We start from the raw sequence: 72,089 nt of genomic DNA on the forward strand, positions 1-72,089 counted from the left end.
TCGCAGGCACAGTTGGACTAAATTGACACCTCAGACATATCAAGGGTGCAGAAACTTGGTTCCAACATCCCCTCATACTGCTTCGGGTGAGACTTCAGTTCACGCTCCGCAAGCTGATGCCGAAAGGGCTAGTAGTGTAGGGATTTGTTTGGCTAATTAACTCCGAACCTGGGTCAGGCCCCATCAAGACAACATACATATTTTCTTTTAAATGACCAAGACAAGGCACACTTCTACCATTCAACCGTTTGAATTCTTTCCTATCACTATCTCATTTCCTCCTCTTCACTTCGTATAATGTGACCCATGATTGTGTTGCTTCCATATTGTAAAGAATTAATTTGTTGATGTCTTCAACTTATGAATTCGCTAATGAAATCAAACCAACACACACGCACACACACACACACACATATTACATATGAGATCAAAATATGCATTAATATGAAGTTAAGTGTGAATAGTTACTGTGTATTAATTGTAAAAATGATAAGCCCACACTTACTTTTTATCATGCAACTCTTTCCATTCGTTTCAAAAATCTCCCCTTCTCTTTTGTATTCATCCCTTTCATCATCCCAAATCACCACACCTGGCGTGTTGTTGATCTTCTTGATGTATTCACTGGCATAATAGAAATACTCATACAATATATACCCCCTTTCCATAGACCCCTCGGGTTTTTCCCTTTGTTGAACAAAATCTTTCAATATCTTCATGTACCTCTGTAAGAAGAACATCCAACGACAAGAAATGACCCCAACTAATTCAACCTCATCTACTGGGTGAATTAGAAGATGAACCTACAAGTCCATGAGGCTCGTCAATAATTCCTTCTCAAACATACAAACAATATGAGTTATCTCTTGATGCCACCGTGGAATGCTAGCCATATGAATCTCATTTGATATGATCCAACATACAAATGTAGATAATTTAGATATGTCATGTCATAGGACTTGGGGGAAGGCATAGTTCACACACCCACACACGAGTAGAGGATAATAACACTGCATAGTAAATAGTACATTATACAAAAATTAATTATAAAATATCCCATTACATAATAATAATAAAAATAACAATATCATGTCTTTGACATACGTACTCTTAGAAGGTTCAAATGGTCATGCAATTTCAACCTCAACAAATGGTCTTTCACATTGAAGAAACGTCATAGTGAAGACCCATATAAAGAAGGCACTCTCACACTCATTACTACTTCCTTTTCCAAAGAAATATCATATTTCTTTAAAATCCATAGGACTTCACCTTATTTTAAAGACCAAGAGGGACCATCTTCTCCTCTAGTTCTTGGCCAATGTTTCATTTTAGTTTTTGAAGAGATATGATCTCTCCTAATAGCCAATGTGTCACTTTATTTCGATGATATGTTCCTCCATAAAGAAGATGAACCTTTTTAAATATATGCATGGGATCTAGAAAGTGGAAAATCTTAAGATGCTCCCAATATGGGAGCTCATAAATGGTAAATTTCCTTTTCATCCTGATGGGAAATTTCTCAACATAAGTGTTGAAGAATTATACATCATTAAACATAGGCTCCCCATTTAAATCTAAAATTTAGGCAAACTCCTTATCATTCTCTCTCTCATATGCTCTAAGCCATTCAACTGGTGTCATTATTGTAGACCTTTGGGTTTTCTCTGGTTTACCATTGAAAGAGGATGTTGCTCTTTTGTAAGGGTGTTCTTCTTGGAGGAATACCTTGGAGGAGTCATACAATGGATTTCATAGGTGGTTGAACCACCTAGGCTTCAGAGAAGGCCCATATCATTTACATCCGTGATACCATTTCATTACAAGACCTAAAAAAATATAGTATACAAGTCAATAAGTTAGTGACCATGAAGATATGAAAAATTGTAGAGAATTAAATTAATATGCGAAACAATATTATTACTAAACATATCAATAATAATGTAATTTACCACAACAAACTCCTAAGCCTTAAAAATCATGTATGGTGTAAGCACATATGACATACAACATAAAACTCCTCTCTATTGCGATGGGTCTTGATACATCATACACATGTATCCCTTCCAATACTGTCTTCAATTCATATACCAATGGTTGAAAGTAGACATCAATATTCTTACTTGTCTTCTACTAGGGACTATGAGAGCCAAAATAAGATGTTCATTCTTCACAGACTACCATGGGGGGGTAATCTTATTTATCACTACTATAGGCCAAATAGAATAGTTGTTGTTTTGGAGGGAATATGGGTTGACACCATCCATGGCTATGTTGAGTCGTAGACTTCGTACTTCATCCTTGAATTTTTCAAGCCATGTATCCTCTATATGCTTCATGACTATTGAATCTGTTGGGATTCACATAATTCTCGACTCGCTTCTATTTGAGGCATGCCATCATTGCAACATAGCTAATTATTTGCCATGAAAGAGTCTTTGAATCCTTTGGATTATAGACATGTGACTCAATATCTTATGAGGAGGACCACGTAATTTATGTATTTTTTGAATTACGGTACTTGTTATGGCCACATATAAGACATATCTCTTTTTATGCATATTCTCCTCTATATATAATGCAATCATTCAGATATGCATGATATGATATGTACTCAACACCCAACATTTGCAACAACTTCTTTGCCTCTTCGCAGCTGCCTAACAAGACATTATCACTTGAAAGAACCTTACCTTTGAATATCCTGTAGTTGTTGGGGAATATAATTGTACAATGTCAATATTTAACATTCATAAAGTCAACCATTTTTAATTTTTATTTTGTGACAAAATATAAGGAACTTGATTGATCATGTAGGTCAATTACCTCAATATTTATGAGACCTACCTACCTACCTTCTTGCAAAATTCCTTTCTCAAAAGCTTAAACCTCTTGTTGGTCACATTGATTCTTTTGTTAAAGGTTCTGCCTCCTTTGTTCAAGAGTGGAGAGATGTCAGATTGGAACCTGGAGATTTGCTGGTTAGTTTTGATGTCGTATCCTTATTCACCAAAATTCCCATCCAAGAAGCCATTGACATCATAAATCGCATCTCCGACAAAGACACTGCCAAGTTAGTTGGTATTTGCCTCACTTTGACTTTCTTCAGTTTCCAAGGAGAATTTTATGAGAAAACTTGCGGTGTTGCCATGGGATCCCCTCTTTCTCCCATCGTCGCTAACTTGTTTATGGAAGATTTTGAGACCAAGGCCTTAGCCACTACTCGATTTTTCCCTAAAAAGTGGAAAAAGTTCGTTGATGATACTTGTGTCATTTGGTATCATGGCCGTGTGAAACTGGATCTATTTCTTAACCACCTTAATTCTTAGTCAAACTCCATCACGTTCACGATGGAAGTTGAGGAAAATGGCTGCCTTCCCTTTCTTGACATTCTCCTTTCTAGGACGGAAGATGGTTTGTGTTATCACCTAGATTGACCTTACGCTAAAGGGAGGCAATTCCAGGGTAATCACAAACCAAGCTTAGCCTGGTAGCTAGCCCTACCAGGCTAGGAGAGGGCTCTCTCCGTAAGGATCTTGTTAAACACACACATGGCACCAACATAATCTGAAATATAAAACATGAGAATACAATTTTATTAACAAATGATATACATTTATAGTACATTTTATGACTGTTGGGTTCCACATCCCAAGTTCTCTTGGACTCCTTTTGTCTATTCGGCTTCCACACTAACCCATTGAGGATTAGGTGTCCAACATTCCCTCCCTTAATTCGAAGGGTTATTTATGAGTCCAAGAAGAGAGCTGTAATACAAAATGTGCAAAAATGCATGGCATCACTAGGCTGAATGTGCTCTTTGAAATGTTGGTATAACGGGTGGTGGTTTAAGGATGACCACCAACACTAGAATGCTTAGTGTAGTTCCCAGAACTCTTCCAAAACTGGCAAGAAGCTGAAGTCTTTTGCTAGAGGAAGTGCTCCTATTGTTTTGAAGAGGGAAACCTTCAACCATGAAAGGGAGGTATCACCCCACATAAAAGGGAGAACTTCAACCTGAAAATGGAAGTCTCAACCTCTGATTGTTTAAGGATGACCAACAACTCTGGAATGCTTAATGAAATTCCTGGAACTCTTCCGAAACTGGCAAGAAGCTGAAGTCTTCTGTTAGAGGAAGTGTCCCCAATTTTGTTCCTGGAATTCTTCCGAAACTGGCAAGAAGCTGAAGTCTTCTGCTAGAGGAAGTGTCCCAAATTCTTTGAAGAGGCATTACCAAATGAAGGCATGTTCAGGGGCATCTTTGTCTCCAGCTACAACTCTGAAACTAGTGTGACAGGTTTTGGCTCACGCTCCCTTGATGTGGCTTTGAAGCTTGTAGATGACCATCATTTCCCCCCTTGTCAGATATAAGGTGAGATGATGGAAAAAACTCAACTGCAAGACTGTTCAATATTCTGGAACAAGTTCTGACATGTGATTGGAATATCTTCTTGGCTGTTGATGGCCATTTCCAAAAAGTGATCCATCCAAGATGAATCTTTGTTCTTGCAGGACATTTGTTTCTGAAGCATCTGTCTGAAGAATGGGTGGTTTTATGACAATGCTTACATGGATGAAGATCAAAACAATGATCTTTTAAATGGCCAACTCGGTCACTGTGTTGGCATTTCATAATCTGTTGTTGTTTCTATTGCTATGGAAGAGGGGAAAAATATGAAACAACTGGAGATGAACTGTCATGAAGGAATCCAACACTCTGAAACTGAATGGGCTTTGAGTAGTCTGGAATATGAAAGTACACATCCTTGTCATATCCAAGACCAGTTCTATGCTTGTTGTGGACAAGTTGTTCCCAAGGTCCGATGATGGGCTTGGGAAGTGCAAACTGAACTTCTGCATCTACATGTAACCTTGATTCTTTATGGGATTCTATTTCAATCTTCTCAATAGAGACAGGTTCAGAATGACTTCTCTGTTTTAATTCTTCTTGCTGTAGTTGAGATTCAAGCTACAAAAAATCAATCTCTTGTGCATTTTGTAGACAGACTTGAATTTCGGTGAGAGAAGCTTTGCTGATTTTTAATGTATCACGAGTAGTAAACAATATCAGAGCTTTGAGGAACTCTAATACTTCACTGATTCTGGCCATTTTTTTTTTAATTTCAGAATTACACCTTAAAAACTGATGACAACTGCTACTCAATGTAGAAAAGTAATACCCACTAGCAATATCCTTTATAAATGTGCAACATATGATCAGTGTGCAACCAGCAAGCACCAATTACAATCCATTACATAAAATTAAGAGTTTACTCATGACCAGCACTATGTTCTGACCAGGGAAAATTTTAAGAACCCCCCCTAAATTTATAAATATAATAAATGGGCGAATCTCCATGGTATATAGGAAAAATGGAAGGTGATTTTATCAATAATATAATATGTATATATAATTTTTTGGCGAATCTCTCACCAGGCATGGCGAATATTTTACTCAATTATAAAATCTTGTAAGATCTTGGAAAGTCTTTCACTAAATAATAAAACTTTGTAATGTCCTAGTGAATCTTAGAATAGGCTACATGCTGGTTTAATTCCCCCATTTAAATAGGCTACATTCCAGGTGAATACTATGGGTCAATACCATGTGCCATTTTGGTGAATACCATGGGTCAATACCATGTGCCATTTTTATTTTTATTAGAATATTTTACTCAATTATAAAATATTGTAAGATCTTGGCGAGTCTTTCACTAAATAATAAAACTTTGTAAAGTCCTAGTGAATCTTAGCATAGGCTACATGCTGGTTTAATTCCCCCATTTAAATAGGCTACATTCCAGGTGAATACCATGGGTCAATACCATGTGCCATTTTGGTGAATACCATGGGTCAATACCATGTGCCATTTTTAATTTTATTAATTCTAATATTAGGGTTAATAATGGTTTTTTACATGGTATTAATAACAATCTACTCCATGGTATTTGTCCCATAGTATTTTGGCCATAGGTTTCACCTAAATATAACCCATTTTTTGAGTGTTCGTAAATATAAAGTGACTTATGGAGTAAATATAAAAAAAATGTTTTATTTGTTTACCATACCTCTCGTTTATTTATATTTTTATTAATTTACCATACCTCTTTTACAAATATGGTATTTGGCCCATAGGATTCACTTAAATAAAAGCTCTTTCTTGAGCCTTCATAAATAGAACGAGGGTTATGGACTAAATATAAAAAGAGGTTTTACTTATTTACGATACGTCTAGTTTATTTATATTTTTATTTATTTACCATACCTTTTGAGTAAGTATAAAAAGACGTTTTATTTATTTATCATACCTCCACTTTACTTGTATTTTTATTTGTTTGCACCCTTACATGTATATAAGGTGACTTATGAAGTAAATATAAAAAATGTTTTATTTATTTACCATACCTCTCATTTATTTATATTTTTATTAATTTACCATACCTCTTTCATAAATATGGTATTTGGCCCATAGGATTCACTTAAATAAAACCTATTCTTGAAAATGGGCGAATGAATTCACTTAAATAAAACCTATTCTTGAAAATGGGTGAATGGAAGGTTGTAAGTCCTAATTTGAAGGGCTAAATTTACCTTTTTTACCATCTCCCTTAAAATAAGGTGGGCTATTTGAGGTGATTTGTAAAAATGTACTATGATACAAAATATTCGCCCACTAAAAATTTAAAACCCCTTAATTTCGCCAAAGGGCGAACATTCGCCCCTAAAATTATCCTTGGTTCTGACAATACAACCAACTAAACTTTTCTCCACAAAAGATTACTTTTATTTGTCAAAACAATCATTGCCTTTATACAACCCACCAAACTCTTATGCAGCAGTCGAATCAAAGAATCAATGCATATATATGTAGAAAAAAACTATAATGAGTTTTAAATACAATGCCACATTGGGGCAGCAATAACTGCAAACTTTCTTGGATCCTTCAAATACTCCACTTTCAAAGAAAAAATGATGGCTATCAAAACTTCAACAACTATAGCACCATGTCATGGACATGACTTGAATGCTCATATATAAATGCTTTGACTAGGGTACGAACAAATATTCTTTGATCTTGCCACTTCTTCAAAGAAAACAATCTGCCCTCATATATCACACAGAATTTATGGAGAGCTAACAACACATATGCCAGAATGCAATATATAGAGAGTCAACGATACCTCCAGTATTCCAATAAGAATGATGAACACAACAGTGACCCACTTGTAGGAGCTACACACCAATGAAAGGATTATTCCACATGTTCATGCATGTATGAACGCACAGAGATGAACTGACCAGCTCGTTGCTTTAACACACAACTTCTCTTGTGCGAGTCTCTCTGCTCTCCACGCCACTGTGAAGCTGTTCTGCGGTGCTTCTGATTCTCCAGACTTTCACATCTATAGCTATTTGATCATATCGATCATGTTGAGGTGTTTGCAAGATAAGACAAAAAATATATTCAATTTTTTAAACACAAATATTTCACACACAACCTCTATCATATGGTTGATCTTCAAAATATATATCGACCAGAATATAACTCCAATTCCTAGTCAACACATGTTCTTAATAAAAATGATTTAATGTAGGGTCGTTCAGTATTCCACCAGTGATCAAAGCTCCAACATCATCCATGGTCTTCCACCAAAAGCATAGCAACATTTATGGGAACATAAATATCAGATGTTTCCTGGCTAATGGTATTTTACCACCGCCCAGCAAATGATGGAAATGATTTACACATTCAGAACAAGAGATCGATGTGATGGCAAAATAGTAGATCAATGAAAGATAAAAATGAGACATCAATTGGAAAACAACTTTGCACAATTAGCTAGGCCTTTTCAGTCAAGCTTCAGGTCTCAACCATGGGCTCAGTTCCTGATCTCTTGCCAAAAGAAATTTCAGTTTTTTTGTTGATTGGTGAATTGAATTAAACAAGATGTCCTTGATAACTTGTGACATTAGTCCATGCACTTGCTCAACAGTAATTTTTGAGCTGTCCTTCGTAATCTTTTCAAGTTGTGATTCCTCCTCCTTCATTTATGGAGGCACCAGAAATGAGCTTACACGTGAATGCACCAATTGACTTTCTGCTTGCTCTAGCTTCTCCGCAAGATCTGAAATTTGACCTGCAACATAATCTCGGTTCCCTAAGAGTGGTGAAGATGAAAGAGTATTCACCCAATATTTATTCCATAAGAGGTCCAAGAGGTGAGAATCAAGGGATGACTTGAAGTATGTAATATCCAGAGCATAATACCGCTTGCAGTGAACACCAAAATCCTCAATTTTATTCAGAGGGATTGTTTGATACTCAGAGGCAGGCTCATCAGGAGGTTTGTATCCATCAGGGTATGTTCGAAAAGCACCAATCTCAACTTTTCCAGCAGATACAGTTCTTGTGGGGTCTATGACTACTGCTAAGAAAGGTTCCTGAAACTGTTGATTAGAAACCTGTGTATGCACATCAATACCAGAAAGCCAGCAACCAAATTGAGGCTCAACTCAGCCACTCCTGTGGTAGATGCTCGGAGCATTGTTGCAAAATCAATCTTGATGCTTTCTCCTGGAATCAAATATAAACTAAAATCAAAATGAAAATCATAGAGATCAAGGAACACATCCATTCTTCTTGGTAGAAGCTTGTTTCTTCTTCGCGGCTTCGAGTTTCATTAGGGTAAGAGATCGATTAACCATCGGGTAGTGGTAGAGAGGAAGGACGAGTCTGAAACAAAATGGCAGACAAAGAATCAAGACAGATTTTCTATCAAGGGAAAGAGGTAGAGGACATAGAATAATGGCAGTGGAGCTATGATGCAGAAACCTAAATTTGAAACCTGCGCTCTAGTTGTCAGTGATGTCAGTTTCTGCAATATGGGCAGAATAGGCAAACCGTGTTAGGGCAGTGTATTATATGAAATAGCAGATTATATCATGTTAGGGAAATGCATTATATATGCATCAGGATTATATGTCAGGGTAGTGCAACATTATATGTAGGTAATTATAAAAAACTGGTCAGAGAAGAGCAGAGGGGCAGCGCTCTGTATGCAAGGCAGAAAATAGCCAGAATAGGGAGTTACAAAGCAAAGGGAAGCCAAAAATGGCGCTGGAGAAATGACAGATGCGGCAGCTAGAATTTAGCTGAGAAAATATTCTTAAGTGATGGAAGAAATGACCTTCACATACAGACCATAAAACAAATGGCTCAAAGTAATTATGAAGGAAAGGAATACACTTGCTTTGATACCATGTTAAACACACACATGGAAACAACATAATCTAAAAGATAAAACATGAGAATACAATTTTATTAACAAATGATATACATTTATAGTACATGTTGTGATCGTTGGGTTCCACATCCCAAGGTCTATTAGACTCCTTTTGTCTATTCGGCTTCTGCACTAACCCATTGAAGATTAGGTGTCCAACAGATCTCAATCAAGATGACTGGATTAGGTAAATGATTTTAGGCTAGGTATATTAGTTCAAAAGGTTTTTATTGAATTTTTTGGTGTTTTGCTAGATCAGATGGAGCTGGGCAGTTTAGGTCTGGGAAATTAGGTCAGAAATGTAGGGTGTTCTATGGGGCAAGGTAGGAATAGGCTTTAGCACTTTAGGCTTAATGGTGTGAGGTGTTTAATACTGATGAGGAGCTGAGGAGGGCATGTGACAATCATGGATCCTTCTCAAACAATAGAAAACATGAAATATTGAATGATTTCCCAAGGCAGAGCACTGTTACAATGGATTCTACCTATCAAACTTGATAACATTCAATAAGAAGTAATGAAATGGATGATGGAATACATAAAACATGTAATGAAATGATTACAAAAGAAGAAACTGTGATAAGACTCCATACCACACGGATCCCATAAAAATAGCTACAAATCCTATTAATCTCCTTGCCAAACTGCTTACAATGATTTACAATCAAGCTCTGAGCATCCAAGTGAGTCCAGCCTCTACAAATGACTCAGAAAACACATGATATAGGCATAAAAACAACCCACTCTAGCCTCAGGGGTTGAATCCATGAGAAGAGGAGCTGATCTAACTGATACTAAACAAGGAACAGGAATATAGGCATTATCAACAACTTTCCTCCAAAAGTGAAAAAATGATTCATTTGACTTCAAACTAACTCCTAAAGCAATGAATATACCCTCTACAGCTTTCTAAAAATCATATTTACAAGCCATGACATCATTTACAATAGTGAATCATCCACCATGAGAGAGGATCCATGATCATAGTAAAAAACTGGAAAAACAGGCATCCTGAGCAAAATTTTCTCTACACGTAGCGCCACTGGCTCAACGCATAGTGCCACTTTCAGGTCCCTTTTGAATGCCTTATCGGCATCCAAATTGAGCCCATGATAGCTCATTGGAAAGGTGTTCAAGTATAGTTTCTAGAACACCTAGAAGTTATGCATTTAGAGCTCATTTGACCCCTCAAAAATCGATTTTCCCAAGCCTACTTCTGTGTGTCCAAAAAGTGGTAGAGAGATCATTTTTAGGGTGTTTTTTGACCTTTTGGTGGACTAATTTTGCTCCAAGAATTCTGAAAGTTTCTAGGGTGCATGTACTTACTACCCTGAATCTAAAAATGTAAGCCATTCTCCAATTGGATTCCCCTAGGAAAAGCGCAGTGCTGGTGGCGCTGTGCTTCTGTGCAGTTTTCCTGTGTATTAAAATTCAAAATTTACAAATGACAAAATTTGCCCAAAACTTGCCCAAAATTTGTGTGAAGCACCACCATCATGTGCTTTGATGAGCCAAGGAAGCCTCAGCCAACATTCTAAGTCTATCTTCCTCTTTCTTTCCATTCAAGGCCCACCTTAACCTAGCTTTCAGCTTCTTGATTTCTTATGTTGCAAATCCTATTGCGAGTCCTCTAATGATAGGCCATGTGCCTTATCATCTGATTGTCTCTGTTGGCCTTCTGTATCAGCTTCTCAAGGTGTGGATTGAATCTCTCAAGCCAAATCTCCTTATCATTTTAAATCTCCTGCTCAATAGGGGTCAAAGTAACTTGTGCCTCTTTGCCACTTTGTCGTTTCATCTTGAGCATTTCTAACTCCATGAGAACTTGTTTGTCACTCAACTATTTGTTTTCTTGCTCTAAGTATGTAATGACATACTTGGCCCTCTCCAAATTATCCACCAAATCTTGTATTTGAGCTTCCTTTTCCTGTATGATGATGTCCTTTATTGTTTCCCTCTCCTGAGCCTCTAAGTCAATGGTCTCAATGTCATGTTGCTCAAGTTCATCATGTTTTGCCAACTCAAAGTCCCTTTCCTCCTCATCATCATCTGGCATATTTTCCTTTCCCTTGTGCAACTGTTGTACCTATACCTGCTATGTCGATGAAGAAGGAAAGGTCCCTTCCACATTCCATGGAGCAAACACTTGCCTAGTAGTTGCAAACAATCTCCTTGTGCCTCTTTGATATGTCAAGTAGACTGGCACCTCAACAGTTCTTGTCTCATTGATCTCTTTCCTCGTTTCCACATGACTAGAAGGCCCACCTATTTCTTGAAACCTTGATGGAGGAATTTGAGGACCCTTAAACATGTCATGAGCAATAAATTTCTCCCAAGGGATGTTGAGGAGACTGAGATGATGAAGAACAATAATTTTGATCAAGGAGTAGTGTTAGATGCTGCTCATCTGCTGAGGGTATGGCTTCTTCTACACAAGGTAAGCCATTTTCTCAATGTTTCTGAACAAAAAGTATGGGAGATTTAACATCTTCACCCTTGTAAAATGCATGAGGATCCTGATGTGGTAAGTGTACAACCTGGAAAATCTGCCCTCACAAGTGAAGTATTTGATGATGATTCTCATCAAGGGGACATACTTGTTCTCAAGAAATTTGAAAGGAAAAAGCCTCTTCACCTAATTTCTGTATTGAGGTTTAATGTAAGGCTCATAATAATGTTCATCAAGATCTTGGGCCTTATACCACTTTTCACCAACAATTGGAATCCCGGTGGAATTTGAAATGATGGATGGTGACAATGTGAAAGTTTCCCCAGCAAGAGTCACTTTATTGTTTTGAATATGAGCTACAAAGAGTCTAGTAAGATCTGGGTGAAATTGTACTCACTCTACTTGTTCAAAAAACTCATAGCATCCCTGATATCTAAAACATGAAACAACCAACTGAGAAGCCTACAATTCCCTTAGGTTTGTTGGCTCTTCTCTTGTGATCTTGCCTCCCTTATGAGGTTTTTTGTGCTGCCTGGCTCTATCTGCTGAACTGTCACTAGCTGTGTTTTCCTCTTCATATTCATGATATTCTCTATCCATGTTTACAATATTTTTAGTTGCACACCTTTAGAAAGGGTTGAAGGGAATGAGTGGGAGTCTTTAGGATTGTAGGGATGTGTTTAGGGTAGATTTAGACAAAATATGAATTATGAGAGTGAGGGAAAGGGTTTTTAGGATGAGGGATATAATGAGGGGATATGGATGAGGGGATGGGTAATGATGTAAAGAGGGTTTTAGATCTAGTGATGGGTGATGGGAAACAAAGCAGTTAGGTTTTTCTAGAAGAAACTAGGGTTTGATTTTAAGTGTGAAGAAAATGTCTATAACGTTCATTGTGCAAGCTAAAAATAAAGTGGAGAAGGGAAACTTACTTGTAAAAGAGGAAATAACAGAGAATTTGGTGAATTTTTTGGTGTTATGGATGATTTGGTGGCTTACTGCCCAATGCACAGCGCCTTCGCCCAGACGCACAACATCTAGTCCTACGCGTAGTGCCTTTGTAAATTTGAACTGCTAAAAATTGCCAGGAGTACAGTGCCCTACTCTACGCGCAGCGCCTCGTCCCCTACACGCAACGCCTTCCTATTTTCTCCAGAAGCACAACGCCTTACTCCCTATGTGCAACACCTTCCTATTTTCTCCAGAAGCACAATGCCTTACTCCCTACGCACAATGCCTATTTTCTTCTACCCAAACTCACTTGAATTTTACCTTTTGCTCTTACCTTTGGACTTATTTGCTTGCAAGATGAGAAAAATGACTTAGAAAATGGAAGGTGAGGGTTCATATATGAGTACAAATTTTATTTTTCACTTTAGAAAAACCCATTTTCCAATGTTCCTTGTCTTTTTCAAAACTCTTTTTTTTAATGCCTTTTCTCATTGTGTCTTTGCAGGTGGATAATGCTCAAACTGACTTGATTTTTGTAGTGCTTCTTTGTCATGCAGTGAGGAGAGGTGCTTAGATGCAGCTGGGATTCATTATTACATATAAAAACTTAAAATTACATAGGAAATATAAGAAAATTCAAAATACTCTATTTTCACCTCAAAAACATGTTTTTCAGGTGAAAATTACATTAGGTTACAAAAATAATATTTTCAGTAGGTTATGACTTCCAAGCCATCATGCTTGATTTATTGATCATCCTCATACCCTTGCTGACCTTTATTCACATTTGAAAATCAGTTTCTTGACCTTGGTAATGAAACCCTAGACCTAATGAAATCAAACCCTAGAACCTAATGAAATGGACTGTATATTTTTTATGAACCATGACTGAACCATGACTGAAGACAATTATTGAGGAAGATCAACAAGTATAGTCAATGAGGGAAAAACTAAAGAGAACACAACCATAATTGGATCCATGACCTAATGGAATGATGCAAACTTGTCAGTATGGGACTCCTACTATGAAAATGCAAAAGAGAAAATTTTGATGCCTGATGGAAGTATGAAAAGACTAACACTAACATTGGCTCCAATGGGGATGGTAGCTCCTTGGAGGTGCCAAGAACATGGTAGACCTAGTAACCTTATCCATTGGGCATGGAGTAAGAAAAACTCAATCTGAAATACATGACTGAATACGGATGGCTCAAAAACACAAACTGACTTTTACTCAACTAAAAACTGTCTCGATACTAAAACACAATTGACAAACTGGAAAATATGCTCAAAATAGAGCTTATTCAATAAAACCTACTCTAACCGTTCCATTCATCACCTGATCAAGTGAAATGGGACAACCAATGCAACCAAGTAAGAATTCTGGCTATTGTTTGAATTCTTTGCAAGTGCTTGTTTATGAGCAAGAAGAGAGAACTACTGAAATGCAACTCCCATGAAAACTTGTAAACAAATCCAAATTTTACTAAATTGAATAATATGGATTCTCTATCTGACTTCAAAAATATTGCATAAGGATCTTGAAATTCATGTGCACTAGCACTTAGCTCATTCAATGGATTACCTTGCTTCTCCTCATAGCATGAATGCAAACTTTCATCTGAGATTTGTGACGAGACTCCTGAAAATGACAAAGAAACCGGCTGCCGGATCGAGTTTGTATCAATACTTTTTTCAAGCTCATAGTTAGCTAATGGAGAAGGACTTTGACTGCAGATATCATCCAACACATCAACTATTGGATTGTGAAAAACTTGAAAAGACTGTTGCAACCCATTTTCTATTGGTTCCAAGGAGATTGCATGATTTTCTACAGGCTGCTCATTTGAATATATACTATGAAAAATTCCCTTCAAAAACTGAAATGATTCAAAGCATAATGGTACGAAATCATCTTGCATCATTTGATCGTATGTTCCAGCTTCCAGGTCTTCATATGCAACCTGACATTCAACGACATTCAGGGGCTGCAAATCTAGATATGAGAAGTCTTGAACAAAGATTTCATTGCCCTCTAGATGGTCTAGATCAAAACTCATCGACGGTTGATTTCTGATTGCATAAAAGTTGTCTCTGATGAACTGAAATGAAGTAAAACAACAAGGCAAAGATCCTTCACCTACTTCAGAATTTTCTGCACTGTCCTCCTCACTTCCATAGCTGATATGCAATGGCTGATCACCAAGCTGCTGAAAGTGAACTTCCTCCTTCCATAAACCAACTGCTTATTTGTCTACAAGACTTGCTTTTGTTTGGAGAAAATAATCATCATCATACTAATCAAAGTTAGGCAAATCATTAGTATAAAACACATCATCAAGCATACATGTCAGATCAACAGATCTCTCTTCTCCAAGATGATCTATAAAACAATCATTTTCAGATCTATGACAACTAGGATAAGAAATAAAATGTTTTGGATCAGCCACTTGTTCTTCTTCAATTAGTGAGCCATGGTCTCGAACATTATACTCATTCCTTGTGGTGATATTTTGCATCATCTCTTCCACTGCACTTACCAAAATGTCAAGCTTTACCTCTAAATACATCGACTCCTCTAGATCTATGTTCTTCCTCTCTTCTCCCTTCAACTTTGCCCTTCTTATCAGCAAATTATCCTGTACATCTACAGCACTGTTCTACATCTCTTCAAGTGTTACAAGGTTCCTTTCCCTCAGCTAAAACTCCATATCCAAATCAAAGGCTTCCGGGTAGTGTAAGAGAGCATATCTAGGAGGAGGTCTTATATTAACAGGGATCAAACAATAAACTTGTTTAAATCTGGTAGAAAATTGTTGTACTATCTCCCCTGGAAGTCTTTTCAGCTGGTTATATTCTTCTAGAATAAAGAAAGGGTTTTTTCTGACCACCTAATTTTCGAGGAAAACTTTGATGAACTACTGGAAATCTGAGATTCTCCCATCAGGCATGGTTTTGAGCTAACTCTTGACTTTGCCTCACAAAGAAAGAACAAAAAGCCTAATACTGAAATCCTCTTCATCAACTTCAAAAAGGTCAAGAAAAGACTCAAAATTCAGTACATGTCTCTCAATAGTGATTGTCACATTCACCATCAAATCTTGGTAGATATAGGTAATGATTTTTAGGGAAAGCATGGGATATAGGAGGTAAAATCAGAGGCTTGTATCTATCTGGAATTTTACAAGGTATAGGAATATGTATAGAAGGTGTAGAATCAGTCTTGGTCTCTTGAGGCTCATCAGTTTGAAGGCGGTCATCATAAGATTCGAAAGAAGGGTCTTGATCAAGATCAAAGGCATGCGAATATTTTGTATTCGTAATCCCCAAAGGGAAAGAATCATATGTAGGTCTAGGATCTTTTCTCGAATACAGTATACTTTGTAAAACCTTCTTGACATTCTCGGGAAAAGAGAAGAAATAATTTATAACAAAGAACATAATGTCTTGGATGAAATTCCAACTTGAATACTTGATATTTCCATATTGTCCTTTCACGTTTATTTTGGTCAGGTTCATCCTCCAATGGAGTCCTTGGATCTGATCTCGAAACTGATTTAGAGTTGTCAGGTGAATGATTTTAGCCTTCCGGTGTCTGATCATTTTCCACCATCAACAATCAGATCTAGATATGAACTTGATACATTTTGTTGAGGAACATAAAACTACGTTCCCCAGTATGGTCACCACTATGTTATCACCTAGATTGACCTCAGGCTGAAGGGAGGCAATTCTAGGATAACCACAAACCAAGCTTAGCTTGGTAGCTAGCCCTACCAGGTCGGGAGAGGGCTCTCTCCATAAGGATCTCAGTCAAGATGACTGGATCAGGTAAAGGATTTTAGGCTAGGTATAGTAGCTCGAAAGGTTTTAATTGAATTTGTTGGTGTTTTGCTGGATTAGATGGAGCTAGGTAGTTTAGGTTTGGGAAATTAGGTCAGAAATGCAGGGTGTTCTATGGGGCAAGATAGGCATAGGCTTTAGCACTTTAGGCTTAATGGTGTGAGGTGTTTAAGACTGATGAGGAGCTGAGGAGGGCATGTGACAATCATGGATCCTTTTCAAACAGTAGAAAACATGAAATATTGAATGATTTCCCAAGGCAAAGCACTGTTACTGTTATCACTAAAAAATAAGAAAAAAAACTCTAAAATTTTGGACAACTGGTATGGTTCCAAAGTTTTATGTTAGTCTTGGTCAAGTTTTTTTTTTTTTTAGAGTCTAAGTCAAAGAGTGGAGTCTTGTTCACATTATGAAATAAGGTCAACAATCTTGTTTTACTCACCATTGATCCCACATTATTTCAAAAGTGTCTTGTGTTAAGGCTGTTTCAAAATTGACATGTGCTACGAATTTGACTAGGAGTTTTCGTAGCGCAAAACTCAGAAAATACACTATGTGCGCTACGAAATCAGGGATTCGTAGTTAAGAGTTTTTGTAGCACAAAACCCAGAATTTGCACTAGATGCACTATGAAATTGGGGATTCGTGTTGATTCATGCAAAATCTTGTCTAGCTGTCAAATGCATCAAAATCCGTTAATGTTTCATCATCAAGTGTCAGTCCATGAACCTTGCTTATCACATGCAGCTATCCACCCTCATCATTATATTCGTTAGGGGGTTTTGTACACACTCTTTTCAAATTTCGAAAAGGGTAAGGTAAGGTGAATTGGTCTTGGTTTTTTTCGTGTTCCTTTCATGCATAAGAGACAATTGGAAAGCTCAAGGATGACATTCACCAGAGTTCTTTGAAAGCTCAAGCGAGGTAGTCCTCCGTTTCAACTCAAGCGAGGCAGTGTTCAAACTAACTTAGTGCAAGTTTTTTCAAGTCTCCTTGGAGGGGTCTCGCAGAAATGTCTGAAGAAAAGAAAAATCATAGATCAGGCTGGTGTCTTAGAGCTGAGCTTGAAGGTTTAGATGTTCTCACGAGGAACAGAGAGGTTGAAGATGCATTCAAATAGGTGGGCTGCTGGAGGTTCTTTGAATAAATTTAGGGAGGTCACATTCAAGTAACCAAGGATTTTGCTTTCAATTTCATTGGTTTGAATTCAAAGGTTGGAGTGCTGGAAATACCAGTTCCTCCTGAGGTTATATCTATAGTCACAGAGATTCCTAGAGGCCAGGAGAGATGGTTTAAGAACTTCAAATTTGACATGGCACCTTGCAAGGAATTTCTGAAGTCAGAATACATAGACTCAGACATAACCAAATTAGTGCCCAGAAGCTATGTAAAAGATTCATATGTCAGCTTACGTTCATGCATCTAAAGATATTTTACATGTGAAGGGAGATACCATAAGGTATACTCTTACAATTTTAAGCTTCTATTACATTTCATTGGAAAAATATCTCTAGATCTTCATTTTTATCTGTTTCGTAGCTTAGGCAAGATGTCTGATAAGGTTCAATTGAAGAAAGAAGCTTGTGAAACCTCGTTGTTCCATCATGGTTTGATAAAATTAATTGTCTTACATGAGATTCAGAAGATAGGCAGAGAATGGTCTGCTTTCTTGTTTATGACAGGCTTTAGAACTGAAACAGGCCTTAGCCCCAAGGCTAAGGAAATATCTTCACCAACAGTGAGTCATTAAAAGGAAGCAAGATCAAGCAGGTTTGTGAAATTGAAAGCCAAAAAGCAGGTGAAGGAGCCTATGACACCACTAGTGGTTCAAGATATCCCTCAAGAGTAACCAGAAGTCAGTTAGCCAAGGAGAAGGGGAAAACAGGGATTAATAATGAAAGACCAGCTTCAAAGGGAAGTTTGAATGATCTCCTCCAGGTTATCGACATAGAAGAGTCACCTCTGATCGAAGCAGATCTACTTGAACCCAGCAAGAACAAAACCAAAAAGGTTAAATCTTCCAAAAAGCTTCAATTTGATGACCAGGTCTTAGAGTTTGTGTTCGAACCAAGAAGACCTGTGACAAGGCATTCAAGAAGAGTACAAGAGGCACAACCTGAAGTAAGTGAGATAGGGGAGGTAGCATAATTACATGAAGAACTTGTGGCTCCATCAAAAACATCATTACAATTGCACAAAGATGACAGAGGTAAAGCAATTATTACTTAGTAAGAGGAATATAGCTTTGAGGAGGTTAAAAAGAAGTTGGTGTCTGCAAATCTTGAGACTGCCCAACTCAAGGAAAGAGCAAGAAAACATGCTATTGAAAAGGCAAATTTCAAAAGAGCAAAGGCTAGTTGGGAAGATGGGAAAGTTCCAAGGTATGAAATAGTGAGCAGTCATAATCAATACTTCACTTGGACCTTTCCTGCAATAAAAGAGGCAAGATATGTCAGAAGGGTAAATGGAAAATTGAGAACTAAAATCCGAATGCTGAAAAGACAGGTTGAAGACTTAAAGGTTCAGCTGAATGAAACAGAGGAACAACCTCAACATAAATGAACCTAATAGTAAGTGAAGCAATTTTGACTCAATTTTGATGTGAAAATTTACTTTTTGAAGATCGAAGGTTTTTGTTTGGATGGATAATATCAGTTTTGTTCAGTCCCTTAGCATGTATAGAATTTATTAAGAAAAAAGAAATCACAAGAAACGACAAAAATTGTGCTCTTGAAACTGCTAAAAATGACATATAATGCACCGTAGTTTCGTAGCGCGCTATGAAACTGCTGAAGATTCCAGTTTTGCTTTTGAATCAATTTTGAAATGAAAAGGGGGAACTATTATGAAAAATGCTGCTGTAGAAGGCACAAAAGGGCCACCTCAGAAGTTTTGAATACAAAGCAAAGGAAAATTCAAAGAATAAGAAGCATTTAATATCTCCAAACTCTACACTACGAAAACAACAGTTATTTCGTAGCTCGGCCTGCTTTCATGCTTCAACCAACACCTAAGGGGTTTTGTCTTAGACGAGTATTTGAGCAAGATCTTGGGACTAATTCAAGGCATCACGTACTAGTAAAAGGGATAAGATGGTTAGCAGTATTCGAGGAACCACTTTGGAGACTAAAGCAGAAAAAATAAGGGCAGTTTTCCTAATATCCAGAGACAGTTGAAGACAAGTAATCAAAGGACAATACGAAGTTTAAAGTCAGCACTCAATCCAAAGATGAAGAGGGACAGATGTCAAGGAATGAGTTAGTTTAAGTTGTTTCCAGCATAGATAAGGAGTTACACTCCTAGTCAAATTAGGTCTCTAATACTGTTAGTTTGCTGTCAGTTGTAATTAATAGTTTGTTTAAAGTTCAATAGGTGTCAGGTCTAGAGAAATTCGAATTCCCCTCTTGCTGGAGCAAGGAATTCAAGCTTGTAAGGAAACTCTATATATGACATGGGTTGTAATGCACCAGTGGTTGGAAATTTTCAGAAAAAATACTCATATTGTGTTACTATACCTGATTATGTTTTTATGAATAAAGACTTTGGCTTTACTTCTCAGGATTCAGAAAGAGTTCAATGGTGGCTTGTTTATGTTTGTCTTCATTTCCTTATTTGCAGTAGTACAAATGTATGATACTTAGAACTCATTGGCAATGCTCTAACTTCCTTCATGCATATGTAAACTGTGTTTTCTACATATTCCTATGTGTTAATTGATATATTGAACTTTTATGCCCTGACTTCCATGTTTAGCTAGATTTGTTGTCATACAAAGCATTTTCTAACTCCATAAGCCCAATGGATATTTATTGAATGTGTTTCAACCATTCACACTTCTTCATTTGTTTCATAGAGTTAGCCATATAATCCATTATCAAAATCTTTAATCTATTGAGAGAACCCTCTCAGGTTGAGGAGGCTAAGCCTCAACCAAAAGTTGGTTTGAAACAGTTACCCAAAGTCTTCCTGATCAGCAGCCTATCAGGTTTAGGTTTTGAGATAACAGTTATAATGGATTCTACCTACCAAACTTGATAACATTCAATAAGAAGAAATGAAATGGATGATGGCATCGTAAAACATGTAATCAAATGATTACAAAATAAGAAACTGTGCTAAAACTCCATACCACAGGGATCCCATCAAAATAGCTACAAATCCTATTAATCTCCTTGCCAAACTGCTTACAATGATTTACAATCAAGCTCCGAGCATCCAAGTGAGTCCAACCTCTGCAAATGAATCATAAAACACATGATATAGATATCAAAACAACCCACTCTAGCCTTAGGGGTCGAATCCATGAGAAGAGGAGCTGATCTAACTGATACTAAACAAGGAACAAGAATATAGGCATTATCAACAGCTTGCCTCCAAAAGTGAAAAACTGATTCATTTGACTTCAAACTAACTTGTAAAGCAATGAATCTACCCTCTACAACTTTTTAACCACTATATTTACAAGCCATGACATCATTTACAATAGTAAATCATCCACCATGAGAGAGAATCCATGATCATAGTCAAAAACTGGAAAAATAGGTATCCTGAGCAAAATTTTCTCTACGCACAGCGCCAGTGGCTCAACGCGTACATCCGCCCTTGCCAAACATGAAGAGAAATCAAAACACTATGTCTGCATTGAAGACTCCAAATTCATTGCTAGGGTTGATCATTTCCACCACAAGAAACTTAGGGAAGCAATCAAAATCGAAAGGCATGCCAGTAACCTTAATAGGGATGATGGGTGGAAATTAAGTAAAAGCTGGATTCCAGCCCTCTCATCATGACTCCTCCTCTCCTTTTTTCTCCTTTCTCCCTCCATCTCCTCCTAAGTTTCTTCTTTCCTCTTCTAGTCTTATCCCCTATTTTCCTCTTTAATTATCTTTATCTTCATTCGTCTAATATGATCGACTTATTATATCTTTTTTAACATCCTTTTTTTTAATCTTGATTTCATTTTGCGCTGAATAATATTCTTAGCTATTAATATTGCAGTTAATCTTTAGGGTTATCTTTGCTTTCCTCCTATTTAAGGACAAGTTTTCCTCTAATTAGGAATAATCATATTAAATGGACAACATTAATAAATTATTCTTATTAGTGAAATTGATAATATTAATAATTTTATCACTAAAATATAGTGAAATAATTTTTGTTTTAGTATTTATTTATTTATTTATAATTTTTTTTTTTAATTATTGTTAAAATATATTTTTAATTTTGGATTATTCCCAACAGTTAGTTTTCAACCGAATTTATTTTAAGAAGTCAAATTATATTATATAAATTAACTATTACCATATAGATTGTTATCATTAAATTATTATTTTATAATATTGAAATTAAATAATTAATTATCACATAACAACTAGTTTTTAACTAAAATTTGAATTATTAAACAGATAACCCCTTACCACTTTTCTTAAATAATATTTTATCAACGGCTAGTTTCCAACGGCAAACTCTGGACAATGATGCATCCATGCTATTTATTCCTTTAGACCGATTGATTTCTCACCTTGTCTTGAGGATGAACCGCATTAGTTGGTTCGAAATGTTGACCAAATCCTAACGATGTGATTAATCCAAAAGACTTATATCTAAAACATGCATTTGACATGCCAAACTTTGCTTTCACATACAACATCATTGTCCTCAGCTGACTAGACTTTGATTTGCTGCTAGGTCCAAAGAGAGGGGTGGTGGAAGCAAATTTCAGGATTTTGAATAATGTATTAATGATATGAGCATCATCCCCTAGGTCATCATTCTGGAATGAATCTAACAACATTACCTCCATGGTAGTCATATCCCATAGGTAGTCATCCATACCAACCTCTATTTGATTTCCTCCATTTCCAACTTGTAATGAAGAACTACTATTGTTGTAGTCATTCCTATTTGGTGAATATGGAAGTAGTGGATATTGAATAGGTGGTTGATTCAATCATTATTTGTATGATTCCTCTCCAATTCTTGCTCATAATGCATCCTTTGCTCGATTTAACATTGTAGTGGGGTGCATCAGATGATGGTAGGTGGGTTTTTCATCATCACTAGAATCCTAATTTCAAAGAATATTGAACATCATTAGTATGATATAAATGATATTAGTAACCACATTAATTCAATTGGTTTGTTTAAATTACATTATACTAAACAATTATTACCACCATTGTTACACGTCATTTTGTCGCATTGAGGAAATGACCATCGATTTGAATCTTTCGCTATCCATAAATGTGTCCAAGGTATTCCCCTGAAAAGTTAAAATAAAAAAATATCCCAAAGAAAGTGAAATTACTGGATCCCATGGTTTAGAACCCTGATTTTGGCTTCATATGCAGTTACCTAGTCAATCTTTGTGCATACACAGAGACTTCCATTAGAAAATACATATAAGTGCGCTCTATCTTACACTGTGGCATGTGCACCTAACTTAATGAATGTAAAATAAAAAGTAAATTCTATAAGCATTGTTGGTTGTATCTATCCCAAGCAACAAGCTTCGAATATGTGCCTATTCAGCCCTGATCCCACCTGTCATGGAGAAAATCCCTTTCTTTTTGGAACCCCTATCCCACTATTAGTGCATCTCATCCCTTGGAGAATGGATCCCAAACTTCCCATTCTTGCCCTATAAAGCTACAACATGTCTGAGGATTGGAAGAGGATTGTTGGAAGTAGGTTTATGTTATTCGAATAAGGTTGGAAGGCTATTCATTCAAGGAGAAGGTTGGAGATTATGGGAGGGGACTTGCAACATCAAGGATTCAAGGTTGTAAGTTTATTCTCCATTTTTATTAATATAAAGGCAACTATTCTTTCTTAGTTACCTCTCTATTGTTATAATCTGCAAGATTCCTTGATCACCTACATAGGCTTTGAATGCATATTGATCCATTTTGGTTTATTATTAGGCTCATTAGTCCATTTATCTCTTATGCTATATGTTGGATGCTTTGATCTCGTGTATGTTTCCATATATGCAAATCTCCTTCAAGACATCTCAAAGAAGCTGCAAGAAGTGATGGAAAGATCTCTAAAGCATCGAGGAGAAGTAGATGGTCGAAAGATCTGAAAATGACTTCATCAAGAATTTCGATTTAAATGGTAAGTGGCTTCTATCATACTATTGGTTTCAGTCAATCATAGTCTAGAGAAAGGTAGCATTCTTGGTTATTTGTTACTAGGTTTCTCTGAAGTCTAGGGAGATCACTCTTTTCTGCAAGAGGGATAAGTCCACATAAAAATTTTGTGACTCCGTTGGGGACTCATATCACTCTCCATTATTTTCCTTGTTTGACTTTTTGAACCTTCTGTAGAATCCCTCTCTCAATGTTTGGAAATTTTAAAAATATCGATTTTCGGTTTTATTTGACTTGTTTTTTTTTTCCAAAATTCCCCACTATGAGCACTTTAGCTTTAGGCACAGAGTGCACTTTTGCGCAATTTTCTCTTTGCAAAAATGCGTATGAACATTGTACCATTCTATGACCTACACATATACCTGGAATTTTTGAAAATTTCAGTTTTCTCCTCATCAAGTCCAGGAATTTTAATTTTTCCTGTTTAATTGCACTTGTTTGTACCTTCAATAGGTCTCCATCAACTTGATTTTGTGTTTTGAAATTCATTTTCGAGAAATTTTTAAGTTGATTTCCTTTGGTTATTACTCAGAGGTTTGTCTTAGTTTCTTAACAATTTTTGCATGTTTTTTCTTTTATTTTCCCTCATCATTCAGGGAGGAGGAGGGGGTGGGGGGGGAGGGGGGTGGGTGGGGGGGGGGGGTGGGTGGGGGGGGAGAGGGGGGCGGGTGCTGAATTGTGTCTGAGTGTTAATTTCCATTGAGTGTCTTCAATTTTGATCTTCAAAATTTTTACCAATTTCCTTTTCTTACACTCGGTTTATTCTTTAGTTACATTGGTGAAGGAAAATAGTCTTGTTTTTCTTTCACTGATTTTCAATTGTCTTGTGTTTGTTTTGAAGAATTCTCTTGCATGGTTAGAATTCTCATTTCATCATATGAATGGAAATTGTGCATATATTAAATTTGTATAGTTGTTATGAAACCAACTCAAAAAATAGAAGAAAATATAGAGCAACGACTTCAAAATTAGCCTCTTCGAGGGGAAAACCTCCTTTACATTACATAAATGAATAATTCTTGGATGCTACAAATGACAAGACATCCTTTATATATATAGGAGTCTAAGGGGTCAAAATATAGTCAAAGTCGACATGAAAATAATAATTTAAGAGCACGACAATAACAGTAATGGGCTTCTATGGAGAACAATAATAACAATATGGGGACAATATGGGCACAACAATAACAATAAGGGATACAATGACAATAATAATAAGGGAATACACTAGTATTATAGGGATCTAACATGCCCCTCTTCTTCAGAAAAGTGTTGTCTTCAACGCTTGAGTAGTTCTGGATGCTTATGTATAAAATTCTCATCCTCCCATCTGGAATCTTCAGCGGGTAAGTTCTCCCACTTGATGAGATAATCTGAAATTGATTGATTTCGTAGCTGTCGAGTTCTTGTTTCTATGATTACTTTAGTTTCCAATATGATTTTTCCTTCCTCCTCAAGTTCTAGCAATATTGTTTGAACTCGGAGCTTGTCACCTATAACATTATTTAAGCATTAAACATGGAAAATTGGGTGCACTCGAGAAGATATAGGAAACTCCAATTTGTATGCCATAGTACCAATCTTTTGCAACACCTTGTACCAGCCATAATAATTTGGTGATAATTTATCATCCTTCTTAGCTTGGTTGAGGGACATTTTTTTGTATTGTTGTAGCTGTAGAAATACCTAGTCGACTACATCAAAACTTCTTTCGCTGTGATGTTGATTTGCCTATTGTTTTTCTATTCTGTGCTAATGTGAGGTTATCCTATAAGAGTTGGAGAACTTGTTGTTGACGCTTGATGTGATCTTCCACTGCTTGAACCTTAGAATTTTCTATTAAATATGATGTGATGGACGGTGGATGATATCCATAAAGTGCCATAAATGGGGTAATTTTTGCTACAGTATGGAAGGAAGTGTTATAACACCATTCATCCAGAGGCAACAATTTGATCCATTGTGTATGTTTATCAGATATGAAGCAACAAAGATATCCTTCCAAACATTTGTTCACTATCTCAGTTTTCCCATCAGATTGAGGATGATAAGATGAGCTATGAGTTAACTGAGTACCCAGACAAGAAGATAATTCTGTCCAAAAATTTCCAGTGAAAATGGGATCTCTGTTGCTTACAATAATTTTTGGGTTTCCATGAAGCTTTTGAATTGTTTCCATAAATGCAGTAGAAATTGTACTATATTTAAAGGGATGAGATAATGCACAAAAGTATGCATACTTGGTAAGTATATCAACTACCACCATGATGATACTCTTTCCTTCGGACTTGGGTAAACCTGTGATAAAATCCATTGAAACCTCCTCCCAAAGTTGACTTGGAATGGATAAAGGTTGTAATAAACCCGGGGTCATAATTGTTTCAACTTTATTTTGTTGGCAAACCAAAAATTCTACCACAGGCTTTTGAATATTAGATTTAAGGCCATCCCAAAAAAATTCCTTCTTAACCCTGTGGTAAGTTTTTAAAAATCTTGAGTGGCCTCCTAAGGGATAGGTGTGGAATTCCATGCAAATATTTTGTTTGAGTTGGGAATTCTTACAGAGTTATAAGCGATATTTTTACCATAACGAATCATTTTTCTAGCTAAATGTATCAAATGTAATGGGGTCTTGCTGTAACTTTTGAATGAGTGCCCACACTTATTCTTCATTCTTCCATTCATCCCTTGCTTCATTTATCCAGTCTGGTTGAATAATAGAAATGGCGCAAAGCAATGCTTCCACATCCTCATCCTTTCTTGAGAGTGCATTTGCAACAATGTTTTTCTTCCCTTTTTTTAGATGATTTCAAAGTCATATCCCAAGATATTTGTGACCCATTTTTGATCCTCTTTTGAAGATAAGATTTGTTCTAAAAAGTATTTATGATTATCATGATCCGTTTTTAACTTGAAGTGTATTCCCATTAGGTAAGGTCGCCATTTCTTAAGTGCATCTAGTATTGCCAACATTATCTTCTCATAAATAGCTTTGTTTAAATACTTTCCTTTGATTAGATGACTTTTTAAAGCAATGGGTATTTCTTCTTGCACTAAAACAACCCCAATTCCATTTCCTGAGGCATCACATTCCACAATAAAGGTTTTTGTGAAGTTTGGTGTAGCTAAGATTGGTGCTTGGCACATTGCCTCTTTAAGATGTTCAAAGGATTTCGTTGCTTCTGGAGTCCAAGAAAATGCATCTTTCGTGAGTAATGTTGTTAGAGGTGCTACTATTCTCCCATAATTCTTAACAAACTTGCGATAATACCCTGTCAACCCGAGGAATCTTCGCAGATGCTTTATGGATGTGGGGATATTCCATTCCTTAATGGCATTATTTTTTCTAGCGTCTACCTTAACACCTTCATGAGATACAATATGACTCAAATATTCCACCTCTTGTACTCCAAAGAAACATTTGGAGGTTTTTGCATATAATTATTTCTCCTCCAATAGTTTGAGCACTTTATCAACATGTTGAACATGATCTTTCCAAGACTTGATGTATATTAGTATATCATCAAAAAATACTAACACAAATTTAGAAGGAAGGTTTGAAAATGGAATTCACCAAACCTTGAATGTAGAAGGTGCATTGGTAAGGCAAAAAGGCATGACCAAAAATTCATAATGACCATCATAAGTTCTAAATGCTGTTTTCGAAATGTCTTCAATCTTCATTCTGATTTGATGATATCCTGAAACAAGGTCCAACTTGGTGAAGTAAATTGCTCCATGCAATTCATCCAATAATTAATCAATGACGGGAATGGGAAATTTATCTTTAATAGTGAGCTTGTTGATCTCCCTATAATTCAGACACATGTGCCATGATCCATCCTTCTTGTGCACCAATACTACTAGAGTAGAGAAAGAACTTTAGATAGGTTGAATTATACCAGCCTCTAGCATTTCTCCAACCATACGTTCAATTTCACTCTTATGAGCATAAGGATATATGTAAGGCCTGATCTTTGGAGGAACACTTCCTGGAATCAAATGAATAGCATGGTCATGATCAAAAATAGGTGGGATGCCTTTGGGAGTCTCAAATACCTTGGAATGATTGTCCAATACTTTTGGGAGAACTGGAGAAATACATGATTTCGATGTGGTAAACTCTAGTGAACATAATTGTGCAATTACATCACGTTGTTATTTCTTTAGAAGCTTTGTCATGCCGTTAGAGCTGATTATATTTCTTGGTTTCCCTATGATACCCATTACTTCAACTTCCTTTCGTTTTGAAAAAAATTCAAGAAAATTTCTTGAAAATTAAAAGCTATCGTACCCGAAGATTATATCCATTGGACTCCTAGTACAACATAAGCCTGACCCCTTGCAATGGAAAGCATTGGAATATTCAACACATATTCTCCCATGGATAGCTTGATATTATGGAAATTTGTAGAGAAATTTATGGTTCTTCCATTTTCAACCATCACTTGACACTCCGGTGCTAGATATAGGAAGAAATTAAATTACTTTGTTATCTTACAATGAATAAAATTATGGGTACTTCTCAAATCAATCAACATTATTATCTTTTTCTTCTTGATATGTCCTTATATCTTGATAGTTTGAGGAGTGGTTATTCCAGCCAATGTATTACAAGGTATGATCAGATTCATTTCTTCTTTCTCTAGGATTTTTTCCTCGTGTGTATCCTCTTCTTTTGATGTTTCTTATTCCTTTTCTTCTTCGTCTTCACAATCTATGTAAAATAATTTCTTCTCAGCACACTTATGACCTTTAGTGTATTTTCTATCACAGCTGTAACAAAGCCCTTTTGCTCTTTTTTCTTCCAATTGTTGTGGTGTCAACCTTGTGGGTTGCGGAATGCTATGGGCAACAACACTTCGATATTTATAGTTGTGATTGGTAGGCTTCCTTGTTTCCATAATTTTTTTCAATTTTTCTTGCCAACCTGAATGCTTTCTCCAATGAATAAGGTTCCCAAAGGCGAACCTCATGTTGGACATCATCCTTTAATGTCCCTATGAACACATCAATCCTATGCTCCTCTAGAATATCTTTTATCCTTATATTCAATTTTTCGAAGTCCTTAATGTGCTCCACCATTGAACCTTTTTTTTTTAGATTTATCAATTGGCTAAAAAGGTGTTTCTTTTTGTATCCTCATAATGTTCTATCATTTCTTTCATAAAAAATTCCCAAGCCACAATTTTTTACCGAAGAAAAGCCATTGATACCATACAAACTAATTGGATTCCAAATATAAAGTTGCAATGTGTACCTTTTGCATGTTTTCCAGATTATGGAGATCGAAATATTGCTCCATCTGTAGTATCCATGTTATGGGATCCTTACCATCAAACTTCCTCATATTGATCTTTGGAACATGGTGGGTCTTCAATCCAACGTTAGAGTCTATGAAATCATAATTAACATTTTTTTTTCTCATCATGAGTTTCCTTTACTTCCCTTTCGCCATTAGTAAGCATTTCTTGTAGCAACTTTTTCAAATATATCTTCAAATATTCCATGTTTAGATCCATCCTAACTTCCATGCCATCCATCTTAGATTCATAACCATTCATCTTAACTTCCATGCCAATATTTAAACCATCCATCTTATCTTCCATGCCTTTCTTTAAAACATCCATCTTAGCTTCTGTTACTTTTTGTGAGAGTGAAATTTGTTGCACTTGGTCTTGCAATTTTGATATATCATGTTGTATTTATTCCCCTTCTTCATGAGTCATGCTAGAGATTTCAGTTTTCTTACTAGGTGTTTCCATTTTCTTTCTTCGAGGCATCAATTAATGATAATTATGCTTCACTATGTCCTTTGAATTCCTTCAAACTATTTTTTCAAACCAAACTTATGCAAAATTTTAAAAGGACTACACATCTTTTTTGGTTTTGTAGGAGCTTGATATTGAATTTGTTGTATCTCTGTAATTTTGGATCTCTAAGGTTTGAAATTTTGTCATGTGGTAGACCTCTGAGTACTCATTCCAAATCCACAAGTCTTGTCAAGATTGGATTCTCCAAGAAAGGGTTATTCCAAATCTCCTACAATGGTATTATTATAAACTGGTTCAATAGAGTGAACTTGTATGAAGTGCCACATGTCACAATTTCGACCTTCGGACCTAAAACCGATACAAAGAAAACTATAGTTCGTCCTATTTCTGTACCTTTTTACTGATTCTCATAGATAAAGCTATGATGAGTTTCCCCAGGTCACATGTTTAAGATATAATTTGGGAGCCTCCAAAATCCCTAACGTCCTTGGATCATATAACTGAAAATATAGTGAGACAAGAATTAAAACTTCCTACTTGAGGTTCATCAAGATTTCGTATCAAATGGGTTTTAATTTTGGCTTCTGAAACATCGTAGAAAAAAAATTATAGCAAAAATTCCACGATGACCTGTTTGAAGCTGCAAAACCCTAGAATCCAAAGCTCTGATACCAATTGTTATGCAACTAGCTCAAAAATAGAAGAAAGGATACATAAATGAATTCAAAATCAGCCTCTTCAAGGGGTAAACCTCCTTTACATTACAAAAATGAATAATTTTTGGATGCTATAAATGACAAGACCTCCTTTCTATATATAGGAGTCTAAGGGGTCACAATAGAGTCAAAGCCAACATGACAATAATAATATAAGGGCACAACAATAACAATAATGGGCTTCTATGGGGTACAATAATAACAATATGGGGATAACATGGGCACAACAATAACAATAAGAGATACAATGAAAATAATAATAAGGGAATACACTAGTATTATAGGGACCTAACAATAGTTTTCAAGAAAATTGTGCATAGATTTCATTGCATGGTTTGGAACTTAGGTCTTTGAATTGCATTGAAAAATTAGAAGTGGATTTTTTTTTTGGAGCTAATATTTTAAAGAAGAACGTCTCTCCTTACTTTAGCTAGGATTCATCGAAATGAAAATATCACAATATCATGTTCGATTGCATTAGATTTTTGAGTGAGGTTATAACACCATCCATTTCACATCCATTTACACTGTGAGTAAATAACAACTCTTAAAATCAATGTTAATAAAATCAATCTAGATTTTTTATTTTATTTTTTGGGGTTGTTTTCCACCTACAGTAGATCAGGTTGTAGGGATTTGGAATATGGAAGTGAGTTAAATTTCCAAAGCTGTAAATAAACATTAGCATCTTGGGATAGGGAGAAAAATCCATTTACTACAATTTTTCTCTAGGAGGCTGCCCTTATAAAGGAGTGAAGCATGAGATCATATTGGACCCAGTGAAGTGATCGACCCCAATTCATTGGATATGGTAGAGTGATGTATACATACTAAAAATGGTGTTGAAAGGTACTTGGGAGTCACTTGAAAGTAAACCTTAGATTAACCATGTTGAGGAACTTTCAAGGGGATTGAGCTTGCTTACTCTGCCCTTGCGTGTACGTTCGATCTGCGATTGTACCTCCAGGTTAAATTGTTTTACGTGTTAACCTTAGAGGCTATAATGTTAGGGATTTTACCCAAGGTGATGACAAAGGGGAAGTCTTTGCTGTATGCAGAACACACATTGGCTAGACTCACTTGGACCTTTCTAGAGGGTATTCTTCATTTGAGATGGCATAAATTCAGTTTACTTGCACCAGATCATGTACATTAAACAGGTTGTCAACGTAACTGGTTGCACCCACTCTATCTATAGCCACTTTTCACTTTGATCTATGTGATGTTAGGTTTCATCACAAACTAGTGATTTGGCTGTGAAAATCTTGTTTGCATAGTTCGAATCCTTAGATTTACTAGCGCGTGTTAATTGTTTGTTTTTACTTTTATACAAACCTTAGGCTTGGATTATGATTTTTAATTTCTAATATCGATAGTAAATTTATATAAGTTGAATCTAATGACAATAATTCCAGAAGTTATCGATAAAGATCTCCCTTTTAATGGGAACCCTAATCCTCTCCCTGATTTTGCAAATGTTGGTCCTGCTTATATGGCTATGTTGTCACTTCCCAAATTCATGATAGGTTTACCAGTGTGGTTGTTTTCAACTTCTTTGATCCCAAATACCCAAACTACTCCACCTTAATTGAGTTTTTCACCTCAACTAAGTTCACCATCTCAACATCACCAACCTCTTGTTGACCCTTTACGTTCTTCACCCAACATGTCATCTTATCCTTCTTCTTCTTCACATGGTAAAATCCTTGATGCTTCTAACCAGGTGACTAAGAAGAAGAAGAAAGGGAAGAAGAAGAATAAGCAAGACAAAAAAGAAGTCAATGATCCAACCATCAATGTAGGTAATGGTAATGTTAAGGAAACTTCCAGCATGCATCACAAGCCTAGATACCCTTGCAAGCTTTGTAAGAGCGACCACTTCCTTATTGATTATCTTGGTATTCCTAAGGTGTTGGAATTATGGTCAAAAAATTCTTATCAACCTACTGTTCATCCATCAACCAGTGATTGTGAGGTTCCCAAGAAAAAGGGTAAAGTTAGGTTTCCATGTAGTTTGTGAAAAGGGATTCATTATAGTCACCTTTTCCATCATATGGATGAAGCCTCAAAATTGTCAAAATAAATTACTGTTTAATAGTAACAACTCCGAACTGGTTACTGTAAACTTTCTCCTACCATTAGTTGATGAAGTGATTGATCTAATTCCAAGTATAGTAAATCACACTCTTCCATTGGAGAGTGAAATGCATATCACTCAGGTTGATGAACCATCGATTGATCAAGTGGTTGACTCGATTCCTTATTTGGTCAATCTCACTCTCCCTTTAGAGAGTGAAATTAATACCGCTCATGTTCTTCTTGTTACTTCAGATTCTTCTACACATGGGGGCATGCCACTTGTTTCCATTGATTCCCCTCCAAGTTATGTGGCTACTTCCTTTGATTGGAGTAGAATGATAGGACCTTGTCTTCCTTCTTCCACCCCTTTCCAAATCATTGTGAAATCATATGGTAAGAATGTGAAATGCATAAATGTAGATGAAGGTACCTCTATCAGTATTTTTTCCTCATCTACTTGGCAAGCTTTGGGTTCCCATCATCTTGTACCTATTACATATAATATTTTGGCTTTTAATAGAACCATTAGCAAGCCTTTAGGGATCCTTCCTAAGTTACCTATTAATCTGGAAGGTAAAATTGTCTGTATTGATCTTATGGTAGTCCAAGATCCCTTAGATTTCAATTTGCTCCTTGGGCTAGACTATGTCTATGCCATGTGTTAGGGTCCTATAATTTTTATAGGATTTCTTGATTATAGCTGATGATTATTATTTAGGATATTGTAAATAATATTCCATGTTGTAAATTATTTCTAGAAAGGTCAAAACCTTGAGAAAATAAAAAAATATGCTTGCAAGTCAAAATGTAGCATTAGAGAATAACTAAGTATGTTTAGATTAAATTAATCACATCATTTAAATGTGATTAAATAAATTGTAATAAGGTGCATATGAACAAATTTTTTCTATCTTATATGGTTAAAGGATGCTTCTGTCAAAGCATCGGGATTCCCCACTGATCTTGATCAACGACTCATATCTTTTTTTGCCCCCCCCTCTCCATCCTACCTTTACTGCCGGGGTGGGGAGGGGGGGGGGTATGAAAAGGACATTTATACCACTCTACCCCCTCCATACGTGGCACATTCCCCACATTTCTCACCCCACCAGCCTATACCACCTATCGCTCCCTAACCCCTCCAAAAACAGCTTCCCCCTCGTCCCTTTACCATTGTCCCTACCCAACACCTTCGCTACACCTATCCTGCCACGTATCCTTCGCCTATTACTCTCGTGCCAAGGTCCACCCACCATGTCCTCCTCATCGTCCACTCCTATTTTAACACCTAGTCATATTTCCACCAACCATGTGCCTCCATGACACCTCCCGCCTCCATGTCATTTGTCTGTTTCATAGTCAAGTAAACTATGTTTTTCCCTATACAACGGAGTAATTGAAAACATGGTTTAAAAACAACTGAGAACGTATTTTCACAAACCGAAAGAGGTTTTTGTTTATGAATCCGCATTCACACAAACCTCTCTTAGTTTTGTAACATATGTTATTTTTTGGGAGATGCTAATGATTCTTTGAAGGCGTATTTTCCGGAAATTTCTTGTTTTCAGCCAGTGTTTTCAAATGTAGTTTTTGAGCAGGTGGAATTGAATTTTCAAAAACTGAAAGAGGGTTTTGTTTCCAACATCATCATTTACAAAAATCTCTCCCATTTTTCTAATAGATATAATGGTTTGGGATATAAAAAGGTATTACAAGACCCTATTTTTCAGAATTTCAGGAGGAAAAATCTCAAAGGCAGTTAGTGACTTGGATGCTACCTCATCAAATAAGAGTTTCTATCGAATTCGAATTTCTCTTCTTTGTCACCAACAATCAACAAAGATAGTGCCAAGTAGATTCATTAGTTTTGAGTTTCCTATATTTTAGTTCTATTTGTGTACGACAGTTTGAGATATTTGTAAACAAATCTTGATATTTTTTCAATATATTTTTATAAATACTTCATCATTTGAAGTAAGAGAAGTTGATTTCTGAATGTAATTTCCTCTGCATATTGTGGTTTTTCAAAGTTGCTGGCACATCAATAATTTCCTCTGTTATTCTGAATATCTCAATTACTTAACATAAACTGTGATGATTGGAATATATTATTTAGAGCACCCTATTATGGCTGTTAGTAATTTTCATGTTTTTTGTTGAAGTCAAATTAAGGAATTCTTAGTTTCTCCTTAATTTCTACTGAACCTTACACTTATATTATTTCACAATCCATTTAATATTATGAAAGATCCAAATAGTGCAACCTAGCTTGCCCTGTGAAACTCCTCTAAAATTTGATGCCAAATCTAGTTGAATATTCAGACTCCATAGCCCAATGGAATTATAACACTTAAATTTATAGAGATATCCCTCTTTGAAGCTGGCAGGGCTAGATCCAAGCTTCGAAAGGTTTTGATGTTGTCCTATGTGTTTACCCACTCAACCTCAAAAATACAGAACAAAAACATAGTGGCAACCATACTGGGGAAAACCTAGAAAAGTGTATCAAGTTCCAGATCTGATTACTGATGGTGGAGAGTGATCAGACACAAGAAGGTTGTATCATTCACCTGATTTTCAAAGAATACAGATTTGTAGAAAACTCATGGTGACTCCACCGTAAGTTGATTATATTTCTTTCTAAACAAGATGACAGGTTATGTGGCAAATCTTCTGTCTTGTGAAGTTTAAAAAAACGTCACGGATAAATTAACCAATTTTCAAATTGATGAAGATTTTTCAATAACCATGTTTCATCATTTGAAATCGAGCAAATTTTCTCTTGAAAGTAAAGTTTGTTTTCTTAAGTTAGTTGTTGAAAGACTGGAGAAGGATATTGAACTTTTGGATTATAATATTCAGTCTTATAATTTCCAAGATCTTAAACAATGCTTGGAAAATATTCCTTCTCCAAAAAAAGAGGAGATTGTATTGCCTTTTGATTTGCAGATTGATAAGAATTATGTTTTCAAGTACAAGACTGAAACCAGTGGGAATCGAGGTTTAACCTTGAGAATACAACTGATGAAATTTTCCACACTCAATTGGTAAATGAAGGCCTGCAAGGTAAACTAATTAATCACGCCTTTACTGATCCTATAACAAACTACATGGAGGTTCTTTTCAGCTCAAGTGTTCAATCGTGTTTTCATGACCAGACCCAACAACAGTTTCCATTGCACTCTACAACTTTGATTTTATGGACAAAAAGGAAAGTTGTCCTTTTGATTGTGCTAACAATTAGGCAAGTGACCCACTTGTTTTAGCAACTACTTGACTGGCTTCATTGGCATATTTTTATTATTTGATTCAGCATAATTTTCAACAGTGTAGAGTAGTTAGAAATGTGCAAATAAGCTCAACACTTCAAGCATCTTTTTCAAGCATTCTTTCCCGTTTCAGTTTCAGATTGAAATTTCAGATTTCAGTTCAAGTGTGTATTTCAATTTTCAGTGTGCAGAATGGTTTTGATTTTAGTTTGAAGATTATCAGTGGCAAATATTTTTATGAAAAAGTAGGTTGCATATTTGGGATCGACGCAATGGATCAAGCTACTAATCTATGGTGTTCTTGACACTTCAGCAGGAAGTGCCATCCCTGGCTGATGATGATGAGCCACTATGGATGGCTCAAAACGTCGATTCAAACAATTATGGATGTGAGAACTACGGAAGAAAACTACACACAAAGCACTATTCGCAAAAAGCCTCAAAACAATGATTATTATATTTTTGATATTGTAAATAATATTCCATTTTGTAAATTATTTCCAGAAAGGTCAAAACCCTGAGAAAATAAAAAAATATGCTTGCAAGTCGAAATGCAGCATTAGAGAATAATTAAGTGTGTTTATATTAAATTAATCATATCATTTAAATGCGATTAAATAAATTGTAATAAGGCGCATATGAAAAAAGTTGTTCTGTCTTGTATGGTTAAAGGACATTGCTATTAGAGCATCGAGATTCACCGCTGATCTCGATCACCGACTCATATCTTTTTCTGTCCCCCCTCTCCATCCTACCTTTAGCATCGGGTTGGGGGGGGGGGCACTCCGAAAAGGAAATTTTTCCCTCTGGGCCCCATCCATACGTGGTTGCTTCCCCACATTTCGCAACCGCTAGCCCCTCCGAAACCCACTTCCCCCTCTCCCCTTTACCACTGTTCCTACCTGACACCTCCGTCACTCCTATCCTGCCACATATCCTCCACCTATTACTCCCACGCCAGCATCTACCCGCCATGTCCATCCTCATCTTCCAATCCTATTCTGCCGCCTAGTCATATTTCCGCCAACCATGTGCTTCCATGTCACCTCCCGCCTCCACGTCATATGTCTATTTCATCGTCAAGTAAAACTATGTTTTTCCCTATACAGCACAATAATTTCAAATGTGGTTTAAAAAAAAATTATAATGCATTTTCACAAAATGAAAGAGCTTTTGTTTCTAGCATCCTCATGCACAAAAACCTCTCTCCGTTTAGTAACAACTATTATAGTTTGAGAGATGCTAATGATTCTTTGAAGACATATTTTCCAGATATTTCCTATTTTGAGTCAGTATTTTCAAATGCAGTTTCTGTGTAGGTGGAAATTAATTTTCAAAAACGGAAAAAGGTTGTTGTTTCCAACATCATCATTTACGAAAACCTATCTTAGTGTTCTAACAAATATAATGGTTTAGGATATAAAAAGGTATTACAAGACTCTAGTTTTCAGAATTTCGGGAGGAAAAATATCAAAGACAGTTAGTGACTTGGATGCCACCTCATCAAATAAGAGTTGCTATAAAATTTGAATTTCTCTTTTTTTTCATTAGTAATTGACAAAGATAGTGCCGAGTAGATTCATTAGTTTTGAATGTCGTATATTTTAGCTCTATTTGTGTAAGACAGTTTGAGATATTTGTAAACAAATATTGATATTTTTTCAAGATATTTTTATAAATACTTCATCATTTGAAGTAAGAGACATTGATTTCTGAGTGTAATTTCCTCTGCATATTTTAATTTTTCAAAGTTGTTGGAGCATCAATAATACAGGGACATTTTCATAGGATTCATGTGGTGTACCAAATGGTGATGTGTTTCTTCAGTTTGTTTGTTTAAACATTGTTTTTCCCTCTCTGTTATTCTAAATATCTCAATTACTTAACATAAAATGTGATGATTAGGATATGTTATTTAGAGCACCCTATTTTGGCTGTTAGTAATTTTCATGTTTTTTGCTGAATTCAAATTAAGTAATTCTTAGTTGCTCTTTAATTTCTACTGAACCTTACACTTCTACTATTTCACAATCCATTTAATATTTTGAAAGATCCAAATAGTGCAACCTAGCTTGCCCTGTGAAACTCCTTTAAAATTTGATGCCAAATCTAGTTAAATATTCAGACTCTATAGTCCAATGGAATTATAACACTTAAATCAACCAAACCATTTAAACAAAAAAATCAGTACAATTATAACTAGCCTAAAATTTACATAAACAAAAGCTAAATTTTACAGAGATATCCCTATCTGAAGCTAGTAGGGCTAGATCCTAGCTTCCAAAGTGGTTTTGATGCTTTCCTATGTGTTTGCTCCCTCAACCTCAAAAACACAGAATGACAACACCATGGAATTTGTCGTATCGACACTCTTTCGTGTGATGTATTTTCCCCACAATGGAAACATTGTGACTATTGAACAACATTCGTTGACTTTGATTTGACTACCGACCATTCATCATCCCTAAATGTTCATTACATGAAAGTGGTATCTACCCCGCAAAGGGTTAATTATGTGGCAACCAATCTTGTGTTTTTAGTTATTGATACAAGTGAGCCTCTCACTGTTTTCTAAACTTATTATGACCTATATCTGGTAATTGGCATAAGGAAACCTATGGGGGATTTTGAAATGGGTTTTCTTAACCCTTTTGATTCTCTTCACATGTCTTCTTTCCAGAGATCTATTCTTCCTTATGATGAAGATATTTTGGAAGCCATGGTCGGGAAGTATCCCTTGGCATGTGTTTCTTCCAAATGGAAGCCATGATCCAATTTACTACGAGGATGGTTTTTTTACTGTGTCAACTTTGTTAAAAAATGAAACATGGTTCTAAGAGGATAATTCTTCTACCATGTCAACCTCATTAAAAAATGAAATAGGTTGTTATGAGCACAGTTCTTTTCCTATGCCATGATCATTAAAAAATGAAACACTACCCATGAGGATAGTTCTTTTATTGTGTTAATCTCGTTAAAAAATGAAATGGGGGCTTATGAGCATAGTTCTTTTCCTGCATCAAGCTCGTTAAAAAATGAAACAATACCCATGAGGATAGTTCTTTTATTGTGTCAACCTTATTAAAAAATAAAACATGTCACCATGAGCATAGTTCTTTCCTGTGTCAAGCTCATTAAAAAATGAAACAAATCCTCCCCTAATTAAGTTTAGTCTTTCACCTGATCTCGTAAATGAACCTTCATTTCATCTGCCTATTAGTGTCCAATAGTCTACTCACGCAGACCAAACTAATATTGGGGAGCATGTGCCTATGTCATTATGCTAGGGGTATGAAAAATTATTTCAAGCATAGTTTCCTCTCTGTTTCAAGCTTGTGTAAAAATGAAACCACTCTCAAGCATAGTTTTTCTCCGTTTCAAGCTTGTATACAAATGAAACCTATCTTGAGTCCATTTTGGTTATTATTTTAAGGACTCATTAAACTCATGAAAATACTGAGAATATTTTTCTATCTTTAAATGCTCGTAAAACTTACATTAAAATGTCGAGTTATTTCTATCTTTTCCTGCTCTTTAATTAAATTGAAAATCAGTGATATTGATTATGTTCTTATCAAATTTTCGGACTCGTTAAAACTTATGTAAAAGAGAAACAATTAGTTCCCTTTACGCCCTTTTCATACTCCTTAAAAATGAAACGATTGCCAAGTACTTTATTTTTCGAAGTCGTAAAAGTAAATGAACAACTGTTTATTAAGTATAAGTTTACCCCTGTTATGGGCTGAATTAGACTTTTTACAAAAAAGGTATGCATTGACTAATCATGGTCAATAGAGTTCCCTCCTGCATTATTTTACCCTTTTTCGAGCTTGAGGGACTCAATTTATGATAAAGGATAATATGGAGTTTAATTATGTTTTTCTCCTGACTTCCTAAAACTAAAAACATTGAGGTTTAATTTCTCTGGTCTCGTTAATTTTTTTTGTTGAAAGAGATGAAAGAGTTTTATTTTTTTGTCTTTTCAAACTCTTTAAACATGAAAATGACATCGAGTTATCCCTTCAATTGACTCATAAATACCTAAACAATGCAAGACTCATTAAGCATGAGGATACTGAACCACTCCTTCCTAGGGACTCGTTAAGCATGCAGGACAAGCATATGTTATCCTCCTCAGGCTTGTAAAAAATAAAGAGGTACTTGCCAGTAATGGCGGGGGAAAAGTGAGAAAGAACCTTTGTTTTAGTTTTATAAAAGGCAGTATGTTTCTCTTGAACATGACACTTTGTCACTTTTTTCCGAGTTGGGAAATCCATTTTCCTCTTAGTTAACCAAACCTCATTGAAAGTCTTCAGTTGGTTTGGGTGTTATTTTTGAGTCAAATACTATCAAGTCATCATGTCATGTCTCTGATATGTTCAAGACAAGTTTAACCTCAGTCAAATTAATTTGCCATTCATTACCCTTCAGTGGCATCAACCATCCTTGAGTTAGTCCTGGATTACTCTAAACTATTGTTATTCAAAACTTGACATGAGTTTTGTGTCATAGGTCTTCCTACGATGGGTCACTTCCTATTGACTTCAGTTAATTATCCAGGAAGTTGAGTTAGAAGCCTTCAGTACCTTGGAGCCTGCATACCTTAATGGTAGGTTTCTTGCCTTTAACGATAGGTTATCATCATTGACCTTCGATCAAACAATTATATGAGTGTTCGACATCAACACATTGATTCACAGTTCATAGATTGTACTAGAAGTACCTTGAGAGCCATTGTCATTTTTGGCATTTCTCTCGTGCTTGTTAATGGTTCACATCATTGATCAGTAATCAAGTGGTTTCTACCATGTTCTACTACAAGACATTCACTCGCATGGTTTAGATTCGTACTACGGATTGAGAGATGTAGATCAAGACCCTATATCTTGTTTACTCCATCCATGTTGCGTGGAGTTATTGAATATTCATGATTGTAAACATAGATCCATTGATGGCTTCATCCATACTATGTTTTTTGTTGACATGGATCTTCATATGTATTTATGTACCATTGTTTGAGACATTTATACTCTGCGTATGGGAATTCCTACCTCAACGATGATATTATATATTGCATTGTAACATTTTATTGATTGTTTCAGGTTTGCGACCACTAGTAGAAAATGATGAAATTAGTGACTAGATGACTAAAAACGTTAGTCACCGCAAATATTTCAAGTGAATTACTACTAAATTTGAGCAATTTTAAGTGACCGAACTAAAAATGACTAACTTAAACGACTAATTTAGTCTAGGGATAAAATATATGACTACATAATAAGTGACCAAACTAAAAGTGACTAACTTAAATGACTAATTAGTCAAGGACTAAAATATATTACTAGATAATAAAGTGATAAAAGTAATAATGATTAATGCAAATGACTAATATAGTCCAAGAATAAAAATGTGACCAAATAAAAAGTACAACAAGTATATGAATTACTCACTTATATTAGTAGTTTTTAATTATGTCACTTTGAAAATGGAAAATGCCAATTTTGATACTGAAATGTTACATTTCACTACAGGAGTCTTTGAATCCATCTGTAGCGTTAAATTTATAGACAAATGGGTCTTTCGATCCATATACAGTGTTAAAATTATGAATACCCTTTGTCTTTAAATTTTAACATTGCAGATGGATTCAGAGATCCCCTTCTCTGAATCAATCTGTAGTGTTAAATTTAGAGGCAAAGGGGTCTCTGAGTCCATTTGTAATGTTAAAATTTAGAGACCCCTTTAAGAGGGTATCTAAATCTGTCTGCGATATTAAAACTATTTAGGTAGATGGATTCAATGAACCCCATAAAGGGGTCCATGAATCCATCTATAATACTAAAGATATAACAATTTTGTACAATGTAGAGTATAAGTTTACAATTATAATAGTTTTATACTCTTTGGAAGGAGGGATGATAAAGAGAGACATATTTCTTAAATACTTTTTCAAGAAGATTGATCATGGGAAGATTCAAATATGACCCAAGCACCTTATGATTCTTCTTTTACCATGGTTAAGACCCCAAGTGCCATACATGGTGCAAAAAAAATCCTAATGTTATTGAGGCCAAACTTAGATGCCCCAAGACCCAACTATGGCACACAAAACCTTCAAATAACACCCATAACGTCGCAATTGAAGGCTAGATATATCTTAGATAAGATATGTGTGGTGGTTTGAGGCCTTATTCATGTCCATTGAACTACTAGAGAAATTTTGTTTAGGGACTAAGGATCTTATTTTCCTTCCCTATCCATCGTAAAGGCCATAAACCCCATTCTTATTATGCAAAACATACTAATTGTGCTCATATTCCCATTATAATATTTTTTTCATGGACATTAAACATGAGAAATATTTGTTTTAGGCCTAAGGCCTTTTTTCATTCCTTGGTCAAGATATAAGCCCTAACTCCCATATATTATGTGGAAAACCTCATAATGGAGCCTTTATCCTAGATGGAGGCCTAAATTCCCTCAAAGATGATTTATATTGTTCTTTATGGTCTTTTTCATGTAGTGTAAGCTAAATAAGTTTCATTTTGGGCCTGAGGCCATTGTTTTCATTCCTTTTCCATGGTACAAGCCTAAGACCCATAATTCTTACTATGTAAAACATACCAATGAAACTAAAGATCCCCCATAGAGGCCTAAGATCCCATATAGAGGTCATGTGTGGTTCTTTGAGAACTACTTCACAAAGCTTAATCATCAATTATTCAAATAAGGCCTAAGCCCCTTATGTTCTTATTTTGACCAACTCTACACTTGTAAGCATCTTATGTGATTTAAAAACCCCCTAACTTCATTAAGGTCCAATGATGAGGCTCCAAGACCCAATCATGATGTGAAAAGCATTTTAATGGAAGACACATCCCTCATAGAGGCCAAAGAATATCCCTTAGAGAATATAATTAATGTGGTGGTTTGAAGCCTTTTTAATGACCACTAATTATTTAGGACTTAAGTCCCTTTTATAAAATTTCCATCCTTGGCCGTAATAAAGGTCATGAGACCCATTCTTATTATGTAAAACATACTAAATTCCCATATTCTCAGCTAGAGGTCTTGTTCATGGAAGTTGAGAATGAGAAAGATTAATTTAGGGAATAAGGCCCTTGCTTTCCTCTCCTAATCATAACATAGACACTAACTCCCATATGTGGTGATAAATACCTCTTGTGGTGCCCATATATTGTCTTAAGACCAAAGATTCATTAAAGAAGATCTATGTGGTTTTTAAGTCTAGCTCACAACCCTTGAGACCAAAAAGCTTCTTGTAAGGCATAATGCCCTTGATTACCTCCCCTACCCATGGTACATTCCTTGACTCCTATACATGGTGTGAAAAAAATCCTAATAGAACTGATATCCCATATTATCCCTAAAATTATTTAGAGATGATCTATGTGGTTGTTCAATGTCAAATTCATGGCCCTTGAGCACGAGAAGCTTCATTTTAGAAGTAAAGACCTTTTTCTCCGTACCCCATACTATTTTTTATTATGCAAAGAATAGTAAGGATTCCCATATTCATAGTCTAAGGCCCTTTTCACATCCATTGGTAAAGGCCTTGAGAATTATTCCTAGTGTGCAAAATGTGGTAATATTAGTAAAGATAAAGGCCCCAACAGAATTTTCTCCATTGTTCATAACATTTCATAATGTTGAATGTGGGCAATTGGCCTCATTGTAATAGGAGGAAGCTTAGTTCAAAAAAATAATAATTGTCAAAGTTTTAGGAGAGGGTATGTTATCATACATTTCTATGTCTATGTTGAAAAAAGAAGAAACCTTGACACGATTTTAATGGTGAGTCTTTTAATTTATCTCAATACATGAAAAATGGTGTCCACATTAAAAAAATTATACTCTTTGACACACATAAATATAATTACATAGAACCACAAATTACATTGATTAAAACTTAAATTTTACATATTAAATAGTTTATATACAACTAATATTGTGTTTATTTCTATTAAAATTTTAAATTAATGCTATGTATATATATATATATATATATATATATATATATAGTATCGTATTTAATTTTCGCTATAGAATTGGATGTTCAACCCAGCGAGTCTTCTCGCTCGCTTTTAGTTGTTCCCTCTTATCATAATTAACACTTGGAAACCACATATAAACCCACATATAATTAACACATGGAAACCCACATATAAAACCCAACTACAATTAACAAAAGCTTTTGCAACAGATTGAGTGGTAATTGATTTTAAAATATTTTGCAATAGAAAGAGCGTTAATTGATTTTAAAGCATGATCAGATCTCAGACAATGGAATTGTGGGCAGCACTGGTGCCACCCGGATCTAGGACTCGTCCAAGCTGCTTGACTTCTCATTAAAATGCGCTGCTTTTGAAGGGCGTAGAAAACAGTGACCGAGATGATGCATGGACTCTTTTAAAAAACCCCAAGACCTCCACAATTTTTACACCTTATCAAATTATTTCCTTTCACCAACATATAACATTCTTGAGATACAGTACACTAGTGATACCCATCTGTAGTTATGCAAAGACATGTTATATAAACCTCGAAATCCATACACACATTATTTTTTGTTGTGTTTGGGTCCCTGCACAATTCATCACTTAGACTAGCAAAAGTGTTCCTTGTACAAAATTTCCTTATAGCCTGCTGGACTCTGAGGCCTCTAGGTAGAAGACATTTTTCCCACCACAACGGTAACTTCATTAATAAAATCTGCGAAGATATCAGGCGAGGCAGATGGGATCTCTTACAACAGGATTCAGTGCCTTCCACATTACCCCCATTGATGATCACACAAGTTTTGTTGAGGACACAATTAGAACTAGCAATGGCCTTCCAATTCTTCAACTGGGCAGAATGGAAAAACAGAGTAAGGCATAGTTTACAGAGCTGGTGCGTCATGGTCAATATTCTGAGCTTTGCCAGAATGTTTCAGATGCAATAACCCTGATTCGCCACTCAATATCAGGTCATGAGACCTGCAATGAGGTATTTGACGGGCTTCTAGAGACATCAAACTAGTGCAATTGGAATCTTGTGGTGTTTGATATGCTCATCAAGGCTTATGTCTAGTGTGGGAGGGCGCAGGACGTTTCTCAGATATTCAGGCTAATGGAATTTATTGATTCTGTTCCTCACATCGCTACCTACAATAGCATTCTGAATGGTTTATTGAAGTCTAATTGCATCAATATGTGTTGGGAAATCTATATTGAAATGGGTAAGAGACAAATACCTCCCAATGCTTTTACTTTCAATATAATAATTCATGCTTTATGCAGAGAAGGTAACTTGGAAGAGGGCTTTCAGTTTCATATTGTAACATATAATACTCTCATTGATGGGTATTATAAGCCCTCTCCACTGTATAGAAGCTACAAGAGAACCCTATAGAATATGGTACTCCATGTGTTCGATAGAATTGTAGTCGCACAAGGGTGGCAAGCCTCGTCACTCCCCTCTTTAAGTGTATGTAGACTCGATGGAGTGAGAAGTAACCTCCCTAGAACCCATTTGTCACTTGTGTATCCACCCCATAAGGGAATAATTAAATTGTATTTTTAATAATATTATCTAATTTCATTGATAAGAAAACCAATAATATATATATATATATATATATCTATATGGGGTAAAAAAATGATAATATGTAGTTCACTCATGAGCTCACATAGTAATATGCTTATGCAATAAAAACATGTTCACATTTTAAAACTTATATTTGTGTCATTTTTATGCCAAAAAGCATTTTCTCTATGGAATTGGCTGGGAAAACACTGTTTAGCCCAACCAATCTCCTCGCTCCCTTTTCGTCATTCCCTCTTATCATAATTCAATGCGTGGAAACCATTCGTCAGTCACTTCGTACATGGTTCTTCGAGTCTCGTTTACTCCACATATAAAACCCAACTGTAATTCCAAAAGCTTTTGCAATAGAAAGAGAGATAATTGATTTTCAAGCATCATCAGATCTCTAACAATGGAATTGTGGGCAGCACTAGTGCCACTTGGATCTAGGACTCATTCAAGCTGCTTAACATTTGCGTCAGAATTTTTGTCGGCATGTATCACATAAAAATTTAGACACTTGAGAAGGAATACTGCGTCGAAAACCACAAGCCATGCCAAGGTTTCTTCCTTGTAGTCGTGGAACTTGTGGTAGTTGCTCTGGATTCACCATTCGTGCTTCCTAAACTCCAAAATCGCTGACTCAAACTTGAGTCCATTGATTCTTTTTGAAATCTACGAGTAGGCTGAAGTTTGTAGTGCTCCATGTCATAGATCCCAGATCTCCAAGGATGATAGGGGCCGATGGAAATGGACTGAGGAGTGTATGCTTCAAGTTTCACCACTAATAACTCTTTGGGCACATTAAAAATGAACATACATAATTCTTTCACTTCTTCTTATTCTTCTTGATAAAAAATTCCCTTGATTTGAATAACCCAACCATTCTCATCGATCTTCAATTGAACATCAGTTGTGGACTCCATGTTTATGAGTCAAAAGCAAATAGTCTCAGAAGAAACAAAGGAGAAGAGGTGGGAAATATGTGAGACAGTTGAGTAACTACAAAACCTTATATGGAGCTTCTCTGGTTAATGAATACATAGATCTGACTGGAGGAATTGGGTACTAAAAACTTTCTTTATTTCCTTCCTTTGGAACAACACCCTACATGGGTCCTTATACAATGGCTTTGTCGACAATATCTTTCACATGTTGAACAAGATTTTTAATTTACATTGAAAGGTGTTTTCTCTACAGAGTTGGTTGGGAAAACACTATTCAGCCCAACCAATCTACTTGCTCCATTTTCATCATTCCCTCCCATCAAAATTCAACACGTGGAAACCATTTTTTCCTTGTTGTCAGTCCATTCATCCGGAACAACGTTCTTTGAGTCTCGTTTACTCCACATATAAAACATATAGAACTAATGGCTCACAGGTTGCAGTGATATAAATTCCAACACCATTCTTCAAACTCCTTTGCCCTTCCGCTTGTTCCAACAAGTTCCAACAATTCCATGAAGATTATTGCAGAAGGAAGTTCCAACAATTCCATGAAGATTGCTGCGGGAGGGAGGTAGAAGGATAGATGCTTCCCAACAATGATCTCGACAATGCAGTCGTTGAATGTATCATTTCTTTTTCCCTGTTTCTACACGAAAAATCACTACCTGTTCTTTTTTGTTGGACCCCTTGGGAGCCTTCTCCTTCTTAGTGGCCTTGGGCCCCTTGACATTTGTTTTAGGCTTCGTTGTAACAAATTCATCGGTGGGGATAGCAACTCCTTCCGTAGGAGAATTCTCGGCAAATGTGGGGACCATGGTTTTGTTTCACAGGATTCAATCACAAGAAAATCTTAGAGAATTGCAGGGGACTGATGACTCCAACACACAACAATGCAAACATGCCAAGGCAATCGAAGAATGAGCATGTATAAATTCAAGAGAGCAATAAGTAAATTCAATATAACATAAGGAAGGAATTTATTAACTGACTAATGTAGCACGAGTGTCTTCTGGCATGTAGATTAATGGAATGAACTGGCTTTACAACCACGTGTGACAACGAGGCAAATTTGTGAAATGCCATGTATGAACCAAAACAGAGTACTACCACCTGAATTTTGATTGCCAAACAATGCCACTGAGGTTCCTCTTCTTCACATACAACACCAATACAAATTGAATCATTGAATGTATACTTTAAAGACATGAAGATTATTCGATGAAGAGAAATATGTGCCATCAGAGTTATCCTCTACATTCAACGCATAAGAGTTTACAAAATCATGAACTCCTATAATATTTAGTGGAACTCGAGAAGATTTCAACTGTTCTCTAAAATGTGAAATCTTAAAATCAATTTCAACACATGGTCATTGGTAGAGACAATAGCTTGATTTCAGGGTTTAATTTTGAGTCACGTTTCAAAAATATAGAATCCTAGTGTAGATATCATGTCGATTGTTTACTATGTAGCATGATATTTCTCTCACAACGATCATGAATTAGACTTCCACAAATTTGAAACGGGCTGTTGATTTAGTGTACAAGAGGGTTTCCACCATTAGCCACTCACCTCTTGGTTTAAATGGTAGAGTCACTCATGGTCATGCAATTGAGTCATCAGAGGGCAGTGATTGTATAACACAAAGATTTTTGAAGTCCCTTGGAGTATATAAAAGCTCTAGGTCGTAGGTGTTCTAGCACTATAAACAAAGGTGAAAGCTCTATTGTAGGGAAAACCTTGAACAAGGAGGTGGATAAATCCAGTAAGGCTTCTCTTTTTTCGACTGGGATTCAAGGAAGGAGAGCTCTCAGTCATTTCTTTAGGCCATATTGGACTCAAAGTATCGAGCATAAAAGACGATTCTACTATGTGGATAGATAAATTATACAACACTTTAGACCAAGAGGGTCACAACAATAGATTGACAATCCATGACACCTTTTGGTTATCGTATTTCTTAGCTCAGGTATGGTTCTTACTATTTATTTCTCAAACTTGGAAACCGTACCATATTCTCATCACAAAAATTTTGTTTTGATATCCAATGAGATGGAAAAAAAATATCGACAAAAACCGATTTTCACAGGTGAGCCACTCTTCTCCTGATATCGTTGGTGCTTTGTTATGGTAAAATGGTTGAAACTTGAAAGTATATATTTTTAGGTTATAAGTCTAGCTCCCCTTCATTTTGTGTTGGAGTTGACATATTTCTCCCACTGCCACTATATCGGTCTTCTAATTTCCTCTTTACCAAACTCCTCCAGGGCTGAGTTGACTCAAGTCTAACACTAATCTTTGGGGAGATAATCAAATCATGCCCATTAAGAGATAACTTGGTCTGAAGCATTGTCATAATAGTCAAATTATCTATAAAACTTTATTCTATCTCTAAAAGGACAAAAAAAAGTCGTTATCATTGTTTATTTATCCAATTTCATAACTTGGTCTCATAACATACAAATTGAAAACCACCTGTTGATGCTAAAAAATAGTAAGACTCAAGTACAGATCACATCCATTGACATGACCCCTTTTGATTGCAAGGACTAGAGTGGTTCATGAGGTCTGGAGGTTAGAAAGTTTTTCCCCTTCAATGTGGCATTGTGCACCCCATAAGGTAACACTGATGATGTACCCTGACATGTAGGATAAGGAGATAGTTTCCTTCCACATTCCCAGCTCCTTCTTTTGGCATTCCATTGCACCTCTTGGTGAAATTTATAGTTTTATAAACATTTTTACTTGAGGTAGGCTTCACCCCGTCCTATCCTAAGAATTATTTTTTCTGGCCTCCAACAAATTACACAATGACTTCCAGGAAAGTTTCACAAAATTTTGGGTGAGTTTCGACCATTCAAGTCGAGTTTTCACCTCATTTCAAGAAAGTATTCAGCATGACTCATAAGTCTTGGGTGATATCAGTAATCCATCGTGAATGATTGATTTGATAAATTTGCAGGTTCCACTCTTCTATAGCATAGGGACCTACATTGTGCATAGGAAACCCTCCAGGGAAGGAAAGAAGGAACCACAAACCCATACCCTCTAGTTGCTCAAAACAAAGGATCACCTTCCAGAGAAAGAAAATACTGTGAGATCAGAATTTTTTATAGTTTGGCATGGGGATACTTCGACATTGCATCCATGAGACTAGTCTGCGTGATTGATGAGCCTGTCCGTGAACAACTAGAAACGCTTGTTAGCCTGACAACCCTAAATATTTCTGATAACATGTTGAGTGGGTGGTTGCCACTGAAATTGGGTACACATTCTAATATTTGGTTGATCGATGTTTCAGGAAATGATTTTGAGGGTCCTCTACCTAGAAATCTATGTAGGGAGGAATTTTTTTTGAGTTGGTTATATTTGCAAACAATTTTAGTGGGAATTTGTAGCCCTTTGACTCTTGTATTAATTTGCAATATCTAAACATTGACAAAAATCAGTTCAGCATAATGATTTCTACATAGATTGGACATATGAGGAATCTCTTAAAGTTTAGTGCAAGCAATAACCAACATTTTGGACCTCTTCCTAGCGAGCTTGCATACATTCCAGGCCTCTTCGACCTCAATCTCACAAACAAATGGTTAACAGGTGATATTTATACATTGTTAGGTTCCTTGGCAAATTTAAGCTATGTCAAGAAATCAACTTGATGGGGACATTCCTCCTGAATTGGGATATCTAAAAAATTTAACCTTTTATAGTGCATCTAACAATCGGTTGTTTGGCTCAATTTCAGCTAGTTTCAAGAATTTGCATTATAGATATAGTTTTCTTGCCAATCCCTACGTATGCATGGATCTGGCTTTGGGGCTTAGGGTTATATGAAAATATCAGGAAGAAGGTCCCCAGTGAAATCACTCTCCCGTGAGATGGACTAGGTCCTCTAGCCCTCAACAACGTGCATACTCCCCCAGGCAACGATTTATGGGACAATCGACACTTTCCACCGACGCTTCATCAGGCCAAAAAAATTTGTAGGGTTTTCTTCAGTGTTCTTCATTCAACCTCGGATGTTAGGAGAGAAAGGATCACCTTCCATAGAAATAAAATACTGTGAGATTATAATTTTTTATAGTTCAGCATGGGGATACTTCGACATTTCATCCATGAGACTAGCCCGTGTGATTGATGAGCCCGTCCGTGAACAACTAGAAATGCTTGTTAGCCTGATAACCCTAAATCTTTCTGATAACAAGTTGAGTGGGTAGTTGCCACAGAAATTGGGTACACATTCTAATATTTGTCTAATCGATGTTTCAGGAAACGATTTTGAGGGCCCTCTACCTTGAAATCTACGTAGGGAGGAACTTTTTTTGAGTTGGTTATATTTGCGAATAATTTTAGTGGGAATTTGCAACCCTTGGACTCTTGTATTAATCTGCAATATCTAAAGATTGAAAACAATCAATTCAGCATAATGATTTCTGCATAGATTGGACAACTGAGGAATCTCTTAAAGTTTAGTGCAAGCAATAACCAACTGTTTGGGCCTCTTCCTGACGAGCTTGCATACATTCCATGCCTCTCAGACCTCAATCTTGTAAACAATTGATTAACAGGTGAGATTTATGCATTGTTAGGTTCCTTGGAAAATTTAAGCCTTCTATATCTGCCAAACAATCAACTTGAGGGGAACATTCCTCCTGAATTGGGATATCTAAAAAATTTAAACTTTTATAGCGTATTTGGCAACCAATTGTCTGGCTCAATTTTAGACAGTTTCAAGAATTTGGATTATAGATTTAGTTTTCTTGCCAATCCCTACCTATGCGCAGATTTGGCTTTGGGGCTTAGGATTAGACCAAAATATCAAGAAGAAGCTCCCTAGTGAAAGCCCTCTCCTGGGAGATAGACTAGGTCCTCTAGACCTCAACAACATCCATACTCCTCAGGTAATGATTTGTTGGATAGTCAACACTTTCCACTGACCCTTCATCGGCCAACAAACTTTGTGGAGTTTTCTTCAGCAATAGGCTTTGTGGAGTTTTCTTCAGTGTTCTTCATTCAGCCTTGGATGTTAGGAGAGATGGGTCTAATCCTCAAACCCATTAGCGCATGATCCTCTCTGCCAAGGCATTCCATACATTGTATCATTTATGTTCCTGCATTGTGTCTTTTATATTCATACATTATATTTTGTATAGGAGACCGTTTGGTTCTCCCACATTGTATGGACATCATTGTACTCAATAGTCCCTTTGACCTACTTTGTGGTCAATAGCTAAACATAAATATAATTATCTTATATTATCTTATCTTCTCTCCCCTACAACCAAGTATTTGAGATTTCTCAAACTAAAAAGCCTAGAAGGCAAAGACCCAAAGAACAAATTATTGCCCACATCCAACAATTGCAGGTTTTCATAGTCCCCCAATTCGTCAGGCAAAATCCCATAAGCAAATTCATTTTAACATTCATGCGATCCATAGAAGTTGGAATGCATATTTGATTGGGAAAGTTTCTGACAAGACTACTGAACGAGAGGTTGAACCCCACAAGAATCCCACATTGTGATGATTCAAGGCATTCGAATCATTGACGACTCATAAAATCTCTTGTGGCATTTGTAACCAAGACATTTAAAGGCTTTGTTTGAATTTTGAACTTCCTAGAGGGGCATTTGAGTCTATAAATCATTCTGTATGTCTTTTAGTTCCGAGGTCAACAATCTTATCACTTTTCTTAATGTGGCTACTTGCATCAAGCATACAACTCCTTGAATTATTCAACTATTAAGAAAACAGGTTTTGTCAAAGACCATTTCATCCATGGTAATCTTGTTATCTTCCAAGAGAGTATTACGTCAATCAACCAAACACTTGGATATTAGTAAATATATTACCCATTTTAAATGCTAGCCAACAAATCCCATCGTACACCGACATCGATCCCAACATTTACAAAGAACCTTAAGAATAGAATTATTGGCCATAAAAAGAAGAAAGAATAAGCTCGCTTCGTATATGTGCATACCTGAAGCATGGAATAGTTGGCCTACCAATAGATAACATGGAATAGTTGTCCTACCAATAGATAGCTTGAAGACTCGTTCCAAGAGAATTTGGGTAAACAAGAATAGGTAAAAGGTCCTTTTTTGATAGCACATAAAACAAATTTTAGTGGGGGGAAATTCTTGATTTGATATAATGGTTGAATCGGTCAGAACACGTTCTTCAAATGCCTCTACTAGTTTGTGTTAATGGACAACTATCAGTAGTGGCTCTGCTTCACCATTCCACTAGATAGGGTTGTCTTTGGCCTCTTATTTATATGTTGTTGTAGTCAATGCTCTAGGATATCTTTTTGCAGTTGTTGAACTCAATTTTTTTTTTGAGGAACTCACTTCTCAATTAAGAGCAATTACCCTTTTGTTGATGCCTCAGTTCTCACCCCAAACCTATATAGATTCCTGGATTTCTCAAAGAAAAACACTATAATAATACACCATAGGTCTCTCCAAGACAAAAATAATCAACGTAGAGTGACAATGGTGAAGGGGATGCCACATGTTTCTTTTTCAAGCAAAACACCTCCTTCAATGAAACATCTTTAACCAAGCAAGTAAACACCTCATGCTGCTTATTCTCCTTTGGAATGCTCTTCGATGATGGCCTCATAACACATAAATTTGTTCCCTATGTGCAAGTTGTTTTCCATCATGTGCATTCTGTAATCATAATCTTCCCAAATAACCAAAATGATCAAGCAACAAAGGTTGGGCATTTCTCAAAACATTGATCAAAATGTGGTGAGGGTTTTAAGGTGATGGATTTGTAGCCACCATAGCTCCCAGCAAGATTTGTCCAAATTTCAATTATGACCCTAATTTTAAAATTCTACAACAATTTTGCATTTATTGGCACTCATTTGGCAACAATTTGGGAACTTGTCAAAAGGTGTATGCTCAAGAGCTAGGATGCCCCTCCAATAAAGTTATCACACTCCATAAGTAAATCTCATAGATAAGTGGGCAAGCAATGGTCAAATAGTTGTTATGAAAACTCCTCAAAGGGTGACCTCAACATGTGTGCCAATAATATGTGGGGCATTCCTCAAATCATGCCAACCAATCCCATATGTAGTGGATCTATGTTATGAAACCAGCTCAAGAAAAGATAGAAAAGATAGATCAACGCCTTAGAATTTAGCCTCTTCGAGGGGGAAACCTCCTTTACATTACATAAATGAACAATTCTTGGATGATTCAAATGAAAAAACCTCCTTTCTATATATAGGAGTCTAAGGAGTCACAATATAATCCAGCCGACCTAACAATAATAATATAAAGCCACAAAAATAACAATAGAGGGATTCTATGGGGCACAATAATAACAATATGGGGGCAATAGGGGCACAACAATATTAATAAGGGGTATAACTACAATAGTAATGGGGTAATCACTAGTATTATAGGGACCCAACATGCCCCTCTCCTTCAAAAAAGTGTTGTCCTCAACGCTTGAGTAGTTTGGATACTTTTGCATAAAATTCTCATCCTCCCATGTGGAATCTTCAGCGGATAAGTTCTTCCACTTGATAAGATACTCTGAAATTGATCGATTTCGTAGCTGTCGAGTTCTTGTTTCTGTGACTGCTTCCGGTTCCAATATAATTTTTCCTTCCTCATCAAGTTCTGGCAATATTGTTTGAACTGGGAGCTTGTCGCCTATAACCTTCTTTAAACATGAAACATGGAAAACTGGGTGCAATCGAGAAGCTGCAGGAAGCTCCAATTTGTATGCCATAGTACCAATCTTTTGCAACACCTTGTACGGACCATAATACTTTGGTGATAATTTATTATCCTTCTTAGCTTGCTTGAGGGACATTTGCTTATATGGTTGTAGCCGTAGGAATACCCAATCACCTACATCAAAACTTCTTTCACTGCGATGTTGATCTGCCTGTTGTTTCATTCTATTCTGTGCCAACACGAGGTTATCCTTTAAGAGTTGGAGGACTTGTTGTTGATGTTCGATGTGATGTTCCACTGCCTGAACCTTAGAATTTTCTCTTAAATATGATGTGATGGATGGTGGTTGATACCCATAAAGTGCCATAAATGGGGTCATTTTTGTTGCTGTATGGAAGGAAGTGTTATACCACCATTCAGCCAGAGGCAACCATTTGACCCATTGTGTCTGTTTATCAGATACAAAGCAACGAAGATATCCTTCCAAACATTTGTTTACTATCTCAGTTTTCCCATCAGATTGAGGATGATAAGATGAGCTATGAGCTAACTGAGTACCAAGACAAGAAAATAATTCTGTCCAAAAATTTCCAGTGAAAATGGGATCTCTGTCACTTACAATAATCTTTGGGTTTCCATGTAGCTTTTGAATTGTTTCCATAAATGCAGTAGAAACTGTACTGGCTTTAAATGGATGTGATAATGCACAAAAGTGTGCATACTTGGTAAGTCTGTCAACTACCACCATGATGACACTCTTTCCCTCAGACTTGGGTAAACCTGTGATAAAATCCATTGAAACCTCCTCCCAACGTTGGCTTGGAATGGATAAAGGTTGTAATAGACCCGGTGTCTTAATTGTTTCAACTTTATTTTGTTGGCAAACCAAACATTCCGCCACAAACTTTTGAATATCTGATTTAAGGCCATCCCAAAAAAATTCCTTCTTAACCCTGTGGTAAGTTTTTAAAAATCCTGAGTGCCCTCCTAAGGGAGAAGTGTGCAATTCCATAAGAATCTTTTGTTTTAGCTGGGAATTCTTACAGAGGTATAAGCGATCTTTGTACCATAACGAATCATTTTTCCAGCTAAATGTATCAGACGTACTGGAATCTTGTTGTAACTTTCGAATAAGTGCCCACACTTCTTCGTCATTCTTCCATTCCTCCCTTGCTTCATTTATCCAATCTGGTTGGATAATAGAAATGGCGCACAACAATGCTTCCACATCCTCATCCTTTCTTGAGAGTGCATCTGCCACCACATTTTGCTTCCCTTTTTTGTAGATGATTTCAAAGTCATAACCCAACATCTTTGTGACCCACTTTTGTTGCTCTTCAGAGGATAATCTTTGTTCTAAAAAGTATTTAAGGCTATCATGATCCGTTTTTACCTTGAAGTGTCTTCCCATTAGGTAGGGTCGCCATTTCTTAAGTGCATGGAGTATTGCCAACATTTCCTTCTCATAAATAGCTTTGCTTAAAAACTTTCCCTTGATTGGACGACTTTCAAAAGCAATGGGTCTTTCATCTTGCATTAGAACAACACCAATTCCATTTCCTGAAGCATCACATTCCACAATAAAGGTTTTTGTGAAGTCCGGTGTAGCTAAGACCGGTGCTTGGCACATTGCCTCTTTAAGATGTTCAAAGGCCTTTGTTGCTTCCGGAGTCCATGAAAATGCATCTTTCTTCAATAATGTTGTTAGAGGTGCTGCTATTCTCCCATAATTCTTAACAAACTTGCGATAATACCCTGTCAACCCGAGAAATCCTCGCAGATGCTTTATGGATGTGGGGATTTTCCATTCCTTAATGGCTTTAATTTTGCTAGGGTCTACCTTAACTCCTTCATGAGATACAATATGACCCAAATATTCCACCTCCTGGACTCCAAAGAAACATTTGGATCTTTTTGCATATAATTGTTTCTCCTCCAATAGTTGTAGCACCCTGTCAACATGTTCAACATGATCCTTCCAAGACTTGTTGTAGATTAGTATATCATCAAAAAATACTAACACAAATTTTCTAAGGAATGGTTTGAAAATTGAATTCATCAAACCTTGAAATGTTGAAGGTGCATTGGTAAGGCCAAAAGGCATGACCAAAAATTCATAATGACCCTCATGAGTTCTAAATGCTGTTTTCGGAATGTCTTCAATCTTCATTCTGATTTGATGATATCCTGAACGAAGATCCAACTTGGTGAAGTAAATTGATCCATGCAATTCATCCAGTAATTCATCAATGACAGGAATGGGGAACTTATCTTTAATAGTGAGCTTGTTGAGCTCCCTATAATCCGGACACATGCGCCATGATCCATCCTTCTTGTGCACCAATACTACTGGAGCAGAGAAAGAACTTTGACTCGGTTGAATTATACCAGCCTCTAGCATTTCTGCAACCATACGTTCAATTTCACTCTTTTGGACATAGGGATATCTGTACGGCCTGATGTTTGGAGGAACACTTCCTGGAATCAGATGAATAGCATGATCATGATCACGCATAGGTGGGAGACCTTTGGGAGTCTCAAATACCTTGGAATGATTGTCCAGGACTTTTTGGAGATCTGGAGAAATAGATGATTCCAATGTGGAAACATCTAGCGAACATAATTGTGCAATTACACCTCTTTGCTCCTTTTTTAGAAGCTTTGTCATACCATTAGAGCTGATTATCTTTCCTGGTTTCCCTGCAATACCCCTTAATTCAACTTCCTTTCCTTCCGTAGAAAATTTGATGAAAAGTTCTTGAAAATTAAAAGCTATTGTACCCAAGGATTGTAGCCATTGGACTCCTAGTACAACATCAGCACCTCCCATTGGAATGGAAAGCATTGGGCTAGTCAATACATATTCTCCCATGGATAGCTTGATATTATGGCACTTTCCAGAGCAATTTATTGTTCCTCCATTTGCAATCATCACTTGACACTCTGGTGCTGGATATAGGAAGCAATTCAATTCTTTTGCTACCTTACAATGAATAAAATTGTGGGTGCTTCCTGAATCAATCAACACTATTACCTTTTTCTTCTTGATTTGTCCTTCTATCTTGATGGTTTGAGGAGTGGTAATTCCCGCCAATGCATTACAAGATATGGTCGGATTTATTTGTTCTTCATCTAGGCTTTGTTCCTGAAGTATATCCTCTTCTTTTGACCTTTCTTGCTCCTTTTCTTCTTCCTCTTCACAATCTATGTAGAATAATTTCTTCTCAGCACACTTATGACCTTTAGTGTATTTGCTATCACAACTGTAACAAAGCCCTTTTGCTCTTTTTTCTTCCAATTTTTGTGGTGTCAACCTTATAGGTTGTGGAAGACTAGGGGCAACAACACTTCCGTCTTTATAGTTGTGAGTGGTATGCTTCCTGGTTGCCATAATTTTGCTTTCCATTTTTCTTGCTAACCTGAATGCCTTCTCTAATGAATCAGGTTCCCAAAGGCGAACATCATGTTGGATATTATCCTTTAAAGACCCTATGAACACATCAATCCTATGCTCCTCTGGAATATCTTTTACCCTTATGTTCAATTTTTGGAACTCCTCAATGTGCTCCATTATTGAACCCTTTTGTTTGAGACTTATCAATTGGCTAAAAAAAGTGTTGCTTTTTGTATCCTCATAATGTGCTATCAATTCTTCCGTAAAAATTGCCCAAGTGATAAATTGTTTACGAGAGCAAAGCCATTGATACCATACAAACTGATTTGGTTCCAAATATAAAGTTGCCATACGTACCTTTTGTGTGTTTTGCACATTATTGAGATCGAAGAATTGCTCCATCTGTAATATCCATGTTGCGGGATCCTTGCCATCAAACTTCCTCATATCGATTTTTGGAATATGGTGGGTCTTCGATCCAACATTAGATTCTATGGAATCATGATTAACATTTCTTTTGTTCTCATCATGAGTTTCCTTTACTACCCTTTCACCATTAGTGACCCTTTCTTGTAGCAACTTCTTCAATTCTTCCATGTCTGTCTTCAAATCTATCTTCAAATCGTCCATCTTAGCTTCTACGCCTTTCTTTAAACCCTCCATCTTAGCTTCTACATCTTTCTTTAAACCATCCATCTTAGATTCTGTTCCTTTTTGTGCAAGTGACACTTGTTGCACTTGGTCTCGTAATTTTGATATATCATGTTGCATTTCTTCCTCTTCTTCATGAGTCATGCTAGAGCTTTCAGGTTGCTTACTAGGTGTTTGCATTTTCTTTCCTCGGGGCATCAATTACCGATAATAATGCTTTACTATGCCCTTTGAATTCCTTAAAACCAAGCTTATGCAAAAATTAAAAAAAAAAAACTACACACCTTTTTTCACTTTGTAGAAGCCTGATATTGAATCTGATGTATCTCTGTAATTTCGAATCATCCAGTTCTGCAATTGTGACCTGTAGTAGCCTTCTGTGTCCTCTTTCCAATGCCACTAGTTTGATCCAAATTGGATTCTCCAAGAAAGAGTTATGCACAATCTCCCGTAGTGACCTGATTATAGACTAGTTCAGTAGAGCAAACTTGTATGAAGTGCCACGTGTCACTATTTCAACCTTTGACTCTGAAAAATATATAAAAAAAAAGCTACAGTTTGTCCTATTTATGTACCTTCTTACGAAATTTCAATCCGATGCTCAGAAAGAAAGTTATGACAATTTTCCCCAGGTCACCTGTTTGGAATGTAATTCAGGAGTCTGCAAAAAGATCAACTTCCTCAGATCATATCTCCGCAAATATAGTGCGAAAAGCTCTGAAATTCGGACCCGAGGTTCAGTGCAATTTATTCTCAAATGGGTTTTTTTGCAACTTTTGAAACATCGCAGAAAAAAATTTATAGCTAAAATTCCACGATGACCTGTTTGGAGCAGCGAAACCCTAGAATCCAAAGCTTTGATACCAAATGTTATGAAACCAGCTCAAGAAAAGATAGAAAAGATAGATCAACGCCTTAGAATTCAGCCTCTTCGAGGGGGAAACCTCCTTTACATTACATAAATGAGCAATTCTTGGATGATTCAAATGACAAAACCTCCTTTCTATATATAGGAGTCTAAGGAGTCACAATATAATCCAGCCGACCTAACAATAATAATATAAAGCCACAAAAATAACAATAGAGGGATTCTATGGGGCACAGTAATAACAAAATGGGGGCAATAGGGCACAACAATATTAATAAGGGGTATAACTACAATAGTAATGGGGTAATCACTAGTATTATAGGGACCCAACAATCTACGTAGATAGAATTGTAAAGCGGGCAGTGATTGTAGTCTATACCATGGAATACCATAATATGCTTATAATCCTTAAATATGGAAAAGGGTGTTTACCTCATGAGAATAAAACCATGCTAGATCATATTCAATCATCCCTAGGATAATTTCAATTCAAGTGATAATAGGAGGAGAATGGTAGGGTGTTGTACACCATCATGAAACTATTGAAATGATTATGCGAAAACGATGTTGGTTTAGGATAAAATGATATGGAATTTCATCAAGTGATTCATACATCAACATGTATCATTAACCATCTAATGATCACAGGGGCTTCACAACTAAGTCAACTAGTATGAAAATAAAATAATCATCATCAAGGCAACCCAAACATCAACATCATCAAACCATTTATGCTTACTACATAAATAACCTCATTAAATGCAATCACGACTCTAGGGCCATATAAAGGTCAACCTGTAAACCTTCCTTTTTGATGGAAACAACAAGAGTAGTGAAAACATTCACAAGTGTAGGCCTCATATAACATGAGAGGTAACAAGCCAGAGAGCCAAATTCTCCAAGTGAAACCTGCTTGGGTGGGGTCTGTTGAAATGTGGCAACAAGAATATTCCAATTTAATTTGTCCTTTAATTAAATTGTGAATTAAAATCGAATTTAGTCTTAACAACTACTTGGAAATAATTAATTAAGTTATTTTGACTTAATTAGTTGGAGAAATTCAAGTTAAAAGTCTTTCTGAAGTCATGCAAGAGTTATCCCTTAAATTAAAGAGATAAGATTGAGTTATATTTGAGTTGTAATTCATTAACTTAGTTTACTGAGTTAAGTCCAGTTAAATTAGTTCCAAACTGTTTGAGGAACTAAAAGTGAGTTAACGGTCAGTTGATGCATGCATGCACTCAATTAGTGTACTCTAGTTAACTGAATATTCCCTAATCAGAAACTCATGCATTTCTATTCTGAGAAAGACCCAATTGAGATTAAAGTCAAGGACAATGTACTATCAGTTGCATGTGCTTTCTTACAAAGAAAACTCATGCATGCAATCAAGGAATCATTCCTTGAGGATTGCATAGTTCTGAGAGTGTGTGAGAGTGATCATCCACTGGGTAGAAGAGGTTCTCCACTTGGTTGAAGGAGAATCATCCCAGAGGAACATCGCAAGGAAATAGGAGCTTGGAGGGAAGAGAGGAAGGCTGGAGAGTAGCCTAGATTGCTTGTGACCATCTGTGAGGATTGTACTGAGAGCTGGCTAGCTATGAGAGCTAAGGCTTTGTATAATTCCTATGTATTTCCACCATGTATGATAATACAGATAGTGGGGTTTTTAGCTGAGGCTTTCCCCAAAGTATTTTCATGTGTATTGTGCATTGATTCTTCTTTTTCTGGTTATATTGTTTAGCTCAATCTTTAAGCTTCAGAAAATTGATAGTAGACGTAGCTTATAGTATTCTACTTTTATTTATATTGCATTATCAGGTTAACCTACAACAGATTTTCTACATGGTATCAGACCAAGTTTATCAGAGCTGTGAATAGTATACTGAGAAGAGAATTCGAAGTTTGAAGTTCAAGGTTGCAGGTGCAAATTGAATTCATATCATACTTGAAGGTTGGCCAATGGCGTTCTATGGCTTGAGACTCGAGTATGCCTTGGAAGGTAGCTCGAATTACATAGCATGAAAAGATAGAATGGAGGATGTTTTAGAAGACAATGGCTTAAAGAAATTCATTGATCAAGAAATCCCAAAACTAGCTTCAACTAGTGCACAACAGTTGGCTGAGTGGAAGAAGTGTGTGGCGAAGGTGAGATGGATCATCCTTGAGGTAGTTCGAGACCATATTGTCTTGAGTCTCCATGGGAAGGATACTCCATTTTCAATGTGGAAGACATTGAAGGACCTCTACTAGAATAGTAGTGACCAGAGGAAATTGGTGCTCAAGGATAAGCTTCGAAGAATCAATATAGAGAAGGGCGATATTATTTCCACATATCTGAACAAGCTCACCAACTACAGAGATGAGCTTAGCAGTGTGGGAATAACTACTGCCGATGATGATATGATGAGCCTCATTCTCCTTGGTCTTCCAAAGAGTTGGAATAACTACCAAGACTCTATGAATGGAAGGGAGAAACTGCCAGATTGGGAATGACTTTGGTTAGATCTCGTGCAGGAGGATATCAGGAGGAGAACACGAGATGGTTCTTCATCCAAGGATGATGATGAAGAAAATCTGGCCTTAGTAAGTAAGGCAAGGAAAGGGAAGGGGAAGGCTTCCCATTCCAAATCGAATTCCTCTCATGGAGGGACGAAGGGTGACAAGTCTAAAGTGAGACGTTTTAATTGTCATGAGATGGGACATTATGCGATGAATTTCCCATTGAAGAAGTCCAACAAGGGATCCTCAATAGGATCGGAAGGTGAGGCATTAGCCTCTCAATTCAAAATGGAATTTACCCTCATCGCATGCATGGTGTCATCGATGATGGGTTGTGTCTGGTATCTTGACAATGGAGCCTCATTCCACATGACTGGTGATAAAAGTTTATTCAGTACCTTGGAGAAGAAATACCTCAAGATGCGCATAGAGATGGGTGACAATGGAACACATAGTGTTTCAGGAGTGGGCATGGTTTCTTTTCAGAGGGAACATTGAGCTCCTATCACCTTGACAGATGTGAAATATGTGCCTGGACTGAAGAAGAACTTGGTATCAGTTGCGATGTTGGAGGAAAAAGGCTACAATGTTGTCTTCAGTAAAAGAAAGGTGTTCCTAAGACACATAGCCATGGGTCAGACCAAGAGGATAGGGATTCGGGTGAAGAACCTCTATAAACTAGAGGTAGATGATTGTGCAACATTGAGTACGAAAGTAGAATTGGTGCAAATCCAAGACATTGGCGAGTTGTGGCACAAAAACAGTTGGGAATTTGCATCATGGGGCTTTGAAGATAATGCAGTAGATATCTACAGGACTTCCCAAAGTAAACTTGAGCAATTTGACACATGCAAAGGTTGTACCTTGGGAAAGTACACCAAGTATTCCTTTCATTATCGAGACAATCAAGCAAAGGCTATCTTAGAGTGAGTTCATACTGATGTGTGTGGACCATTCTCGAAAATGTGCACAATGAAGCAAAGGTATTATGTGATTTTCATTGATGATTATTCTCGTAAATGCTAGATTTATTTCATGCAGAAGAAGGACCAAACCTTCACAAAGTTTTGTGAGTTCAAAGCTTTGGTCGAGAAAGGGTCAGGGAAGAATATCAGGGCCTTGATAAGCGATAAAGGTGGAGAATATGTCTCCCAAAAGTTTAAGGAATTTTGTGTAGTGAAAGGAATTAAACGAGCATTGACAGCACCTCATAACCCACAACAGAATGTGGTGGCCTAGAGGAAGAACAAAACTATTGTAGGGGCAGCACGGGTAATGCTGCATGACCAAGGCCTACCACTTCACTTGTGGGTTGAGGCATGCAACACAATGGTCTATTTGCAGAATAGAAGCCCGCATCGCATACTTGAGATGAAGACACCAAAGGAAGCTTTCTCTAGTAAGAGACCATATGTGGGTCACTTCCGGATCTTTGGCTCATCAGTGTATTTCCATGTGACAAAATATGCACGAAAGAAGCTTGAGAAGACAACAGAGTTGGGGATACTTGTGGGGTACACTGACACACCTCACAACTATTGAGTGTACTTGCCTACTAGTCAGAAGACAGTGGTTTGCAGAGATCTCAAGTTTGATGAGCAAAAGGCCATGCGAGTTTCCCTTGAGAGGGAGCTCCAACTATAGGCTGTGGAGGAACTGTTGGTTCCTTAGGAGAAGGAGCCTCAGACTGATGAAGAGAAAGCACATGCATAGGTTCCAGGAGTGGAGACATCCACTTAAGTAGAGTATTCCATAGATGGTTGGAAGCGCACAAGAGAAGCTGACAAATTGTTGGAGAATGCGAGAGAGAATGTGGGAGCACCATTTTCTCAGCGCAGACAAAGGAGGTCACCTGAGAGGTACACTGGATACATGGCCCTTGTTGGGAATGTGTTGAGACCTAGCTATCTTCCTTTGAGGAAGCAGTGTAGCAGCCGATTTGGGTTGATACTATGATGGAGGAGTATGACTCCATAGTTCGTAATAGTGTTTGGAACGTGGTTTTGAGACCGAAGAACAAGTGAGTTGTGAGTTCCCGTTTGCTTTACAAGGTAAAGCAAGCTGCTGATGATGGGAGGATCATGTTGCTACAGTAAATTTCGACAGAGGAGCAAGAAGTTGACATTTTAACAAAAGCATTGTCAAAGTGTAAATTCTAGTTCCATAGAGACAGGATGAGGGTAGTGATAATACCTTTCTTGTTGAGAGGGAGTGTTGAAATGTGGCAACAAGAATATTCCAATTTTATTTTTCATTGAATTAAATTGTGATTTAAAATCGAAATTAGTTTAACAACTTCTTGGAAATAATTAATTCAGTTATTTTGACTTAAATAGTTGGAGAAATTCAAGTTAGAAGTTTTTCTGAAGTCATGCAAGAGTTATCCCTTAAATTAATGAGATAAGCCTTAAATTAAGGAGATAAGAGTGAGTTATATTTGAGTTGTAATTAGTTAACTTAGTTTACTGAGTTAAGTCCAGTTAAATTAGTTCCAAACTGTTTGAGGAACTAAAAGTGAGCTAACAGTCAGTTGATGCATGCATGCACTCAACTAGTGTACTCCAGTTAACTGAAGATTCCCTCATCAGAAATTCATGCATGTCTATTCTGAGAAAGACCCAACTGAGATTAAAGTCAAGGATAGTGTACTATCAGTTGCATGTGTTTTCTTATAAATAAAACTCATGCATGCAATCAAGGAATCATTCCTTGAGGATTGCGCAGTTCTGAGAGTGTGTGAGAGTGATCATCCACTAGGTAGAAGAGGTTTTCCACATGGTTGAAGGAGAATCATCCTAGAGGAACAACACAAGGAAAAAGGAGCTTGGAGGGCAGAGAGGAAGGCTGGAGAGCAGCCTAGATTTCCTGTGAGCATCTGTGAGGATTGTACTGAGAGCTGGCTAGTTGTGAGAGCTAAGGCTTTGTATAATTCCTATGTATTTCTACCTTGTATGATAATACAAATAGTGGGGTTTTTCGCTGAGGCTTTCCCGAAAGTATTTTCATGTGTATTGTGCATTGATTCTTCTTCTTCTGGTTATATTTTTTAGCTCAATCTTTAATCTTCAACAAATTGATAGTAGAAGTAGCTTATAGTATTATGCTTTGATTTATATTGCATTATCGGGTTAACCTACAACATATTTTCTACAAGGTCTTCAATTGGATTAATTCACATGCCATATGATGGGTAATAGGGCTCACCAATCATGCATTTATTTATTGGTTTGGGATGTCCACCATATTGGTAGGATATGTTTTCATTCCCCTACCAAATACGTGACATGTTCACCCACACATGGGGACACCTACCCTGACAATTACTCATACATACATAAAAAATGACATGTGACAATTTTTGTAAGAGTCTAAGACTCAAGTCTTCATACATAAATGTGCTAGATGAACTACTTTTATGATTTTATGTGTTCTATTTCTTTCACTGATAAATGATATAGTCCATTCTCATGTATGCATGAGAATTTTTTTTATCCTTGTCTCCTTTATCTTGGATGGGACCTAGTTGCATTAAGGATGTGTCCCACCTATAAGGGATGCATCCACTGATGGATCAATCAGTGGATCTATGCTTGTTGTCAACCCACCCTGAATGGATCCAGCCACCATCAAATGCAAAATGAAAGTGGATTGGCTTAGACTTTATTGTTTCCCTATCCATGAGGTACAAGGCAACTATTGGGGACATATCTTTTTCTTTTGGGATGTTACCCACATCCCAAAAAATTGGTGATGTAAATGTCCCTGAGGATGGGCAGATGTCCCTCAACTATCTTAGGAATGTCTAATTTCCACCTATCAAAACTAGTTCGTCTTAAGTGCGCTTGATGAAAAGTGAAAACAAATCTAGAATTCCCTTGGGTGTGCTAGCATGGGATACAAAGGAAGGCAAGCTAGCAGTGGTGTTACTATTAGAGCTATAAACAAATAAAAAATATTGGCAACAAAATATAGAGTTCAGGACCGTATTCTTCTACTAGTCACCATGCTTAATAATGAGACCCATTCTCTAGAGTCTCCTTGCTTAATAGTAAAGACCCCATGATGTAGAGGATTGTTGAGAATCTTACAATACTTTATTAGATGATAATCAAAATATTGTCCAAATTGCAAAAGCTAATAATTTCAAGTCACTTTCCTAATATTTGTGTGAAGGCAATATATGTTATTTTTTAAGGAATTCTTAAAAACCTTCAACAAAGTCTCATGTTATTTTAAAATTGTGTTACCTCCTAGGTATATAGGAGTTGTTACTTAAGCATACTTACTACTTTGGTTAGCAATTTGAAATTTGTTAAGCAAGTTTCTTGCCACATTATCATTAATATTGAAATGTTGGAAGTTTTTGTATTTTAGTTTATCCCAATGGAGTTTCCTAAATTCCTTAAACTTATCCAACAAATATTTTAGCACTCTACATGCTATTGGAAAGTGAAGTAATTTTCTTAGTAGTTGATTCCTTTTCCTTCTCATTTGTGTGAATATAATTTGTTCGGTGTCTTATGATTAATCATTAACCTATAAATCTAACAAATCAGTATATGCCCATTACTTCTATAGTTATGATAGTAGTAGATGGTATTGGTTGCGTATTGTTTAGTTTCCCTTTATCATTCGTCTCATTTGATTATACATCTTTTGTAGGTTTTTGAACATTTTTTCTGCTAATGCATTTTCTGGAGGTTCTCTGACACTAGAACCAACGTAGAGGCGCCAGAAGTTGTAGCATTTTGGGTAGCAGTTCTTGTAGATTGTGAGGGAATTGAACTAGACAAACATTCTTGTTGGCTATTGGGACAAGGCCATCACCAAAACCTCTTCAAATGAAATCACAAATCTAGGGCCATGTAAAGGTCAACTTGTAAACTTCCGTTTTGTGATGGAAATGACAAGAGTAGTGAAAATATTGACAAGTGTAGGCCTCATATAACATGACAAGCAATAAACTAGAGAGCCACAATTCTCCAAGTGTAGCCTGTTTGGGTGGGGTCTTCAACTCGATTAATTCTCATGCCATATGATGGGTAACAAGGCCCACGAATCATGCATTTATTTATTGGTTGGGGATGCCCACCAACTTGGGAAAATATGTTGTCATTCCCCTACCAAATATGTGAGAGGTGCACCTACACATGGGGACACCTACCCTGACAATTATTCATACGTACATCAGAAATGACATGTGACAATTTCTGTAAGAGTCTAAGACTCAATTTTTCATACATAAGTGTGTTAGATGAAATACTTTTAGTCTATTTTTGTCACTGATAAATGATATAGTCCATACTCATGTATGCATGAGATTTTTTTTTATCCTTGTCTCTTTTATCTTGAATGGGACCTAGTTGCAATAAGGATGTGTCCCACCCCTAAGGGATGCATCCATTGATGGATCAATCAGTGGATCTATGCTCATTGTCAACCCAACCTGAATGGATTCAGCCACCATCAGATGCAAAATGAAAGTGGGTTGGCTTAGAATTTAGTGTTTCCCTGTCCATGAGGTACAAGGAAACTACTGGGGACATCTCATTTTCTTTTAGGATGTTACCCACATCCCAAAAAACGTGTGATGTAAATGTCCCTGAGGATGGGTATATGTCCCTCAAGTGTCTTAGGAATGTCTGGTTGTCACCTGTCAAAACTAATTCCTCTTAACTGTGCTTGATGAAAAGTGATAACAAATCTAGCATTCCCTTGGGTGCGTTAGCATGGGATATAGAGGAAGGGAAGAAAGAAGTGGTTTTACTATTAGAGTTGTCAGTAAATAAAAAATATTGGCAACGAAATATAGAGTTCTAGACTGTATTCTTCTACTAGTCACCATGCTTAATAATGAATACCCATTCTCTAGAGTCACCTTGCCTAATAGTAAATACCCAATGCTATAGAGGATTGTTGGGAATCCCACAATACATTATTAGATGATAATAAAAATATTGTCCAAATTGCAGAAGCTAATCATTTCAAGTCACTTTCCTAATATTTATCTAAAGGAAATATATGTTCTTTCTTAGGTAATTCTTAAAAACCTTCAACGATGTCTTAGGTTATTGTGACATTGTGTGATCTCCTAGGTATATAGGAGTTGTTACTTAAGCACACTTACTACTTTGGTGAGCTATTTGACATTTGTTAAGCTAGTTTTCTTGCCACATGATCATTTTTATTGAAATTTTGGAAGCCGTTGTGTTTTAGTTTATCCCAAAGGAGTTGCCTAAATTCCTTAAGCTTATCCAACAAATATTTTAGCACTCTACGCACTATTGGAAAGTGAACTCATTTGCTTAGCAGTTGATTCCTTTGTCCTTCTTATTTGTGTGAATACATTTTTTTGGTTTCATATGATAAATCATTATCCTATAATTCTAACAAATTTGTATATGCCAATTACTTCTATAGTTCTGACAGTAGTTGATGGTATTGGTATCATTATAATTTTCATCTTTTGTAGGTTGTTGGTCATGTTTTTCTTGTAATAATAAGTTTATGGAGATTTTGTCTGCTGGTGCACTTCCTGGAGGTTTCTTTGACACAGGAACCATCTTAGAGGCACTAGAAGTTGTAGCATTTTGGGTAGAAGTTCTGGTAGATTGTGAGGGAATTGAACAAAACAAACATGCTTGTTGGCTATTGGGATGAGGCCATCACCAAAACCTCATCAAATGCAATCAAAACTCTAGGGTCATCTAAAGGTCAACCTGTAAATCTCCCCTTATCATGGAAATGACAAGAGTAGTAGAAATATTCACAAGTGTAGGCCTCATATAACATGGGAGGTAACAAGCCAAAGAGCCAAAATTATCCAAGTGCAACTTGCTTGGTTGGGGTCTTAAACTAGATTAATTTTCATGCCATATGATGGGTAATAGGGCCCACCAATCATGCATTTATTTATTGGGTTGGGATTCCCACCAGCCCAGGTGGATATTTCATCATTCCCCTACCAAATATGTGAGATGTGCACCCACACATGGGGACACCTACCCTGACAATTACTCATACATACATCAAGAATGACATGTGACATTTTCTGTAAGAGTCTAAGACTCAAGTCTTCATACATAACTGTGTTAGATGAAATACTTTTATGATTTTATGTGTTCTATTTCTATCACTGATAAATGATATATTCCATTCTCATGTATGCATGATAAATCAGTAATGTCATCTTGTAGGAATAGTTAATCCCATGTTCCTAGGATAACAATTAGTCTATGGGATCAATTGCTAGAGATGTGGTAGTTATTCCAATAATTTGTTGATATAGTGTCTAAATGGATAAAATTTAATGACAAACCCTATAAACGTTGTGTAGTAGTAAGAGTTATCCCAATGGAATATTTCTTGTTTCGATTCTCAAATCTTATAGACAAAGGCTTACCATTTGAAGAGCATCCATGGATGATAGGAATGGTTAGTTAGGTTTATTTGTTTATGAAACTATAGAGCTTGAGATTTTATCACTTTGAAGAGTTGTTGTCTTCTGTCACAGTGTGGGTTAGCCTCCCCGGCTTACTGCCAAGGCCTTGGCATGAATGTGTATTTTCTTGGGTGCAAAACTTTGGGTTCTTATTTGATGCCAGCAAAGATCACAATAGAACGAGCCAATGTCTTATACATGATATTGGGTATGTATTTAAGCTGGACTTAACCTTTATTGAATTTAACTCCACTTGGAGCTAAAGGACTATTTGTGGGAGAAACATATTTGAATATGAAAACGTCCCTTTGAATTGTAATATATTCTCTGAAACAGGGCATTTGGAAAATTAGTGTGCAAAGGGATATGCATCCTTGGAAACCATTAGGTGTGTTTTTACAGGAAGTGCAAGACATATAATTATGGGTAGTGTACAAAATCAATTACAATGGTCCTTCCTTTTGGCTAATTTGCAGCAGTTGAAGTGTATTTACCCTTTCAAAATCACACATGATTTGCACCTAGTTTTGATTCTCATCCACAACAAACTGATGGGCATCTCACATTTGTCTATTTTTCTACAAAATCTATTATCATTATGCTTTACATCAACCTCATACTCTTGGTGAAGCGACAACGTATTGCTAGATCTTACCATGTGTACTGATATCCTTATTGTCCCTTTCCTTTTTGGAAGGAGTATTTTTTATTTCTTCATTTTTTTGAATTTCAGTGGAATCAAGTGGTCTTTCCAAGGTTTCCTGTTTTTGCATTCTTCTTTCCCTTGTCATTTCCTCCTCTCTGTGTCTTTTGCTTCCCATTTGATCTCCTAGTCTTCACTGCTCTGGATATTTTCCTTAATTCCCTTCGAATTACTTCAAACTCTTTTATTATGTCACTAGTGCTTAGAGTATATTTGTACAAAATAGTACATGTCTAAAGTGAATCACACTTGGAAAGTTCTTTCCCATGCCGATATCAATATAAACTTTGGCACATGTAATGAAGGCCTCATATTTATAAATATTATGACAGGGAAAAAGCTACGAGTAGACTCTAGGTTTCCTAGTAGCTACCCATAGACTATTAGTTGATATAATCATGAAGGCCTTGTTCATATATGATTACCAGCCATCTCAAGGAGTTGTGGAGGATGTCATATCAAAAGCACTAAGAGAACCTGCATTTGTAAAAACATTTGCTGCTCCTCTTGTTCAATTTGCTAAGAAACATGTGAAGGTTGGGTTGCTTTTTAGATTCCTTAGCACTGCTATTCATGGGAGTCAACAAGAAGCCAACAGGAGGCACATTAGCTTCAACAATATTTGGCTTTCATCGTGAAGATTTTAAGCTGACATTTTATGTCCGAAACCAATACCAATATCCTTATGACACAAGTAAACCAACACTCCTCTCCTAGCTAGCTCAATCTGTTGCATAGTTAGCTCTAGTTGGTTTTCATAGTCACACTGAGCCAACCCAAAGATATCTCCCATGAGACATTTAGAATGAACCCTCACCAATACATCTAGTGCATCACCCACGTTACTCTTAACCATGGAAATATGTTCCATGCATTCCCACTTTGAATGGTAGCAATATGCTTGAAATAGTCCCAACATTGTAGGCAACCTAACAATGACACTTAGTTCAACCAACTTTTCACATTTCTTCCTATAACCAACGAGATCTACAATAGATATAAGTGGTAAATTATGCTCCTTTCAAAAATTTTGCAACCTTGGTAAGTGAGCCATTGAATCATCATCATCAACTATCTCATAAAGCACTACAGTAGGATTTAATATTTCTAATGTTGGTAGATCCGCAGATGCTTCTGTATGACCAGATCTTTGTAGGACTCCCCCTTCTCTGTATTTTAGAGGGAATGTATGACCAAGTCTCCTAAAATCACCAGGTTTAGAATATGGAGATGTGAGGGCCAAAATTATCTTCGCCCTGTCTGTTGTTGATACCTCAGTATTTGTACCCTATTTTGCATCCACAGATATTCTAAATGCAATAAGAAGCTTCTATTCATTTTCTTTGTCCGGTACCATAACTGGAAATTCAAGCCTTCTTAGAACGTCTTCCTTTATGGGAGATGATTTCTGTAGTTGATTCAAGCTAGTTATAGTTTCTACTTTAGTGTAAAGTTATATCTTCTTCACTTTTGTATTATCCCTTTTGTTTGATTCTTTTGTAATAGTCATATTTTTTTATGACACTAACATACACATGAGCTGCGATGGAGTTACAAGATGTGTTGGGTTGGAGATTACTTGGCACTTAATTGTTTTTATGTTTGGATTCATTGCAGCACATAGGTGACTTTGTCCCATCTTCTCATCATCTTTCTTTAAACAATCATCTAACTTGCAATTATTACCAGTTGCCTCCCAAGGAACCATATTAGGCATATCAGGTAAAGTTGTAAGGACACTATTAATTTTTCTCGCCAATAGATATTCTGGGTCTTTAACAGAAGAAACAACTGCTAGTGTATGCTAAAGGTTACTAGATGGACTCTCTATATGTAACATAAGAATAACATGTTCATACATAGGGAGAATATACACATGCTTCACACTCCTAACATATTAGCATTCATGAGGCTGCACTACATCCCCTAATCTTATTTTAAGATGTTATCTAACAAATTTGTTCCTTTTGACATTATGCTCTTCACAAGTGTCATTAGCCACAATAATGAAAATTGTATCCTTTCTCTTTTCACTCTTAACAAGAGTGCTATTTGCCCTGAAAAACTGCAATGCTTTCATAGGCTCCTCTTGCTGCAGTCCCCCACTAGATTCATTACTAGAAAGTACTTCAAGAAAGCCTTCAACATTAGAAACACATGTCGAACTCAGAATAGAATTATCTTTTAAAATAATTGGCCTATCGAATTAGATAAGTGTGGGTCTTAAAAGTGATTATAGTTGCATATGTGTTTTAGGCAGATCACCTAATGGAGGATGCTTGTCTTGAAAGTCCTCATAAAAGTCTGCCTTTATGATAATGAAATTCTCAAAGGGATATACAACATGGAACATTTTAGAGGCCATGAGTATTGATTCAACTTGGGATTTTCGGGTTCCTTCTGCAAACTAAGATTTCTGTTATTCTCCTCTTGAAATTGATTGATTCCATACTATCTACATATAGACCACAATTGCTCAGGGCCTTTTCTATGCATGCACTCATTCAAAAGTTACAACAAGATCCCAGTACATCTGATACATTTAGCTGGTAAAATGATTCATTGTGGTACAAAGATCGCTTATACCTATGCAAGAATTCCCAACTCAAACAAAAAATTCTTATGGAATCGCACACTTCTCCCTTAGGAGGGCACTCGGGATTTTTAAAAGCATACCACAGGGTTAAGAAGGAATTTTTTTGGGATGGCCTTAAATCGTATATTCAAAAATTTGTGGTAGAATGTTTGGTTTTCCAACAAAATAAAGTTG

The 72,089-nt window shown here is 36.5% G+C and overlaps 2 pseudogenes; both read right to left on the bottom strand.

The window, feature by feature from the left end:
• Positions 1-7,861: 7,861 nt before the first annotated feature.
• LOC149162130 (COP9 signalosome complex subunit 5 pseudogene) lies at positions 7,862-46,869 on the bottom strand (annotated as a pseudogene).
• Positions 46,870-69,899: 23,030 nt separating this feature from the next.
• LOC149162131 (bifunctional riboflavin biosynthesis protein RIBA 1, chloroplastic pseudogene) overlaps positions 69,900-72,089 on the bottom strand; it is a 15,270-nt pseudogene continuing 13,080 nt past the window's right edge.

This window comes from Pinus tabuliformis, chromosome 5_2 (genome assembly GCF_031772625.1).
Source record: "Pinus tabuliformis cultivar Carrire ecotype Pingquan chromosome 5_2, CPIR1, whole genome shotgun sequence".
NCBI lineage: Eukaryota > Viridiplantae > Streptophyta > Pinopsida > Pinales > Pinaceae > Pinus > Pinus tabuliformis.